The 70,964-nt window shown below is 52.0% G+C and overlaps 1 protein-coding gene across 2 annotated transcripts; it reads right to left on the bottom strand.

The window, feature by feature from the left end:
* Positions 1–45,234: 45,234 nt before the first annotated feature.
* On the bottom strand, positions 45,235–70,533 carry TRMT44 (tRNA methyltransferase 44 homolog). 2 transcript variants are annotated; one of them, XM_060106496.1, is made up of 12 exons: positions 69,885–70,533; positions 68,093–68,207; positions 64,921–65,140; positions 62,677–62,745; positions 61,778–61,885; positions 60,239–60,310; positions 56,685–56,791; positions 54,911–55,094; positions 52,616–53,021; positions 50,488–50,604; positions 45,698–45,923; positions 45,235–45,569 (listed from the first exon to the last, which is right to left on the bottom strand). In XM_060106496.1, the coding sequence occupies exons 1-12, from the start codon at positions 70,519–70,521 to the stop codon at positions 45,539–45,541; spliced, it is 2,292 nt and encodes a 763-aa protein (XP_059962479.1). In that variant the 5' UTR covers positions 70,522–70,533; the 3' UTR covers positions 45,235–45,538. The 2 variants fall into 2 exon arrangements, with proteins under 2 accessions (XP_059962479.1, XP_059962487.1); XM_060106504.1 differs by having other exon boundaries at positions 54,974–55,094.
* Between the last annotated feature and the right edge of the window lie 431 nt (positions 70,534–70,964).

The following is a 70,964-nucleotide window of genomic DNA, read 5'->3' as shown; positions in this document are numbered from 1 at the left end:
GCTGTCCAGTTTTCCCAGCACCACTTATTGAAGAGAATGTCTTTTCTCCATTGTATATCCTTGCCTCCTTTGTCATAGATTAGTTGACCATAGGTTCATGAGTTTATCTCTGAGTTTTCTACCCTGTTCCATTGATCTATATTTCTGTTTTTGTGCCAGTACCATATTGTCTTGATTACTGTAGCTTTGTACTATAGTCTGAAGTCAGGGAGTCTGATTCCTCCAGCTCAGTTTTTTTCCCTCAAGACTGCTTTGGCTATTCGGGGTCTTTTGTGTCTCCATACAAATTTTAAGATTTTTTTGTTCTAGTTCTGTAAAAAATGCCATTGGTAATTTGATAGGGATTGCATTGAATCTGTAGATTGCTTTGGGTAGTATAGTCATTTTCACAATATTGATTCTTCCAATCCAAGAAAATGGAATATCTCTCCATTTCTTGGTATCATCTTTAATTTCTTTCAACAGTGTCTTATAGTTTTCTGCATACAGGTCTTTTGTCTCCCTAGGTAGGTTTAATCCTAGGAATTTTATTCTTTTTGTTACAATGGTAAAGGGGAATGTTTCCTTAATTTCTCTTTCAGATTTTTCATCATTAGTGTATACGAATGCAAGAGATTTCTGTGCATTAATTTTGTATCCTGCAACTTTACTAGATTCATTGATTAGCTCTAGTAGTTTTCTGGTGACATTTTTAGGATTCTCTATGTGTAGTATCATGTTATCTGCGTACTGTGACAGTTTTACTTCTTCTTTTCCAATTTTATTTCTTTTTGTTCTCTGATTGTCGTGGCTAGGACTTCCAAAACTATGTTGAATAATCGTGGCGAGAGTGGACATCCTTGTCTTGTTCCTGATCTTAGAGGAAATGCTTTCAGTTTTTCAACATTGAGAATGACGTTTGCTGTGGGTTTGTTGTATATGGCCTTTATTATGTTGAGATAGGTTCCCTCTATGCCCACTTTCTGGAGAATTTTTATCATAAATGAGTGTTGAATTTTGTCAAAAGCTTTCTCTGCATCTATTGAGATGATCATATGGTTTTTATTCTTCAATTTGTTAATATGGTGTATCACATTGATTGATTTGCATGTATTGAAGAATCCTTGCAGCCCTACGATAATTCCCACTTGATCATGGTGTATGATCCCTTTAATGTGTTGTTAGATTCTGTTTGCTAGTATTTTGTTGAGGATTTTTGCATCTATATTCATCAGTGATATTGGTCTGTAATTCTCTTTTTTTGTAGTATCTTTGTCTGGTTTTGGTATCAGGGTGATGGTGGCCCCATAGAATGAGTTTGGGAATTTTCCTTCCTCTGCAATTTTTTGGAAGAGCTTGAGAAGGATGGGTGTTAGCTCTTCTCTAAATGTTTGATAGAATTCACCTGTGAAGCCATCTGGTCCTGGACTTTTGTTTGTTGGAAGATTTTAAATCACAGTTTCAACTTCATTACTTCTGATTGGTCTGTTCATATTTCCTATTTCTTCCTGGCTCAGTCTTGGAAGGTTATACCTCTAAGAATTTGTCCATTTCTTCCAGATTGTCCATTTTATTGGCATAGAGCTGTTTGTAGGAATCTCTTATAATCCTTTGTATTTCTACAGTGTCAGTTGTGATTTCTCCTTTTTAATTTCTAATTTTATTTATTTGAGTCCTCTCTCTCTTCTTCTTGATGAGTCTGGCTAATGGTTTATCAATGGTTTGTTTATCTTCGCAAAGAACCAGCTTTTAGTTTTATTGATCTTTGCTATTGTTTTCTTTGTTTCTATTTCATTTATTTCTGCTCTGATCTTTATGATTTCTTTCCTTCTGCTAACTTTGGGTTTTGTTTGTTCTTCTTTCTCTAGTTCCTTTAGGTGTAACATTAGATTGTTTATTTGGGATTTTTCTTGTTTCCTGAGGTAGGCTTGTATAGCTATAAACTTCCCTCTTAGAACTGCTTTTGCTGCATCCCATAGGTTTTGGATCATCGTGTTTTCATTGTCATTTCTCTCTAGGTATTTTTTGATTTCCTCTTTGATTTCTTCAGTGATCTCTTGGTTATTTAGTAACGTATTGTTTAGCCTCCATGTGTTTGTGCGTTTTACGTTTTTTTCCCTGTAATTGATTTCTAATCTCATAGCATTGTGGTGAGAAAAGATGCTTGATATGATTCCAATTTTCTTAAATTTACTGAGGTTTGATTTCTGACCGAAGATATAGTCTATCCTCGAGAATGTTCCGTGCATGCTTGAGAAGAAAGTGTAATCTGCAGTTTTTGGATGGAATGTCCTATAAATATCAATTAAATCTATTTGGTCTGTTGTGTCATTTAAAGCTGTGTTTCCTTATTAATTTTCTGTTTGGATGATCTGTCCATTGGTGTAAGTGAGGTGTTAAAGTCCCCCACTATTATTGTGTTACTGTTGATTTCCTCTTTTAGAGCTGTTAGCAGTTGCCTTATGTATTGAGGTGCTCCTATGTTGGGTGCATATATATTTATAATTGTTATATCTTCTTCATGGATTGATCCCTTGATCATTGTGTAGTGAGTGTCCTTTCTTGTCTCTTGTAACATTCTTTACTTTAAAGTCTATTTTATCTGATATGAGTATTGCTATCCAGCTTTCTTTTGATTTCCATTTGCATGGAATATCTTTTTCCATCCCCTGACTTTCAGTCTGAATGTGTCCCTAGGTCTGAAGTGGGTCTCCTGTAGACAGCATATATATGTGTCTTGTTTTTGTATCCATTCAGCAAGCCTGTGTCTTTTGGTTGGAACATTTAATCCATTCACGTTTAAGGTAATTATCGGTATGTATGTTCCTATTATCATTTTCTTGGTTGTTTTGGGTTTGTTTTTGTAGGTCCTTTTCTTCTCTCGTGTTTCCCTCTTAGAGAAGTTCCTCTAGCATTTGTTGTAGAGCTGGTTTGTTGGTGCTGAATTCTCTTAGCTTTTGCTTGTCTGTAAAGCTTTTGATTTCTCCATCGAATCTGAATGAGATCCTTGCCAGGTGGAGTAATCTTTGTTGTAGGTTCTTCCCTTTCATCACTTTAAGTATATCATGCCACTCCCTTCTGGCTTGTAGAGTTTCTGCTGAGAAATCAGCTGTTAACCTTATGGGAGTTCCCTTGTATGTTATTTGTCATTTTTCCCTTGCTGCTTTCAATAACTTTTCTTTGTCTTTAATTTTTGCCAATTTGATTACTATGTGTCTCGGAGTGTTTCTCCTTGGGTTTATCCTGTATGGGACTCTCTGCACCTCCTGGATTTTGGTGGCTATTTCCTTTCCCATGTTAGGGAAGTTTTCAACTATAATCTCTTCAAATATTTTCTCGGGTCGTTTCTCTCTCTCTTCTCCTTCTGGGACCCCTATAATGCGAATGTTGTTGCATTTAATGTTGTCCCAGAAGTCTCTTAGGCTGTCTTCATTTCTTTTCATTCTTTTTTATTTATTCTGTTCTGCAGCAGTGAATTCCACCATTCTGTCTTCCAGGTCACTTATCAGTTCTTCTGCCTCAGTTATTCTGCTATTGATTCCTTCTAGTGTATTTTTCATTTCAGTTATTGTGTTGTTCACTCTGTTTGTTTGTTCTTTAATTCTTCTAGGTCTTTGTTAAACATTTCTTGCATCTTCTCGATCTTTGCCTCCATTCTTTTTCCGAGGTCGTGGATTATCTTCACTATCATTATTCTGAATTCTGTTTCTGGAAGGTTGCCTATCTCCACTTCATTTAGTTGTTTTTCTGGGGTTTTAGCTTGTTCCTTCATCTGGTACATAGCCTTCTGCTTTTTCTTCTTGTCTATCTTTCTGTGAATGTGGTTTTCGTTCCACAGGCTGTAGGATTGTTGTTCTTTTTGCTTCTGCTGTCTGCCCTCTGGTGGATGAGGCTATCTAAGAGGCTTGTGCAAGTTTCCTGATGGGAGGGACTGTTGGCGGGTAGAGCTGGCTGTTGCTCTGGTGGGCAGAGCTCAGTAAAACTTTAATCCACTTGTCTGCTAATGGGTGGGGCTGGGTTCCCTCCCTGTTGGTTGTTTGGCCTGAGGTGACCCAACACTGGAACATACCCAGGCTCTTTGTTGGGGCTAATGGCAGACTCTGGGAGGGCTCACACCAAGGAGTACTTCCCAGAACTTCTGCTGCCAGTGTCCTTGTCCTCACGGTGACACACAGCCACTCCCAGCCTCTGCAGGAGACCCTCCAACACTAGCATGTAAGTCTGGTTCAGTCTCCTATGGGGTCACTGCTCCTTCCCCTGGGTCCCAATGCGCACAGTACTGTGTGTGTACCCTCCAAGAGTGGAGTCTCTGTTTTCCCCGTCCTGTCGAAGTTCTGCAATCAAATCCCATTAGGCTTCAAAGTCTGATTCTCTAGGAATTCCTCCTCCCGTTGCCAGACCCCCAGTTTGGGAAGCCTGACTTGGGGCTCAGAACCTTCACTCCAGTTGGTGGGCTTCTGTAGTATAAATGTTCTCCAGTTTGTGAGTCACCCACCTAGCAGTTATGGGATTTGATTCTTTTGTGATTGCGCCCCTCCTACCATCTCATTGTTGTTTTTCCTTTGTCCTTGGATGCGGGGAGTATTTTTTGCTGAGTTCCAGTGTCTTCCTGATGATTGTTCAGCAGCTGGTTGTGATTCTGGTGCTCTTGTAAGAGGGAGTGAGCGCACGTCCTTCTACTCTGCCATCCTGAACCAATCTCCACACTCAGAAGTCTTTTAAAGGGATGAAAAATAGTCAGTAGAAAAACTGGCAGCAAACAAACTGGAATGAGAGAGAGAGATATATATACAAATATACAAATGCCAGGAACCATAACTATGTGAAACATTGTTCCAAGTTCCTAATGACCAAAGTTACACAGGGAAAAAGGAGAGACTGCTTCCTCACCATTAGTTGCAAAGCCAGGGAACCATGGTTCAGGTGACATAGGCCCAGGAATCTGTCCAGACTTATTACTGAGTTAAAAAAAGAGAAGACACACGAATTCACGTATCACATGTTATGATAGGGTTTCACTGTGAACATATGTCTCTGTGTGTGTGTGGTGCAGGTGTGTGCAGGTGAGCACACATGCACGTGGGGGGTGGTTTGTGTGCACCCATAAAAGGCTGCCATGAGGTTCACCAAAAGGTTCAACATTGATTTCTCTAGGAATAAGACATGGTCTGATTTTTTAAAATCTCCTGTGTATTTATTTTACTTCTTAATGGTATGCAGATCCTATTTAAAAAAACAAAAATACTATTTTCAAAACAATTCTCTGTATGATCACCTGCAGAGAAGCCATGGAGAAATATGCATCTGCTCTTTTATTGATACTTCCAGTCTTGAAGCACAGCTTGAGGTCGCTTCCTCTGCAGCCTGCGTGACAGGGCCAGAGCACCCTCTGCAGGCTGGCCGCTTCCTCTGCAGCCTGGGTGATGGGGCCAGAGCACCCTCGGCAGGCCGGCCAGCCTCACCTGCCAAGGTATGCTTCTCCTAGCAGCCCCCTCCCGGATGCAGGCCTGCCCTCGGGGGGCTCCAGGAACCAGGCAGTTCTGAAAATTCTTTAATTCAATACACACCATGGGAGACCCTCAAGGCAGAGCCTGGGCTGGGGGTTGGGTGGCCTGGAAATGAGCAGGGCCCTGGTTGGCTCCTGTGAGGATCGGTGAGTGGGACTTCATGAGGTGAAACAGGGGCTTCCAGGTCTTTTTAAGTTATGTATTAATTGTTTACGCTGCCTAAAAAATTACCCACTTAAATCGACATCCATTCATCATCTCCATTCCAGTAGGTGAGAAGTCTGCACAGGACTTAGCTGGATCCTGGGCTCAGGGTCTCACACAGCCGGGCTGTAGTCCCACCTGGAACATGGGGTCCTTTTCTGAGCTCATGGGGTTGAGGGCAGGGGCTTGCTCTTGGGTCCTGGCCATGTGGTCCTCCACCTCCAGAGCCAGTAACAAAGAACATTCCTCACATAGAACCCCTCTCTTCAGGAGGAGCCCTGATTAGGTCAGGCCCACCAGGATACTTCCCCTTTCTTGAAGTCAAGAGTGAAATCCTATCACATTCCAGGGGCACTGATGATCTCAGCTTGCACGCCAGGGAATGGCATCTTGGGGTCACCTCAGGATTCTGCCTTCACACCCGCCACTCACTCATGCAGCCTCACCCCTCACCTTGAGCACTTAGCAGAAATTAGCGCACGTACCCTGGGCACAGTCGTTGGAGACACTGGCCCAAGTTTTCAGCCACTTAGGCCTGATTACCAGGGCTGTGGTCAGTGTCCAGCCCTGCAGCATTGGCCACTGCCCTGACTCCACACAGCTGTCTCCAGGGCCCAGCTGGCCCAGCCAGCCCTGCCAGAGCCCACGGGAAGGGAGGCCAGGACCCAGAGATCAGAGGGGGTGCAGTTGCAAGGAACGTGACCCTTGGGCCCTGGCAGAGGTGGACATGGCCCAGACCCCTCACTGTGGGCCACCTGCACCCCCCAAGACCACACTGAATGCTTGGAAGCCTCCCAGGACCCCTTCTTTCCCATTTTTCAAGAGTTGGAGGCCCGCCCAGGGGGGCGGCTAATGCGGGAAACAGCTGGTCTGGAGGCTCGGCCACGTTGGGCAAGATGGCTGACGTGGCAGTCTGGTCTGGCTTCTGGCTGTGGGGCTCACTCCCCGCCCAGCTGCCCCGGAATCTGGGCTAGGCCCCAGCTCTGTGATCCTAGGATGCCACAACATGCCTTTAGCCATGGCTGATCCTGTCCCTCCTTTTATGGGCAGGACATGGGGGCCCTGAGGATCTTTTACTTATATGCATTTCTCATTCAATCCTCACAACCATCCTGGAAGAAAAGGGGCCTCATCCCCTTTCGTATACCAGAAAGCAGAGCCTCCGCTGGCGAAGAGAACAGCTGAGGCCTCTGGTGAGTTAGTGGATGAGTATCAGTGTCTTGCATTCATTCAACAAACATGTGCCAGGCGCTGGGTCCGGGCTGGCCCTCGCTGGGCCCAGGGCATATAGCAGACACACCATGGTCCCCAACTTCAGTCGCTCATAGCAGTGATGTCAGCACAACTGGAGGGGCTGCAGGGCCGGGACAAGCCCCTCCACCAGCAGCAGCTTTGCCTACAAGCAGCGTAAGACTTCACTGACCACTTGGGGACCTCTCTGCACACACACCCCCAGGTGGTAAAGGGCACCTTGGCTTGGCAGATCTTACTGCCTGCAGGCCAGACAGACCTTGTCCTGGGAGTTTCTGGAGGCCACCCCTCCTCTGAGAGTGGAGACCCCCCAGGATCCACCTCTTCTTAGACCCCCGCCGTCTTGGACCCTGCCAGGGGCAGGACTCTGATGGGTGGCACTTCTCAGCTGAGCACTGACCCCAGCCTCCCTCCTCCCTCTGCACGGCTCCTTCCCAGCCACCACCACTGACGTCCCCCAACCCTCAGGCTCTCCCAGTTTCCCTCCCTTCCAGGGCAACCCTGTCCTCCCACCACCCCAAGAATCCTTGGAGCATCTGTGACTCCTACTCCCTTCTGCTATTCCTCAAGCCAGATGCAGGTCCTGTCCATCTCCTTGGACATCAGCCTTCACTTGGCTGCCTCCAGGAATGGGGAACTCACTTGCTTGTAAGGGGGCTCATCCCCTTATTCGAATGTTTCAGAGCTTCTTCCTCTTCACCTTGAGTCTTCGCACATGCCAGGCCCTCTGCCTGGTGTACTCTCCCCAGTCTGTTCCAGGCTCCACTGCTGAGGCTGGCTCTAACCTCCTTCAGGTCTTGCCTCCTGGAAATCACAGACCCTTCCTCAGCCTGGAGGACGTGAGCCCTATGGTTCCATGCCCCTCCCTGTCCTGTCAGGGCTGTATAAGCACCTGCTCACATGTGCCCTCCCCCCACTAAACTCTGGGCACCAAGCCCTATATCTTGGCAGAACCATATCCCCACACCAGGCCCAGAGCTGCCTCCCTGAAACCTGATCATGAATTCATATAGTTCCAGTGAGAGCCATTTTTTATTCCCAAACAAAAGATGCCCAGCTTCCCTGGCTTCACACCCCTCCCCTTCCCAGAGGAACTGGCATTCATAAGCCAGGGGCCAAGCAGTGGCTGGCCACCAGCAAGGCAGTCTTCTCAATAAACGGACTACATAGACATATACTGCCCCCATTTTACAGACAGGGCACTTGTGTCTCAGTTTTTTTGCTTGATAATGAAAATCAAGACATCAATCAGGATTTGGCTCAGCTACATAAGAGAGAAAACCCAGTCAGTGGCTCAACAAGGCAGAGGTTTCATCTCTCCCATATGAAAGTCCAGAGGGAAGAAAAATCAGGGCAGTAGGCAGCTCCATGGTCATCAGGGACCCAGGCACCATCCTTCTGTTTCACTGTCCTTAGAGAGTGACATATATCTTCTAGGTCTCCGCCTGGTCCAAAATGGCTGCTGGAGCTCCAGCCATCACATTCAAATTCCAGGCAGAAAGCAGAAGGAAGGGGAAAGGAAAGAGAGAGGATATATACAAGTAGCCTGTCCCCCTTTTAAGATTTCCCAGTAGCCACATACAGTGACCTCCATTTCATCTCTTTAACCACCCTGGGTTACAGGGGAAGCTGAGAAATGGAGTATTTTAACAAGTACATTACCACTGTGCTGGGCACCTGCTGCTTTACTCCCAGCCTCACTCCTGTTCTCTGTGATGGGGACATTTCTCAGGCTCCCAGGCCAGGTGGCCTCCAGTTAAGCTCCAGCAGTGGGAGATGTGGAATGGGGGTGGGGGGGTGGCAGGTGGAGAAACAAACTCTTTGCTGTTCCAGTTTCACACAGTGTCTCTAGGCACTTGAGTTGACAGCAGCGGCAGGCTCGGCTGTGGTCCCCACCGGTCAAGGCAGCACTGCTTCAGCGGACCCAGAGCTGTGACAGCATCTTCACCGCTGTGCAGGGACTCGGGGCTCAGTCCAGTGGAGGAAGCAGCTTCTGATCTCAGGGCATCACCTCCTTTCCCCTGCTCCTCTAGTCCTTCCAGCACTGTGACCAGCACCTTGTGTTAAATCCCCTCTGTTTGAATACCTGGATGGGTTTCTGTTTTGCAGACCAGGAAATTACAGATCAGCTCCTCATGAGAGCTGAAGTCACTGTAGGTACAGAGCAGCTACAGATAAGGGCTCACAATGAAATCTGAAAACCCCCCATGTCTCCCCGGGCCTTCACCCCACATGCAATGTGGTTCAGAAGGCACATGTCCCCCGTGTAGAACTGCTTGTCAACCATGGGCCCTGGGGTCCAGCTGCCTTCAGAACAGGGAGCTCTCTGTCCTCTGAGTTCCAGGAAGAACAGCTGGGAACACTTTCCAGAAGGTGACAGACTCGGAATCAGAGAACCTCAGGCAGGAAGGACCTGCAAGGTGGTGGATTCAACCCGTTTATCCTGCCACTCAACAAATACTCACCAAACCCCATGGCCAACCAGGCCAGTTACTGGGCTCTGGGGGCAAGGTCAGAGCACAAGAAGGGCCTGAGCTCAGCCCTCCCCGGTCCAGGGCGGTGAGTCGCAGCCCTGCCACCTGCCAGCTGTGGGGCTCAGGCCTCTATCTCACTGTGCTCACTTACCAACATCGTTACAAAGCCCTATTTCATGTGAGATGCTGTTACATGAACTGTGCTCACAGGTGCTTGCTGGATGGAGCTGTCTGAAATCCATGGGTGGCAGTACAAGTGCTCTGGGGGGCGGAAGCTGGTGGCAGGTGTGATGTGAGGCCTAGCAGGAAGAGAAGGTCCTGAGAGCATAGGTAGACCCCGTCTCTCTTCCCTGTGCAGGGTGCTGGCAAACCCCCTCAGGAAAGGGAAGGAATAGCCCTGGTTTGTAGAGTTTGACAATTTCCATGGTGTAAATACGCCCACCTTGGCTGATTCAGAGTGACCAGCCCCTTACAGCTGCTCCCGACATTCCTGAATATTTAACAACCCGCTCTCCAGAAGATGGGGGCTCCAGTCACCGCTGCCTGCAGGAGAGAGAATGTGAATGCCCAGCCTTGTGGCACCCACCCCAGGGCGCCCAGGCCGTCGGTCCAGACCACCAACCCCATCTCAAGTTAGGGATCTTGAGATGAGCTCACCCTGGATTAGGATGCATCCTAAATCCTTATAAGAGAAGAAAAGGAGAGAAGACACACAGAGAGGAAGGCCATGTGATGATGGAGGCAGGGATTAGAGGGATGCGGCCACAAGCCAAGGGTTGCCGGCAGCCACTAGAAGCTGCAAGAGGCAGGAAGGGTCCAGAGGGAAACAGCCCTGCTGACACCTTGAATTCAGACTTCTGGCCTCCCGAACCGTGAGAGAATAAATGTCTGTTCCTTGAAGATGTTCAGTTTGTCCAAGGGGTGAAAGTGGTGGTGGTGGGGGGGATGAATTGGGAGATTGAGATTGACATGCATACACTAATATGAATAAAATAGATAACTAATAAGAACCTGTTGTATAAAAAAATAAATAAAATTCTAAAATTAAAAAAGAGGCAGGGGGGGCTTCCCTGGTGGTGCAGTGGTTGAGAGTCCGCCTGCCGATGCAGGGGACACGGGTTCGTGCCCCGGTCCGGGAAGATCCCACATGCTGTGGAGAGGCTGGGCCCATGAGCCACGGCCGCTGAGCCTGCGCGTCCGGAGCCTGTGTGCCGCAACGGGAGAGGCCACAACAGTGAGAGGCCCACGTATCGCAAAAAAAAAAAAAAAAAAAAAAAAAAAAAAAAGTTGCTCAATTTGTGGTGGTTTGTTTCTGCAGCCATGGGAAATTCCTAGAGATGCTACCAAGTATGAAATTCTAGGCTTCTGCTACTTAGGGAGGGGTTGACAGGACACACATGTGGAGACAACACACAGAGTGCCTACACGCCCAGACTGCAGCACTGCCATGCTGTGTGATGCTGGGCAACTTTCTAAACCTCTTTGTGCTTCATTTCCCTCCCCTGTAAAACAGGGTCATAACAACCCTCCTCCTAGGGCTGCCGAGGGGACTAGGTGAGACAAAGCACGGGAGGCTCGGAGAACTCTTCCCTCAGCAGTAACCGGTCATTACCCTCATTGTTATTTTTTTTCTTGTCTGGGGGCAGAGAAATGTGTGTGCTGACTCTAAAACCAAATAAAAAGATAGAGGCTGAGGCTCCCCTGCAGGAGGAGGAATCCATGGGGGACTAGTGAGTTCAGGGGGGGGCTTTGCCGTGTGGCCCCAGGACACTTGTCCAGGGAAGTGGGTGGTGGGAAGGGGGAGGCTCAGGACCGGCCTGGGTGAGGGTTCTGCCCTGTGGACACAGACGCTTGGCGGAGAGGCTGGATTCTGGGTGGGGGTGGAGCGTGAAGGTTGCGAGATGACCTGATAAAGTGGGACCTCGGAAAGGGGCAGGATGCTTTGCTGAAGGTGTCCAGGTACACTCTTGGCCCTCCTCTTCTGGAATGGTCAAGTAAGGACCCCTCTTCCCACAACCCCCCAAAATAAGTTTCCAATTCAGTCATTTTTTAATTGAGCACCTACTATGTGCCAGGGGTGGGGTCGTGGTGCAGAAAACCAGATCCAATGCCTGCCCTCAGAGGACTTACAGTTCTGGGGTGTGGGAGTGGGCCCTAGCAAACACTTGCCCACCCACATGGAAAATTGCAGCTGTGACAAGGGCGCCATGAAGCCACCAGGAGCACCTTCCACAGGGAGAAGGAGGGCTGAGCCAGGACAAGTGGGAGGGACAGGCAGGAATTCTGAGCCACCAGCCCTGGTCCCACAGGACAGAGCAGAGATGGAACCCTGGTCTTCTGCTATAACCCAGAGACCCTGTCTCCGGAATAAGTGAATGAGTGAGTGAATGAATGAATATCTCTCTTGGTTTCCCTGGTAGGTCAGGGACAGTGTGAGCCATTGATACGGCATCCAAATGATAAACAAGATAGGAAGAGAAGGAGGGAGGGAGGGACAGAGGGAGGGAGCAGTAGCCCTGTTGCTTAGACACTGCACATCAGCAGGAAGCATCTTCCTGTATTTCACCCTGACTGTTATCTAGAAGCTGCAGCCTGGCCTGAAGGGAGGAAGGTAATGTGGAGTATAAAAGGGAAGACAGTGACTTCTCTGGAGACCTGTGGTGCAAAGAGCAAGGAAGGCAGAGTCTGGCAGATGCAGCCTGTAGGCCCAGCTGTGGCCGTGATGAACTGTGCAACCTTGGGTAACTTCCTCAGCTTCTCTGAGCCTTGGTTTTCTAAGAGTTCTTTCCTTAAGGACTGCAGACCCTAAGGGGTGATGGACACAAAGAAGCCCTGGGCTGTGCGTGTGAGGTGTGCTCAGATGAGACTGAATGCCACGTGGACATGGAAGGCAGGAGCTAAGGGAGGAGAGAAGGAGGGGAGAGCTTGTGGGGGAGGAGCAGGGGAGGGAGAGAAGGATTAGAGGGGGTGGGGGAGCAGGGAATATTGCTCCCCCTGAAAAGAGGCAGCCAACAGATGTCCTGCAGTGGAGCTGAGGCTCAGCCTGTCTCAGAGCTTCAGCCGGCTGCCAGGTGAACAAGATGAAGCCTGCATGTAGGGAGAGCTTTCAGCAGGGCAGGGAGAAGCCCCTGTGGGTGGGCACCAGACTGACGACGGCTAAGGGACAATGTGGGGGCTGTATCTGAGGACGGAGTTCCAGGTGCCAGGCCTCTACCCACGCTGGCAGGTGGGCTGTACCCAGGCTTCTCTCAGACCACAGTGGCAGCACTAACAGCTGTGGCAGTGGGAGCCCACAGGTGCCCACACCTTCCTCTGCCAGTCAGAGGAGCTGAAATCCCAAGAGGGTGGGGCAAAACCAATTGCTTTTTCCCCTGTCCTCCCACTACTTGGCCCCAGACTCAGGTGTAGTCCAAGGAAATGTATAGCAAAACAAGGTAAACAGAGCCCTAGCCTTTCTGCTAAAAGGCAGAGGAGGGGACCTCAGGGAACATCATGAAGAGGAAGGAACTTGGACTCTGACTTCATAACACTGTTCCTGACCCCCTGGCTTGCCCCCTGGGCTACACACGTGTAGATCTGATCATAAACAGCCAAACAAGACATTGAGAACCCATTTAAGGTAGACCGCCTCTCAGGTCCTGGACTGGCCACTGGGTGGTGCACACACAGGATAAATCACTGCAAAGACTGAAAACAGAACTGATGTTAAAACCACAACCCACAGAAAGCTGGTGGATCCTTGTGAGCTGGACCCAGCCGGACCCATTGCCTGCTACAACAAAAATATCAGTATTCTCCATAGGATTTAAACAAGACTCGGAATCTCATAACATAATATTCTGAATGTCCAGGATACAATCCAGAATTACTTGGCATAGGAAGAACCAGGAAAACTTCCACTTACCTGGAAAGAGACCACCAACAGATACCAATGTCAAGATGTCATAACTGTCCAGTTAAAACTTAAGGCAAATATTGCAAAAATAACCCAAGAAGAAAAGGTGAACACTACTGAAAATAAAGATTAAAAATCTAGGCAAAGGAATAGAAGATATAAAGAAGAACTAGATGAAAAGGTTAGAAGTGAAAATAAATACAATTATCAAAATAAAAAACTCATTGTATGGACTCAGTAGCAGAACGAACATGATGGGAGAATAAGTGAGTGAACTTGAAGATAGAGGAATAAAAATTATCCAGTATGGACAAAAGAGATAAAAGAGATTAAAAAATGATCATAAAATCCAACACCCTTTCATGATGAAAACACTCAACAAACTGGAACAGAAGGGAACTTCCTCAACCTGATTAAGGGTGTCTATGAGACAAGCACAGCTACCGTCATACTCAGTGGTGAAGACTGGAGGATTTTCCCTAAGATCAGGAACAAGGCAAGAGCATCACTTCTAATGAACGTCGTCCTAGAAGTTATAGCCAGGACAATTAGTCAAGAAAAAGATAAAAGGGAACCAGACTGTAAAAGAAGAAGTAAAACTATCTTGATTCACATATGGTATGATCTCATATATAGAAAACCTTAAGAATCCACTGAAACATCTGAGTCACTAAAAAGGGGAGCAAGGTGGTAGGATATGAGATCAACACACAAAAATATGTTGTATTCTTATACACTAGCCATGGACAATCCAAGAAAATAATTCCATTGATAGCATCAAAAAGAATGAAATTCTTGGGCTTCCCTGGTGGCGCAGTGGTTGAGAGTCCGCCTGCCGATGCAGGGGATGCGGGTTCATGCCCCGGTCCGGGAGGATCCCACATGCCGCGGAGCGGCTGGTCCCATGGGCCATGGCCACTGGGCCTGCGCGTCCGGAGCCTGTGCTCCACAGCGGGAGAGGCCGCAGCAGTGAGAGGCCCGCGTACAGCAAAAAAAAAAAAATTAAAAAAAAAAAGAATGAAATTCTTAAGAATAAATTTAGCCAAAGAATAAATTTAACCGAACTTCAAAACAGTGTTGAGGGACTTCTCTGGTGGCACAGTGGATAAGACTCCATGCTCCCAATGCAGGAGGCCTGGGTTCAATCCTGGTCAGGGAACTAGATCCAACATGCATGCCACAACTAAGAGTTTGCATGCTGCAACTAAGGAGCCCACTTGCCGCAACTAAGACCTGGCACAACCAAATAAATAAATACATATTAAAATAAAAAACAGTGTTGAAAGAAATTAAAGGCCTAAATAAATGGGAATGCTTCTTGTGTTCATAGTTTGGATGGCTTAATATTTTAGGCAATATTCCCCAAAATGATCTACAGATCCAATGCAATCACCATCAAAATTCTAACTTGCTGTTTTTCAGAAATGGATACACTGACCCTAAAACTCATTGAAAGGGAGCCCAAATAGCCAAAACCACCTTGAAAAAGAATAACAAAGTTGGAGGATGCACACTTCATGGTTTCAAAACTTACTAACAAGCTAGTGTCATTGAGACAGTGTGGTTCTGGCATGAGGATTAACAAATAGATCAAAGGAGTAGAAGTTAGAGACCAGAAATAACCCATGCACTTATGGCCAATTGATTTTCTACAAGGATACCGAGACCAGGCAATGGAGAAAGAATAGTCTTTTTAACAGATAGTGGAGGAGTAGTTGGACAGCCATATGCAAAAGATAATGAATTTGGACCCCTACCTCACACCATATACAAAAATTAACTCAAAATTAACACAAAGATCTCAATGTAAGAGCTAAAACTACTAACTCGAAACATAGGTATAAGACTCTGTGATTTGGCAACAGTTTTTTTAGATATAAAACCAAAAACATAATCAATAAAAGAAAAAATATATACACTGGACTCAATCAAAATTAATAATTTATAAAGAGTGTTACAAGAGATAAGGAGGGACAGTACGTAATGATCAAAGGATCAAGCCAAGAAGAAGATATACCAATTATAATGTTTATGCACCCAACATAGGAGCATCTCAATACATAAGACAAATGCTAACAACAATGAAAGGAGAAATCGACAGTAACACAATAATAGTAGGGGACTTTAACACCCCACTTACACCAATGGACAGGTAATCCAAACAGAAAATAAATAAGGAAACACAAACTTTAAATGACACAATAGACCAGATAGATCTAATTGATATTTATAGAACATTCCAGCCAAAAGTGGCAGAATACACTTTCTTCTCAAGTGCACATGGAACATTCTCCAGGATAGATCACATTGTGGGTCACAAATCAAGCCTCAGCAAAGTTAAGAAAATTGAAATCGTATCAAGCATCTTTTCTGACCACAACTCTATGAGATTGGGAATCAATTACAGGGGAAAAAAAACTGTAAAAAACACAAATACACAGAGGCTAACCAGTGCACTACTAAATAACCAAGAGATCCTGGAAGAAATCAAAGAAGAAATTTAAAAATACATAGAAACAAATGACAACGAAACATGACGACCCAAAACCTATGGGATGCAGCAAAAGCAGTTCTAAGAGGGAAGTGTATAGCAATTCAATCTCACCTCAAGAAACAAGAAAAATCTCAAATTAACAATCTAACCCTACACTTAACACAACTAGAGAAAGAAGAACAAAGAAAACCTAAAGTCAGTAGAAGGAAAGAAATCATAATGAGCAGAGCAGAAATAAATGAAATAGAAATGAAGAAAACATAGCAAAGGTCAATAAAACTAAAAGCTGGTTCTTTGAGAAGATAAACAAAATTGAAAAACCCTTAACCAGACTCATCAAGAAAAAAAAGGAGAGGATGCAAATCAATAAAATTAGAAATGAAAAAGGAGAAATCAAAACTGACATTGCAGAAATACAAAGGATTATAAGAGACTACTACAAATAACTATATGCCAATAAAATGGACAACCACGAAGAAATGGACAAAATCCTGTAAAGGTACAATTTTGCAAGACTGAAAAATTAGAAAATATAAACAGACCTATCACAGGTAATGAAATTGAAACCGTAATTAAAAATCTTCCACGAACAAAAGTCCAGGACCAGATGGCTTCACAGGCGAATTCTATCAAACATTTAGAGAAGAGCTAACACCAATCCTTCCCAAACTCTTCCAAAAAATTGCAGAGAGAGAAATACTCCCAAATTCATTCTATGAAGCCACCATCACCCTGATACCAAAAACATAAAACGATATCACAAAAAAAGAAAATTATAGATCAATAGCACTGGTGAACATAAAACCAAAAATCCTGAACAAAATACTAGCAAACAGAATCCAACAGCACATTAAAAGTATCATACACCATGATCATGTGGGATCTATCCCAGGAATGCAAGGATTCCTCAATATACACAAATCAATCAATGTGATACACCACATTAACAAATTAAGGAATAAAAACCATATGATCATCTCAATAGATGCAGAAAAACTTTTGACAAAATTCAACACCCATTTATGATAAAAAAAAAACTCTCCAGAAAATGGGCATAGAGGGAACCTACCTCAACGTAATGAAGGCCATATATGAGAAACCCACAGCAAGCATCATACTCAATGGTGAAAAACTGAAAGCATTTCCACTAGGATCAGGAACAAGACAAGGATGTCCACTCTCACCACTCTTATTCAACATAGTTTTGGAAGTCCTAGCCACAGCAATCAGAGAATAAAAAGAAATAAAAGGAATACAAATTGGAAAAGAAGTAAAACTGTCACTATTTGCCAATGACATGATGCTATATATAGAAGATCCTAAAGATGCCACCAGAAAACTACTAGAACTAATCAATGAATTTGGTAAGGTTGCAGGATACAAAATTAATGAACAGAAATCTCTGGCATTCCTATACACCAACAATGAAAAATCAGAAAGGGAAATTAAGGACCCACTCCCATTTACCACTGCAACAAAAAGAATAAAATACCTAGAAATAAACCTACCTAAGGAGGTGAAAGACTTGTACTCAGAAAACTATAAAACACTGATGAAAGAAATCAAAGATGACATAAACAGAGAAATATACCAAGTTCTTGGATTGGAAGAATCAATATTGTGAAAATGACTATACTACCAAAAGCAATCTACAGATTCAATGCAATCCTTATCAAACTACCAATGGCATTCTTCACAGAATTAGAACATAAAATCTTACAATTCCTATGGAAACACAAAAGACCCCGAATAGACAAAGCAATCTTGAGAAAGAAAAATGGAATTGGAAGAATAAGGCTCCCCAACTTCAAACTATACCACAAAGCTACAGTAATCAAGACAGTATGGTACTGGCACAAAAACAGAAATACAGATCAATGGTACAGGATAGAATGCCCAGAGATAAACCCATGCACATATGAGTGCCTAATTTATGACAAAGGACACAAGAACATACAAAGGAGAAAAGACAGCCTCTTCAATAAGTGGTGCTGGGAAAACTGGACAGCTACACGTAAAAGAATGAAATTAGAACACTCCCTAACACCATACACAAAAATAAACTCAAAATGGATTACAGACCTAAATGTAAGACCAGACACTATAAAACTTTTAGAGGAAAACAGGAAAAACACCCTTTGACATAAACCACAGCAAGATCTTTTTTGACTCACCTCCTAGACTAACAGAAATAAAAACAAAAATAAACAAATGGGACTTAGTTAAACTTAAAAGCTTTTGTACAGCAAAGGAAACCATAAACAAGACAAAAAGACAACCCTCAGAATGGTAGAAAATATTTGCAAATGAAACAACAGACAAAGGATTAATCTCCAAAATATACAAACAGCTCATGGAGCTCAATATCCAAAAAACAAACAATCCAGTTAAAAAACAGGTGGAAGACCTAAATAGACATTTCACCAAGGAAGACATACAGATGGCCGAGAGGCACATGAAAAGATGCTCAACATCACTAATTATTAGAGAAATGCAAATCAAAACTACAATTAAGTATCACCTCACGCCAGTCAGAAGGGCCATTATCAAAAAAGCTAGAAACAATAAATGTTGGAAAGGGTGTGGTGAAAAGGGAACCCTCCTACACTGTTGGTGGGAATGTAAATTGATACAGCCACTATGGAGAACAGTATGGAGGTTCCTTAAAAAACTAAAAATAGAACTACCATATGACCCAGCATTCCCACTACTGGGCATATACCCTGAGAAAACCATAATTCAAAAAGAGACATGTACCACAATGTTCATTGCAGCACTATTTACAATAGCCAGGACATGGAAGCAACCTAAGTGCCCATCAACAGATGAATAGATAAAGAAGATGTGGCACATATATACAATGGAATATTACTCAGCCATAAAAAGAAACGAAATTGAGTTATTTGTAGTGAGGTGGATGGACCTAGAGTCTGCCATACAGAGTGAAGTTAGTCAGAAAGAGAAAAACAAATACCGCATGCTAACACATATATATGAGCTCTAAAAGAAAAAATGGTACTGATGAACCTAGTTGCAGGGCAGGAATAAAGAGGCAGACATAGAGAATGGACTTGATGACATGGGGTGGGAGGGCAAAGCTGGAGCGAAGTGAGAGTAGCATCAACATATATACACGACCGAATGTAAAATAGTTAGCTAATGGGAAGCAGCAGCATAGCACAGGGAGATCGGTTCGGTGCTTAGTGATGACCTAGAGGGGTGGGATAGGGACGATGGGAGGGAGGATGGGAGGGAGGCTCAAGAGGGAGGAGATAGGGGGACATGTGTATGCATATGGCTGATTCGCTTTGTTGTGCAACAGAAACTAACATGGTATTGTGAAGCAATTATACTCCAATAAAGATTCATTTTAAAAAATTAATAACTTGCTGCCAAGGACATTCTCAAGGAAGTGAAAAGGCAACACAGAATGGGAAGAAATATTGGCAAACCATGTATCTGATAACTATCTGGTGTCTAGAATATAACAGTAAGAAACCCAAATAATCCAACTTTAAAATGAGCAAAGGATCTGAAAGACATGTCTCCAAAGAAGATGTATAAATGGCCAACAGGCACATGAAAAGATGCCAACATCATTAGTTATCAGGGAAGTGCAAATCGAAACCACGGTGAGACACCACTTCACACCCACTAGGATGGTGTCATCAGAAACAGAAACAACTGGTGCTGGTGAGGATGTGGAGAATTTGGAACCCTTGTACACTGGTGATGGGAATGTAAAATGGTGCAGCCACTGTGGAAAAGGTGTCAGTGCCTCCAAAAGTTAAACATGGAATTTTCATGTGACACAGCAATTCTACTCCTAAGTATATAAGAAAAATGAAGAGAACAAGAGAAGTGAAAACATAGGTCCACACAAAAACCCACACATACATGTTCATAGCAGCATTAGTCACAATAGCCCAAAAGTGGGAACAGCCTACATGTCCATCAACTAATGGATTTTTTTAATGTGGTCCATCCAGACGATGGACAATGATTCAACCATTAAAAGGAATGTTGCACTGACATAGCTACAACATGGATGAATCTTTGAAAACATTATGCTAACTGAAAGAAGCCAGACACAAAGGCCACATATTATAGGATTTCATTTATAAATGTTCATAGTAGGCAAACGTATAGAGACAGAAAGCAGATTAGCGGTCATTAGGGGATGAGGGAGAGGGGGGAATTGGGAATGACCACTAACAGGTGTGGGATTTCCTCTTGGGATGGTAGAAATATTGTGGAATTAGATAATGGTGATGATTGCGCAGCACTGTGAATATACTAAACACCACTGATTTGTGCATTTTAAAATGGTTAAAACGGTGACTTTTATGTTACATAAATTATATCTCAATAAAAAATGCAATTTAATAAAAGGAAAAAAATGGACTTCCCTGGTGGTCCCATGGTTAAGACTCCGAGCTCCCTCTGCAGGAGGTGCGGGTTCTATCCCTGGTTGGGGAATTAAGATCCCACATGCCACGCAGTACAGCCAAAAAAAATTTTTTTTAAAGGAAAAAACTGAATAAAGTTTCACAGACCTGTGAGGAATACTATAAGGTCGAATGTTTGTGTCATCAGAGTCCCAGACAGAGAGGAGGAAGGGGGCAGTGCAGAAAAAAATCTCAAGAAATAATTGCTGAAAACGTCCCACATTTGGCAAGACACAAGCTTGAGACAATCCAAATGTCCTCCAGTGGGTAAACAGATAAAAGAATGAGGCTACATCTGTACAACGGAAGCTGCCCAGTGGACAAAGGAAGGCCCCGCTGACACAGGAAACTCCTGGGCTGGTCCCCAGGGCATCTCGCTGAGGAAGGAAGCCATTCTCCCCGCCTCCCTGTCCCCTTGGGTTTCTTTCACAGTCGTCGCTCGAAGCCTTTTTCAGATAATCCCAACGTCTTATTTCATTTATAAGATGTTCTGGAAAAGACAGAACCATGGTGATGGAAAGCAAGGCACTGGTGGCCAGGGGTTACGGCTGGGGGAGACCACGGGCAGCTCTGGGGTGGCTGACTGGACCACTGAGCCAAGGAGGAGAGGAAACACCAGCTTCCCAGAGGCGAGAGTCCTGACACTCGACCTGTGATGTGTGGGCACCACGCCGGGTCCAGGAGGGAGCCGGGGGCGCATGGAGCGGCCAGCCCTGGTTCCCCAAGGAGCCCCAGGAAGACAGAAACAGGAGGTGCCAAGACTCCAGCGCCCGGGCAATGAGACCATCACCTTCACTGCCTGTCTCGACTTTGCCGTGGACACCCGCATCCTCCCCTTGAGCTCAGCCAGGCGGTCGCCCAGACCCCTCTCAGCACACAGCCCAGTTATGGCCGCTAAGCGTGTCTTCAGAAAGGTGGTGTCTGGCGCTGAGATGAAAGCGCCGGGTCTGGTTTCCAGGCATCGGGTTTTATCTCTTTGCGGCAGGTAGACAAGGGAGCGTCTCGCAGTGGTCCATGGCTAAGAGTCAGGACGATGTGCGGGTTATTCATTCCTGCAGCTGACACGGGCAGTGTGCCGCCGGGGGCTTCACTGAAGAAGGAAGCCGGGGCCCAGGGCTGTGGGACCATGCAGCTCTGCACAAGTGGGGTGAGTGAGTGGCAGAGCAAGGTCGCCCCAAGTGTCCACGCTCTGAGCTCAGCTCTGGCTTGATATCCGCCCTCCCCAGGCACCCTCCCTGCCCGAGCCCCCTCCACTGTCAACCTCGGCCCTCCCCAGGCCAGCTCCGGAGGCCTCTCCAGCCCTCACACCCTGGGAACACAATCCTTCCTTCCTCTTAAACTGGGAATATTTGAGATTCCACACAGTGCCCCATTGAACTTTTCCAGAAATATTTCCTGAGCAGCAAATTCTTGAGCCTTTTTTGAAATGCATTTTCCTTCTGTCCTGCTTTCTCTGCTGCCCTTTGCCTCTCCCGCGGCCCAGAAATTTCTCTGGCTCACAGGAAGGGCTGCGTCCTTTTGAGCAGGGTTCCCTGGAGGGACCTCACTGAGAGGCTGAGTTTTCAGCCTCCGGGGGTCCCATGGGCCTCCATGCAGATGGGTTCTGAACCTTGTGTCACCTTGGGAAACACCTCTCCTGGGAAGCCCTCCTGACAGCCAGCCCCACCCTGGGGCAGCACGTGGGCAAGGCGTCCATGGGGAAGAATCAACTCATCCCAGACCAAAACCGACAGGTCCTACTGTGCGTGAGCATGCAGCCTGCGCCATGTGGGATTCGCCACGTAAACTGGCATGTCTGCATCAGGATGACATCTGATGAGCACGTGCTGGGTGCTGCTACCAGGCAAACTGCGATGAAGTCTCCCAACACTTGCTGAGAACCCGGGACAAGCATTTTGTGACAGCCCTATGGTGTGAACTATGCAGAATCGCCTGTTGGGGCCTCTCAGCTGTGGTGTGTCCCGATCCCAGGCTGAGCCCCCCGAGCAGTGAGTGGGCACCATGTCCCAGCAGGAGGCCTCCGGGCAGAAGCCACGTTGAAGGAAGAAATGAGTGAGTGTGAGCAAAGAATGAGCAGGAGAAGGGGCCAGTGGCCAAGAGGCGGGAGGCACCCTGCTTCCGGAAGAGCACGGTGAGCACCGGATGCTGCCCTTCGCAGTCATGTGCCGTGTGAACGACCCCGACCGTGCTGTCGGCACCCTGCAGCACACGCTGTACATCGCTATTTCCATTTACGGTCTGGACTTTCCTGTCCTGGTGAAGAAAGCAGTCTCTAACCTGAGATCACAAGAACATTCTCCTGGGTGTTCTTCTCAACGTTTTGGAGTTTTGCTTTTCCCATGTAGGTCTTCAATGCATCCAGAATTTGCTTTGTGTACGATAGGGCCCTACATCTTCATTGCCCACACAGACAAGCAATTATTTCAGCCCCATCTGTGAAAGTGCCTGCCCTTTCCACACTAAATGACAGAGGGGAGCCAAGATCAGCTCTCTGACTTGGGATCTGGAATGCCCTCCCTCACCTCCTCACCCTGACCAACTCCTATGCATCCTTCAATACCCGATGTGCTCACTGCTCCCAAGCAGACTTCTCTGATGCCAGGCCTGGGTTTGGTGTCTCCTCTGGGCTCCTGCAGCCTCTCTGCTTCCCTCTGCCACAGCAGAAAACACAGAAATGAAGTCTGATAAACTGGGGTAGGTCGTGAAAGGTTGAAATCCTTCTCGTCTTTCACTTGTGTGACCTTGGGCAAATTCCTTAACTTCTATTAGCTCAGTTCCCTTGTCTATAAAACAAGGGTAATAATGTATGCCCTAAAGTTGTGGTAAGAATTAAATAAGGAGGGGCTTCCCTGGTGGTGCAGGGGTTAGGAATCCACCTGCCAATGCAGGGGACACAGGTTCCAGCCCTGGTCCAGGAAGACCCCACATGCCGCAGAGCAACTAAGCCCGTGCGCCCCAATTACTGAGCCTGTGCTCTAGAGCCCGTGAGCCACAACTACTGAACTCACGTGCAACAGCTACTGAGCCCATGAGCCACAACTACTGAGCCCACGTGCCACAACATCTGAGCCCATGAGTCACAACTACTGAGCCTGCACTCTAGAGCCTGCGAGCCACAACTACTGAGCCCATGAGCCACAACTACTGAGCCTGTGTGCCACAACTACTGAAGCCCATGCATCTAGAGCCCGTGCTCTGCAACAAGAGAAGCCACGACAATGAGAAACCCACACACTGCAACGAAGAGTAGCCCTCGCTCGCCACAACTAGAGAAAGCCCGTGCACAGCAATGAAGACCCAACACAGCCATAAATAAATAAATAAATAAATAAATAAATAAATAAATAAATAAATAAATAAATAGACACCTTAAAAAAAAGAATTAAATAAGGAATCTTTATAAGCTTCCTAGAATATTACAAAAACTCCATAAATGATCATTATAGCTGCAACGTTGACTATGGATGTTGTGACCATCTCTTTCCTTGTCTGTTTCCTCCAGTAGATGGAAAGCTTCCTGGGGGCCGGAACTGGGTCTGCCCCAGGGGGTGTCTGTGTTTGCTGAACAGAAAGCAGCTTCGCATCCCAGGACAGTGAGAGGACACAGCTTCGGCCATCACGATGGAGAGGAGGCAGTTAAAAGGAAGAGCAGCCTGGGCTTGGCTTGGAGTTGGGGCTCCAGTCCACGTGGCCACCCCATCCCTTCCAGAGCGTCTCTTTTCACGGTGGAAAATCAGCCCTGGCAACCTCCCCCTGGAGGTGCAAGCACTAGAGGGCGGGCCCTGGAGAGGGCTTCTCCAGATGGCCCCGGAGCACCGCGGCTGAATTCCTGCTGAGAATGCTCTCCAGCCTGCGGCAGCAGCCCGGAGCCCAGCGCGGAGGGTGGGTTGCTCATTGCCACCTTGTTTCCCGTCGCCCCACTGGGGACACAGCCAAGCAGGGTCAGCACAGGGACCCAGGCCTTCAGCTTCCTCTCCTGCACTAAAAGTCAGAAGGGAAAAGTCGACATGTTTAAAACCCACTGGTCCTTTCAACATGACTTTCTTGCCCTTTCTATGTCCAGCCTGTGATAGGAGCAGGGGGTCAGAGAGGATGGAGCCCACCCAAGTCCCGGGCCGAGACCCCATCACTGAGAGAGGAGCTGACGGGCCCTGGGGGGTTCTGTCCGGTCAGTCACAGCAACGGGGCACAGGGCAGCTGCTGTCCAGCCCCCAGATGGTCTGTACCGAGCCAGCTACTGACCCACCCACCTCCCTCCGGCCAAACCCGGCTCTTCATGTCAAAGGCAGGATAGTTCATGGCAGAGCCCAGGTGGCAAATTGTCCTTTCATTTGTTCATCCATCCATTCATTCATTCATTCATCTCTCTGTGCTTCCATTTCTTCATCTGAAAAATGAGGATAATAATAGTGCCCTCAGGCTTCCCTGGCGGCACAGTGGTTAAGAATCTGCCTGCCAATGCAGGGGACACGGGTTCGAGCCCTGGTCCGGGAAGATCCCACATGCCGTGGAGCAACTAAGCCCATGCGCCACCACTACTGAGCCTGTGCTCTAGAGCCCGCGAGCCACAACTACTGAGCCCACACTCCACAACTACTGAAGCCCGCATGCCTAGAGCCCACGCACTGCAACGAAGAGCAGCCCCCACTCGCCACAACTAGAGAAAGCCCGCACACAGCAAAGAAGACCCAATGCAGCCACAAAAAAAAAAAAAAAAGTGCCCACCCCATAGGGATGGCATGTGGATTACTTCCCGGAGGGAGGAGGTCTTTACTAATCATGCTCGTCTGTCCTGCCCAAGACTGGAGCCAACTGGGGACAAAGAAATCAGGCAGATAGGATTGGGAATAAAATATCAGCTTTATTACTTAAAACAGACAAACAAAGCTGGATTCAGAAGAACATAGTTGAGATGGGTAGCATCAGTGGCTTCCTAGTGCCGGCCACCAGGGTTAGGCTATCGTCGGGACACGGGCAGCAGTGACCCCTGCAGGCCTCCTGTCAGGGCTGCCCCGAAACCCGGCCACCAGGTGGAGCTGACCACGCTGCCAACTTGGAGGGGACACATCCGACCACGCTGCAAACTCAGAGGGGACAGAGAGCGGAGAAGCTCATGCACGGCCTGCTCCCCCAGCAGGGAAGAGCTCTCTCCTCCAGGCAGGTTTAGGAAAATCCCTCCTTAAGGACACTAGGTGAGGAAAAATGCCTTCTGCTGCTCCCACTCTGTCTACACAGGGTTGATATTGATATAAAGTGCTTAGACAGTGCCAGGTGTGGAGAAGGTGCACACTAACCATTGGCTGTCATGATTCTTACTACTATTATTTGCTAAGCCCTTGTGATGTGCCAGGCACGAGGCTAGAAGCTGAGGGTGCAGAAGCGAGCAGAGCGGGCACGGTCCTGCCCACCTGAGCCTCCAGTCCAGCAACCACGAGCTGTGGGATCTGGGTAAGGCAACAACTTCCCTACACCTGCTTCCTCTTGGGCTTGTTGAAAGGATGCCATGAGATACCTTGTTGTGTGTGTCCTCTTTCAAATAGTGGATACTTCAGCTTCACTTTGTTTGGCTGCACCACGTGGCTTGCAGGACCTTAGTTCTCCGACCAGGGACTGAACCAGCGTCCTGGGCAGTGAAAGCGCCAAGTCCTAACCACTGGACCACCAGGGAATTCCCAGCTTCATTCTTTTCAACTTGTTTTGGATACTTTTGGTCTTTTGCATTTCCATATGAATTTTAGAATCGGTTTGTCAATTTCTACTAAAAAGCTCACTGAGAGCTTGCCTGGGATTACGTCGAATCTACAGATAAATTTGGGGAGAAGAGTCATCTTAACCTCTTTTGGGTCTTTAGGTCTTTACTTTCAGCAGTATTTGGTGGTTTTCAGTGCACCAGCCTTTCATCTCTTTTGTCAGATTTATTCCTAAGTATTTCGTACTTTTTGATGTTCTCGTAAATGGTTCTTTTATATTTCAATTTCCAATCATTCATCGCTAATGTATTAAAAATGGCTTTATATATTGAGCTTGTATCCTGCAACCTTGTTAAACTCACTTATTCATTCTAATAGCTTTTTTGTAGATTCCATCAGATTCCATCAGATTTCCTACATAGATGACCATGGTGTATGTGAAAAAGACAGTTTTACTTCTTCATTTCCAATATGCATACCCTTTATTTCTTTTTGTTGCCTCCTTGCACTGGTCGGCCCTTCAGTACAATGCTGACCAGGAGTGGGGCAGCATATAACCTTGGACTATCCCTCTTCTCAGAGGCAGTCTGTCTTCCTCCACAAAGTACGATATGAACAGGGGTGTTTTATAGGTGTCCTTGATCAGCTGAAGGAAGTTCCCTTCTATTCCTAGTGTGCTGAGAGTTTTTATCAAAAATACATGTTGGGTTTTATCAAAGCTTTTTTTGCGTCTATTGAGATGATCATGTGGTTTTTCATTTTTAGCTTATTAATGTGGTAAATTACATCAATTGCTTTTAAAATGTTAAACCAACCTTGCATTCCTGGGATAAATCTGGCTTGGTCATAATATATTATTCTATTTATACATTATTGGATTCAATTTGTTTAAAATTTTTTCACTTATGTTCATAAGAGAAGTTAGTCTGTACTTTCTGTAATGTCGGTGTCTGGTTTTGGTATCAGGATAATGCTGGCTTCATAGAAGGAGTTGAGAAATATTCCTTCCTCTTCTATTTTCCAGAAGAGTCTGGGGATAATTGGTGTTATTTCTTCCTTAGGTTTTTGGTAGCATTTTCCAGTGAAACCACCTGGGCCTGAATTTTCTCTTTGAGGAGGTTTCAATTACTAATTCAATTTCTCTAATAGCTATAGGGCTATAATCTGAAAAGAGAATCTTTTTCTTCTTGAGCTTTGGTAGTTCATGTCTTTCAAGGAATTTGTCCATTGTAGCTAAGTTGTTGAGTTTTATGAAGTTGTATGTACTATTCCCTATTTTCCTTTTAATATCTATGAAATCTGTAGTGATGTCACCTCTCTCATTCCTGATATTGGTCATATTGGTAGGCTTTGCCCAAACAGGATTTCCTATAAAATAGTAAAGACATGCTGAATTGGCTTCTCCAGTAGCTACTTCACATTCTTTCTGGAACCCCTAACATTTCCTCCCCTCTTTCCCTTCTGCTCGTACCATCTGGTCCTGTATCCAGTTGAGCCCCAAGGATGGCCAAGCAAGGTGGGACCAGGTATGGCTGCATACAACAGAAAACAGAATTAAATGGCTTAAAGAGTTCAGCAGTTTACTTTCTCAGGTAAAAGATGTCAGGAGACATGAGGTCAGCAGAGACCCCAGAGCCTGCTCCCTTTCTGCTTCCACATACTCACTGTGTGGTATGTATCTTCAACGTCACAATCTGGCTGCTACAGCTCCAACTACCACATATGCATTCCAGCCAAGAAGAAGGGAAGAGGAGAGGTTAAGGGGGTGAGCACCTGCTATCTGTCCCCCTTTAAGGAACATTCCTAATTTTCTACTCCGGTACCTCCACTCCACTTCACTGGCCATGCCTGCAGCTCCAACTTCACCTGCTTTTCCCTTCAGTCTGTCTCTTGGGGTCTCACCAAGCCCACTCATTCCCCAACACAACTCCGCACCAGACTTCTGTGCCCCATCTCCTTCCCACCAGAGTCTCAGAGGATGGTCTTCATTCCCCATCACTCTACAGATGGGGAAACTCAGGCCCCAAGAGAAGGGCCCACGCAGGGTCTCACAAAGTTGGTGCCCCAGAAGGGCGACCACGCCAGCCACTACTCCCGCCCAGAGCTCTAGCTGGCACAATCCGTCTGGCTCTCTGAAGATGACATTCCAAGAGATTGATTGCAGGACCCAGGACCATCCAGTAAGCGGCTGAATGAGTCATCTCACAGACAAGGTGCCAGGTGCCTCTGAGTCCTCCAGAAACGGGGCTGTGGTCCTGCTGACCACGGCGGGGGGTTCTCTCATCCACTCCCCAAGTCTGCTCAGCCCCCAGCACAGGTCAGACGTGGTGCCGAGCATGAGGGTTCAGCAAACGGTCCTTTTGTCTTCCTAGAACAGTTCTTCAGTCCCTAATGCGACTCAGTCGCCTCCCATCTCCCAGAGGGTGGGCACTGCCGACCCCTGCCCGTGTCCTCGGCTGTGGAAACACTGGGACAGAAACAGGCAAATGACCCCAGAGCACGGGCACAATCCCACCCTATACTCAGATCACCAGGGTTGGAAAGAACTAGAGAAAGTTCTAGATGATCCTACAGCAGCCCCCCTACGCTGTCTTCTGCCCCCCGCCCACAGGTGGACCGCCTGAGGGTCCCAGAAGCACCTTGTCCAGGCTGATGCAGCCACAAGAGTCAGGGCCTGGCTGCAGGCGGGCTGTGAGCAGAGACGCGTCCGCAGCAAAGGCTACTCCGTGCCCTCGGTCAGTCATCTCCCAGCCACCCTGCACCGGGAAGGGCCTTTCTCATTTTGCAGATGGGAAGTTAAGTTAAACTGCCCTGAGGTACTTCAGACCCCTTGCTCTGCTGTCCCGCCCGGAGCCCTAACTCCCCTGACGCAGCCCCTTTGCCGTCCACCCCACACCAGCCCAGTCAGGAGAACCTCTGCAGGCTTCTTGCCCCCCTTCTGCCCTAACACCCAACTGAAGCCTGGACGGGCAGAGTCAGGCCAGTGAGGGCCAGCACAGGGAAAGGGCACTGTCAAGGCAAAGAGATTCCTGAATGCAACTCAGTTCTTGGAAGTCACTTTTTCCTTCTCTCTCCCCAGGTGCCCGCCCTCTTCGTGTCCTGCCAGGAGTTTGTACCTCGTGAAAACCCTGAGAGGAGGGGGCCACCTCCCAGCCGTGGGCCTGCAGCTGACGTGGCCTCGAGCCTGGCCACCAGCAGGAGGACGAGGGAGCCAAATCGCCTGGGCCCCTCCTGGCCAGAGGGACAAGCCTCCACCACGCATGTCTTTGGGGGCTTTCTGGGTGAGGGGTCTGGAGACGAAGCGGAGTGGACCCCCTCAACAGGCGCCTGGGGCTCCCCTCTGTTATTTGGCCCCGGGGTGCACAGACCCTGCAGGGCCTCCATCCCAGCCCGTCCTCCCCAGCAGCCCCGCCATACCCTCTCTCCTTCCTGCAGACAGGAGGTGCTGCCCTGGGCACCTGTGCAGGTAAGGGCAGAAGGGTCTGACCCAGGTTACTCAGAGTGCATGGCAAGACCAGGTGTTCCTGACCCCAGAGCCTGTGCCCTCCCCGGCCATGGCCTCTTGGGGCTGAAAACAGACTCTGTGAAGGAGAAGGAACCCAGGAGACTGTCAACGTCAGAAGACACATGAGCTGGAAGGATAAGAGAGCCACCCAGCCTGTCCTCAGGTGAGGACTTGGAGGCCCAGAGAGGGCGGGGGCCCCCGGTCTCACACAGCAGGTTCGTGAGAGGGCTGGGACATGCCTGCCACTGCCTCCCAAACCCAGGAGACTGGGCCCCTCCCCTCCAAATGGCCAGCCCTTCCCTCAGCTCCCTCTCCCTCCTCCCTCCCTGGCACTAGGGGAGAGAACTTCCCCAGGGTTTGGCCCTGATTACCACTGGATAGAAATGAATTTCAAAATAAACTTCTGGATGAATCATGGCACCAGGAAACCGAAAACTGCCTGTGTCTGCTGGAGGCTTCTGTCTCGTCTCACCTGTCAAGCGGCTTCCTGCTGTCTCCTTTTTTAAATCCTGGAAATAACTCATTGCTAATGGTTCATTCGGAACGAATGCTATGCGGCTACAACACTGGGCCACCCAATCAGTTAGAGCCGCACTGGAGGCTGCCTGGTAATTATGACCAGTCACCCAGTACTATGCACCTTCTGCAGTTGTTCAAGTTCGTTCTCTTTCCAGACAGCAATGAACCGGGTGACAGAGCATCGCCATCAAGAAGAGGCTCCATGTGTACACTAAGCCCTCACGCAATGTCTGAAGTCAGCTAGGAGAGACGCCAGGCTTCTCAAGAAATTGTCTGCTTGGTAGCGCAGGTTACACTGTTACAAGGTTACATTACTGCAAATGTCACTAGGGACCCCGCTCGGGATAACACAGTGCTTAGCACATGGAATGTCCCTGGTTCAGTAACATCTTGCTGAACTGAAGGAAGAAAGCAGGGAGGGTAGGAGGGAGGGAAGGAGGAAGAAAGGAAGGACAGAAGGAAGGAAGGGTGGGAGAGTGAATGGATAGACAGGTGGATGGTGGGTAGATAAAGGATGGATGGATAGATGGATGAGTGGGTGTATGGATACGTGGGTGGTTGGATGAATGGATGGACAGATGGATGATGATGGATGGCTGGAAAGATGGGTAACTGTGAGAATAGATCCTACATCCCCACAGGTACATTCATTCATTTATTCCACAAACATTTATTGAGTACCTATTATGCACCAAACCCATTCCAGACACTGGGGATTCAGTGGTAATCAAGAAAGACACAGTCTCTCTCTTCCTGGAGTTCACAGCCTGGAACTGGAAGGGGAACAAAAAGTCAGGCTTCATTTCCACAGAAGGAATGCAGAAGGCAGTTTCCCCTTTTGCATAAGCCAGTGCAGTTCAACCTTGGCTGAATATGTCTGCATTTGCGTCATGAGCTCAGTTGTAATAAAAGGCAGTGTGGTGCATTAGAAGGAGCCTGCACTCTGGAGTCTGATCAAGTTAAATCAATGCGTTGGTGCTTACCTGCTGTGTAACATGGGCAAGTCAGTTCACTTCCCTTGGTCTGTTTCTTCACCTATACAATGGAAGTAACTGTCCCCATTTGCAGTGCCATCATGGAAATTGAATGAGAGAATGTAATGCTCTCAATAAGTGGTAGCTTCTATGAATGTGCCTCAACTGTCAGCTTTATCCTCCCTCCTGAGTACTGCAAACATAAGGGTGTTTACCTATGGGACCCATCCTGTCCCTTGAACCACTGCTCCCTTCCTGGAGGAGGGGTCTTTCCAGTGCTCCCTATGGCCCCATGAACCTACCTAGGCAGTTCACAGACATTCTGTCCAAGGCCCAGGCCCCACCACAACCATCCAGCCCCCTCTTGATTTGCTGTTGATGCTGCCAGGCTGCCCTGGGCTATCAGAGGGGCAAGGAGCAAACCCCACTGCCGTTTATCTCCCCACCCCTTGTTTCCCTCTTTGGTCCTCCTGCCAAAGTTGTAAAGAATCATGAAATTCCCTCTGAAGGTTAAGAAATTAAAAGACACGACGGTGTAAAAAGAAAAGAATGTAAACCTGTCTAATCAGACTGACATTTCACACGGTCCAAAGGGAACCCCCCCCAAAGTTAAGCCTTTCTTCCCCAACCATCTTCCTTGTCTTCAGAGGCAGCACATCCACCTACAAACTTCTGCCCATGACCCCCACCATCTCTCAGGGTCACAATGCACTTGGCACCAGCCACCCCCCTCAGGCGCTGAGTGGCCCCAGGTGGACTTGGGCCTGCAGCTCCGCAGGACACCCAACCCCCAGGGCCCTCAGGCCTCTCAGCTCCAGGCAACACACCATCCCCGGCCAAGCACAAGCCATCTTCCTGAGGCTGACCCCGCTGGGCCAGCATGACCCTGAGCTGGCCCTGGCCCAGAGCCATCGGCAAACCATTGTGACTGGTCGGGGGAAAAAAGGCAGAGAAATCAAGAGTAGACAGAAATGTTTGTGACAGTTTGACAAACCGATTTTGTTTGTTGTTAAATCTTAAAACAATGATTTTTAAATGAGCCTGTCTTTTGAATGACTATCTTTTAATTTCATTTTCTAACAGTTTACTATATTTTGCAAAGGTATTGCTCTGACAGATTGGGAAGTTTTGAAACCGTTCTTCCCAATAGATCATCTGAGAAGTGCCGATCTGAACGCATAAGAAAAAAGAGGGTCTATTTTCCTGAGGCTCTTGCTGTCGCAGCCCCGCACCGCCACGTGGGGACTCAGGGTCTCTCATCCTCACACAGAACAGGTTCCTTTCTGTCGGCCCATTCTTCTCCCCCACCCCTAAACTCCCCAGCTCAGGGACCTCCAGGGAATAGAAACCAGCTTATTCGAGACTCCCTCTTAGCAGTTGATCCCCTTAGCCTCAGCACCTGCAGGGAACCTTCATGATGGCTGCGTAAGAGGCCCCAGGGAAGTCACAGGAGCATGAAGGCCAGGCTGTCAGGGACAGAGGCCAGGAGGGGTCTGTCCCGTCTGCAGAGAGTCTGGGCTGGGCCCCCACCACGTAAGTCTCTCTTGCCTTCAGCAGAAGGAAAGCAGACAGTTTGTTTACAAATAGAAGACAATGTTGGTGCAGCTGGCGGCCTCTGGGTGGAGCGAGGGGTTGGGGGTGGTAGGTAGCAGGCGGGGGTAGTCACAGGCAGCCTGCGGCGTGTTCCCAGTCACGAGATCCGAGTCCAGACAAGCGGCACAGAAGGGTCTCGCCGGCTGTGCCAGTCAACGTGTCGGCCTCTAGGGGTGCTCATGGTCCCCCTGAAGCCAGTGGCCATGGCCCTGACTGGCCAAGACTCAGGCAGCCCCATCCCTCCGATAAATGGCCTCGGACAAAATAATAGTGTCTCCTGTAGCCGCTGAGCACCTGCTGTATGCCGGGCTCTGACCAGGCGTAGGGAGCAGGTGTAGCTCCCCTAAAACACAAGGGAAACCAAGGCTCGGAGAAGAGACATGTTCTGACCAAAATCACAGAACATTTAAGTGTTAGTGCTGAGACTGGGACCTCAGAGCGCCAGCAGCAAAATGTGGCATATTTTTAGCCGAAAGGCCCATCTCACAAGCACAGAAAAGCCGGCCCAAAGCACGGCGGTCCTGGCTGCTACGTCAGCCAGCTGATCAAGCATCCGCTGGACAAATATTTCTTGAGCTGCCAGGACATACCAGGCCCTGGGCTGGACTCCTGGGGTCCAGCCAGGCAGAACACAAAGTCCTGTTTCTAGAAGCAAAAGTGAACCCCTTCAGATCATCTGGCCCGGGGAGAGGATATTGGAGCCAAGGCTGAGAGGGAGCAGTGAGCGAGCTGCATGAGTATTTTGGTGAAAGAATACTGCAGGCAGCGGGAGACCCTGCTCCCTGGACCAGAGGCAACACCAACCCCCAGTCCAGCCCCAGCCTCCTACATGTTCTTCAGGCTCATCCCAGGGTCACCTCCCCGTGGAAGCCTTCCCAGATTCACCCCTCCCCAGCCTGGGTCCGACACTCCTCGGGGCTCCCACGGCCCTGGTTCTGCCCCTGGTGACACTTGTGTTAGCCTCTCTTTGAGTCCTCGCCAGCCCGGGAGCAGCGTGGGGACAGGGGCTGTGTCTGCAGCACCATTTCAGAGCCTGGCACAGAGTGAGAACCCAGGGTGCGAGTCACCGGGCACCCTTCCCTGGACGGTGAGCTCCTAGTGGTCAGCTTGGCGGGGCTCGGCTTGGATTCTTCGAGATCGCTTCCTCCGAGCCTAGAACAGGACCCAGCCCAGAGCAGGAGTTCTGAGAGTATTTGTTAAATAAATGAACTCGAAGTCCCGGTGCATGTGGACGGGCATCTCACGTGGTCCTCCCAACACGCCTGTGTGCCGGGGAGTCTTGTGAATTGTCTTACTGTGCAGCCCTGAGTTCGGGGGAGTATTTGGTAAATTTCTTAAGTAGCTAGAGAAAGTACCCTCACTGGGCAGCTGGACGAAGGTTCATGAAGCGGCCACAGCCATGCAGCCACTGCCCAGATCAGAAAACATAGCCCAGCACCTGCGTTCTGAGGCCTCTGCCCGCTCCCCGCAAGCACCACAGCCCTCCTGAAAGCAGCACATCCTTCTCCCGCAGGTGCAGATGGCCTTGCCTGGGCGGGACCTTCTCAAAGGCGGCACACACTACACATCTCCTCTGTCCGGCTGCCCCGCGCAGCAGTCCCGCGCCGGGGATCCACCCACGCTGTGTGCCATGCGAGGCCGCCTAACTGCTGTGCGGTTCTCCCTCGCACTCAGGTCGGCCACTCGCTGTTGGAGACACCTAAGTGGTTTCCAGTGGGTGCCCGACGTGCGCGTTTTTGCTGGGTGTCCACCCGGGAGTGGGAGTGCTGAGTCGCCGCCCAGCAGATGCTGTCAGACGGTGGGACCCAAACTTTGGCTCAAAGCGCCAGAACCCGCTTGCCCCAGCGGCGCCCCATGAGGTCTGGCTGCCGCAGCACTTGGAACGTCTGGTGTATTTCAGGACTTCTTTCTGGTGGGTGCTTAATGACCCTGCGTGTGGTTCAATCTGCATGTCCCCGTGGACTGAAAAAGCTGAGCACCTCTTCAGGTGTCCTGATCCTTTGAATATCCTTTTTCCTGAGGTGTCTCTTTAAAGTCTTTTCCCAGTTTGTATGTTTTATCTGCCTTTTTCTTAATGGTTTGCAGTTGTTCTTTATTGTAGATTCAGATATTTTTGTCCATTGTACGTACTGCGAACACCTCCGTTTTCAGCTCGCTGGTTCCTTTTCTTACTGGTAGCTTTTGATGGGCTGACTTCCTTAATTCTACTATAGCCCAATTTACAATGCTATCTTTATGAGTAGAACTCATGTACGTGTCCTGGTGGAGAAACCTCTGCCTTTCCCCCCGCCCCACCCTGAGTCCTGAAGATGGTGTTCTACATTGTCCTCCAAAAGGCTTTCTGTTTTGACCTCCACGTTCGGATCTGCGGTCCATCACAGACTGAGCTGGGGTGTGCGGAGAGCTGGGGGCAAGGCTCACTTTCCCAAAGACACGGGCTGCAGCACCTAAACAGGAAAGTGCACGCTTCCCCTGCAGAGGTACCTTCCTCCCCCATCAGCGCAGGGACTTGGGGGCTGCTCTGGATGCCCCGCCCTCTCGGTCTGGCTGCCTGTCCGGGTGCCAACACCTCCCCGGCTCCATTACGCCTCTTTATAACAGGGATTAACCCTGTCAGTGAGGCCCTCCAGCATAGTTCTGCTTTTTCAAGATCGCCATGACTGTTCTCAGTTCTTCACGTTTCCATGCACCTCTGACATCCCCTGTCGATCTTTCCCAAAGAAGGAACCACTGGGGTTTTATTGGCAGTTATTTTCCTTCAGCCCTTCACAGAGGTCGCTCCCGTTTCTCCCGGTTTCCATCACTCCTGTCGAGGAAGGGGACAGCGCCACACAGGTTGGACAGCCAAGACCCAGGGAGACGGCCCTTGGGCTGTACTGCTCACGTGCCGTGGAGCTGACTCGGCACAAACTGGCTTCCGGGGCACCTAAAGCCGACTGGGGCTGCTCTTCCAATTCGAGCAATTCTCTGCACCCAAGTCAGACTAAACTGGTGTAGGTGGATCCCTGCGGGAATCAACGCCAAGGGAAGGCTCCCCGTCGGGAGCTCAAACGGTGGGTCATCGTGAGCCCCCGGGTGCACCCAGAATGTGCACGTTTAACAAGCAGGTACTGGCATCCCACCAGCCTCTCATCCCGCCCTCCCGAGATCCCACGGGGGAGGCCAGTTCCCCATTTTACAGACGAAGAGGCTGAGGCGCAGGCTGGTGAGGGAGTTTCCCGAACGCATACTCAGTGGCTGAGCTGAGACCCCAGGCAGGTCCGCCTGGCTCCCTCATCTGCGACCCCAGCAGTGACGCCCCCAACCCGTCCCTGCCACCCCAGTCCAGGTCCCAACAGGTGTCCTCCGGGCAGGTGACGGGAGGCGTGTCGCTGGGGGCAGGGAGCCACTGCAGGGCTGGAGGAAGGTGCTGAGCCAGACGCCCGCCCAGCTCTACTCTCCCAGCCCCCAGGTCCTGCCGGCCACGGGAGGCACACGACAGTCTCCCCCAGGGGTCTGGCCCCTGAGATGCACCCAGCACAGGCCGCAGTGCCTCCTTCCCTCTGTGCCAGCCAGGAGCGGGGCCAGGACACAGACAGGGGCCTGCGCAGACAGAGGCCGTCAGCAACCGTGAGCACAGCCAACGGCCCGGAGGAGGGAGCCTGGGCTGCGCCGTGGCAGATGCAGGCCAGGAGCACCTGCTCCCTCGTCCACGATGTTTGCTGTGTCCACTCTCTGTCCCACCCGGTCCTCGTGCTGAGCACACAGCAACGGACCCAGCCAGCAAGGTCCTTCAAGCTTCGTGCTCCGAGGCTGACACCAGCACCCAAAGTCACGTGAGGGAAGCTGGCCTCGCACGGTGGCCGGGGACTGGCCGGTAGGGCGGGGTGCGGGATGCAACTTGAGAGAGGAGTGGTGGTGACGCTGACAGGGCTAGGCTGCTGACTGGCTCTGGGGTAAGGGAGGAGACACCAGGCGGACCTCAGGCTTCTGAGCAGAACCAAAACAGGGACGGTGTCACCCGTGGGAGCCGTCACGGGCCTCGCCTCCGCTCACAGGCCCGGGCCTCCCGGAGCCCTCCTGCTCTGTGCTGCCGAAGTGGCCCAAGCCCACTCCCCGCCCCGGGGCCTCGGCGCTGCTGCTCCCTCTCCCAGGTCGCCCCTCTCCCAGGTCACGGCCCCGCACCCCTTCCCTCATCCGTTCCTGTCTCTGCCGGACTGTCACCTGCCATCATGCCCCCTGAAGTGGTTCCTTGGAGGTTCCCATCGACTTAGCACTCGAACCTCTGAGATCACTGGGCGACTCACGTGCCCATGTACCTGGGTCTGTCCCTCTGTCAGGGGCAGGTGCAGAGCCGCCTGGCCGATGGACGCACCTGTGCTCTTTGGGGGCCACCCACACAGGGTGAGCAAGGAGGGCGGCTGGCTTCGGGTCCCCATGGTGGGGGACATCTTTGGGGGGCCGTCATCTGACCGCAAACACAGACCACCACCAGGGAGAAAGTAAGCGGCCCCCGGCATCAGTCCCCTGGAAATCATCACTCAGCATTTTCCCATCTGTCCTTCCAGATTTTCTCTGAGCGCGCGTGGTTTCAGGAAGGGACCCATGCTCTCTGTGACTCGCTATTGTGAAAGCTCAATGCGTCCGGGGCATTTCCGTGACACTCAGCACAGGGCCCTGTATGGCTGCGAGGATACCGCCCACCCCCTCGCCCGAACCCCGCCCATCGGACACTAAAGCAGCAGCTGCAGCCTCTTTCCCCGGTGGGACGCTCAGGCAGTTCCCACAGTTGGTTACATATGCCCGCAGGGAGCATCCTCTAGTTCCATCTCCATGCTCACCCTTCCTCATCAAGACCCTGGGCTGAGCTCACTCCCCAGGAGCCTCCGGCCACGGTCAGTTTGTCCTCTTCGGGTAACCGACGGTCACGGTCGCAGGCGGACGTGGCCAGGCAGAGCGAGGAGGCTGGGGAGCAGCATAGACTCTGAAGCAGACCTGGGACCGTGGGGGCCTGCGCACCTCAGCCCCATGACTCCCTTCTCGGCCTCCATGTCCCAGAGTCCCAGGGATCCCCACTCAGCCCCCTCGCTGTCCTTGCCGGCTCCATCCTGCAGTCTCAACTCAGACCCATGTCTATACCGAATGTTTTCTCCCTCTGGGGCCCCCGTGCCCCATCCTCTGCACACACTCCTTGCTGGTTTCATCCCCTCCCACTACCCCAGGTACCATCTGGGGTCAGCAGAATAGTGTCCCCTCCACCCAAGACGTCCCCGCGGGAATCCCTGTAAGCCGTGAGGTCAGGTCACACTGCAAGGTGGAGTGAAGGGTGCAGACGGCAGGAAGTTGCTCACCAGCTGACCTTGAGATGGGCGATGGTCCTGGGCTGTCGGGCGGGCCCGATGGCATCAGAGGGTCCCTCAGTGTGGACGAGGGAGGGTCATCAGCAGAGGACGTGACTGCGGAAATGGGGCAGGGGATGTGACGGGGCTGGCTCTGCAGGTGAGGAGGGACCACAAGCCAATGAGTGCAGGCACCTCTAGAAGCTAGAAAAGGTGAGGAGTGGATTCGCCCTGGAGCCTCCAGACGGGGTGTGGCCCTGGCCGCACCTGACTTCAGCCCGTGAGACCTGATGATAATTTCGGTTGTATAAGCCGCCGTGTCTGTGCTAGTTTGTTACAGCAGCAAAAGGAAGCTAACGCACCATCTCCATCTCTACCTGGGTGGTCCAAAGGACAGCTCCAGCTCAGATCCCGCTTGAGTCCAGACACACGAACCCAACTGCCCCCAGTGTCTCCACGGGGATGTCACCCCAAACTCAGCACATCCAAGGATGAATTCACCACCCACCCACTGTGCCACCCCTTTTGCATCCCGAGTGACGGACACTGGGTCAAACACCGTGACTGGAAGCCACCCGAGATGGGCTTCAACGCGCGGGGTGGGGGGGCACATGTCAAACATCTCTGCTCCAGTTCACAGGTGAGACCCTCCTCGCGGGGCCCAACCGCCTGGGCTGCGGTTTCCAGGCTGAGACGGGCTCCTGTTCACGAGAGGAGTGCAGCGGGCACGGAAGGCCTGGCTCTGCCTCTTCCCAAGGAAATCGCCCTCAGCAGGGCCACCCCTGGGGGATTGCTTCCCCACCCAGCCCAGAGCACAGGGAGGTACAAAAGGGCCCTTGCTGCCAGCTCGGCCTGCCGGACGACACTGCTCACACACAGCTCCCAAGGGACCCAGCGTGACTCCAGCGAGACTACTTTCTTGCCTAACTCCTTGCCCTACCTGGTCCTGACTTTCCGGGATCCCTGTCTCAGGCTCTGCATGCAGAGGTAACCGACGCCCGCCTGGTGTTTCCCGAGTGTCACTTGTGCAGGGTGGCCCAGCGGTCAGCGGCTGCAGCCCTCAGCTGTCCTGCCCGTCGGGAAATACTGGTGGGCATCCATTGAGGGGCACGGGCGCCCCCCCTCCCTCCCTGCCTCCTTGGGCTCCCCTTTCACGGGAGGCACCGGTGCTCAGGACTGTGGAGCAATCCCAACCCCAAAGCCTAGAGTTAGATTTACGATTGCTTGTGCTTCTTTGGTTACTCTAGGAGAGGTACAATCACAATCTCAGGCTTACCTGTATTCTGCTTTCCAGTTTCCATGGAAACCCCAAACTGTTATCCGGCATGTGCTCAGGAGAGGAGTGCCTGACTGGGCCCCCTCCGAGCGGCCAGCTGCCAGCCCTTCAGGGCTTCACGGGATGGGGTGTGGGGATGGCCAGCCAGCGCCTGATCTGGGAAAGGGAAGGGCCCAGAGGAGACAGGCAGCCCAAGGTCTCAGAAGCAGCTACTGGCTTGGAGAGGGGCTCTTCCCCCACTTTACAGGTAGGTGAGCAAGCTGAGGCCCGGGGAGGGGAAGGGACTTGCCCCAAACCCCACAGACCAGTCTCAGGACCCTGGCAAACATGATTGTGTTGTGGATACATCGTCTGAGGCTCACAGCCAGCACTTTACGTTACAGCCACTGTCTGGGTCACCAAAACCACGTGGCCACAGTCGGGTCTGGCAAACCCCAAGGCCCTGAGGGGCTGAGACAGGCTTCCCTTCCACCCAGCCCCCCTGGGGCCTCCGAGTGTCCGCCTGCACAAACAGGTGACATGCAGTGGCCTTTGGGTGCATCAGGCCTCCCTCTGGCTGAGTAGCAGCTGGGGAGGGGGTTCTGGGGCTCCTGCCACCCTCACCAGCCCAACAGTAACCTGCGGCCACAGGCAGGGCCGGCAGCCCTCACCGGCCCTTGCAGCCCCTAGCCACTGGCTACTAACAGCCTAAGTGCCTGGAATGTCACCTTCCTGCCTCTCCCAGCCCAATCCAGCTCTGTGGGGAGTTCAGTGCTGGTGGCGGAGAGTGCTTAGAGGGGTTCACTGGCCCCAGGCCTGGCAGGGGAAGCTGGCATGGTCACAGGCCTTTCAGTCCTGCCAGGCCGTGGGCTGATCCCTTGACCAGGCACCGGGGGGGTGGGGAGCTTCGAGGGCAGCTCCGTCAGCCCATCTAAGGAGAAGCCAGCCGGTACTGAGGCCCCCAGCTTCCCTGCTGCAGCCAGGCCTTCAGTAAGCCGGGACAGGGGGATGGGCTGCCCTGCTAACCAAGCCACATTTTTCATTTGGAGCCAGAGGGAGCTTGAGTTGGGGTGTTCACTTGTGTCAGGAAACGGCTCCCAGCACACCCAGCTGGGCCTCTACTGGAGTCTCGGACGGGTGAGTGCTGAGGAGGGGTGACGCCAAGGGGAAGAGTCATGCAGCACTTGACCTGCTTCCCCGGGCAGAGCCCTCGCTCCCCTGCTTGCAGGGACCCCCGGCAGAGGGAGGGAACTGCCCGAGCCAGGCAGCGGCTGCAGAGCCTGAGGTTAAATCAGGCTGAGGGGGCGCTGGGCGTTGTGGGTCCCTGGCCGAGGCCCGGCTGAGGGCTCTGCTTTGGTTTTAGTGGCATCAAGTTCTCATGGTTAAAAAGGCAGTTTAAGAAACGGGGAATTCCAGCAAAGTCATTTTCTGGGGCACTGAGGGTTTAGGAGAAATTCCTTCCGCTTCACCCCCTGCTGTTGAAAGCCGGGGGACTGCCCATCTGGAGCTCTGGGACACCCTCCTTCGGCTCCAGGATGTCCCTCTGAGCGCCGTCTCCTCGTAAAGTACCCACTAGAGCAGGGAGCCCTCTCTCCTTTCATGTCCCGCGTGCACTCCAGCCAGACAGCCCTGGGTTCCAGCTCTGGTGCTGCCACGGACTGTGTGGCCTTAAGCAAGTGTCTCAACCTCTCTGTTGTCTCTGACTTCTCATCAGTACAAAGACAGGGACGATGAGGACACCCTTCTCTGGGGGTTGAGGAGGAGCAGCCAGGGCAGGCCAGCTTCCTGCACCTCCCCTGCACCAGCTCCGTCACCCCATGACCCCAGCCCGCCCACCCTGCTGCTTCTCCAGGGCCACAGAGGCAGCCATGGGGGGTCTCTAGCCACCCCAAGTCTCACAAGCCGAGGCTGCAGCACTGTCAGCTAATCCCCCACCCGGGACATCCACCCACGACCTACATCGTACTGGGCAGGAGAGGAGTTCCCTGCCCCTCGCCAGTCGGCACATGGTCCTGCTGGCCTTTCTGCTCCGGACCCTCCACCTGAGCCCACACCCCGCACCTCTCGGGTTCACATTCCCACGTGACTGAGTCTGTTGCTTCCAGCTGGTTCCCTGGGGTCTGATCCTCTGGCTTGGTCCCATCAGCTGTGGGTGGGCAGGTGTGATATTGTGATTTATAGGAAGAAATATATCACATGTACCTTCACCAGGCGTGGAGAGATTGAGCCTCAGGTGGAGGGAGAGACTGTGTCTGCACTGGATGGACCATGCACGCCTCTCTCACAGCCGGGTTCACGTTCCCGTTTTACAGATGGGAAATGGAGGCTCCCTGACCTGCCCGAGGTCACGCAGCTAAGAGGCGGAGCCCACATTCAAACCCAGGTCTGTCTGGGCTGGTTTTGTTATTTTCTCAGCTTGGCTGTCTCTTCCTGTCCCGCACCCATCCCCAGTGCCTCTCTACCGGAATGGTGCATCCAGCCCACGATGCCCAGTGTGGGGTAAAAAGCAGAAAAGCCCCAGTGGGCAAACGCCTGGCAGCCCTCACCTGGATAAACCACCTGAATGGGGGGGATGCAGGGGCTACTACAAAGGCCTGCCTCAGCCTCTACAGACTAAGAATCACTGGACTGCTAATCACCCAAGGCGGAAATTTACTGGTCATGAAGGCCAAGTGGATTAATGTGCTTTTAGTTAACCTCCCAGCCGATCCTGAGCCATCGGGCCTTCCTGGAGTCCGACCCACTGCAGCAACTGACACCATACTAACCACCCAGCCGAGCTCCTGCCTGGGCCCCAGCCAGCGACCCTGAAAAACCATCCACTCCTCCCCACTTAGTTGCATCCTTGAAGCCTGAGAGACAAGGAAACAGCCACTGCCACTGCGGCTCAGGGTGGGGCGGGGACAAGATCAGTGGTTTCTGCCTGCAAAACAGCGAGATGTGGATGCTGCCCGATCTTAATTCTGGAAGAAGTTAGAGGGTAGCGATTTCCACACCGGGATCATTTGAGTCCGTACCACTTTTGTGAAGTTGGCCCCATCCACGAACCAACTAAATCATCTACTTAACATTTTGTATTATATTGACTTGCTTTTTACTAAAACGGATTCATTTTGAAAACACACTTCACCACCCACCATGGAAGTCCAGCACCACCTGCCCTAAATGGAGGGTGAGAAATAAACACACACCCAGATTAAACCTCTGCTCGGCCCCTCGGCTCAAGGGCCCCACCAGGAAAGAGCCAACTGGGAGGCGGGGTCCCAGGTTTGAATCTTGACTCTGGCAGATGCTGTGTGATTTTGGGCAAGTCACCCAACCTCTCTGAGCCTCAATTTGCTTTCTGTGGCACCAGGTCACTGACACCCTATGGGTGGTGAGGTTTAACTATGATAACAGATATAAACCGTCAAGTGCAACAGGACTCGCGGGACGGCCGTGGCTGTCCTGTCCGCCTCCTGTTTGGACAAGAGAAATCTCTTCACAGGCAGCCCAGCCTCGCCGGGTCCAGGACTTCCCAAAAGTCCTGTCTCCCCCACTGGACCGAGGGCTCCATCCAGGATGAGTCGGGTGGCTCCAAGCAGCTACGGTAACCGTTTCCTGAGTGGAGGCCCACTGTTCACCCACTTCTAATGCACTTTCCTGTGAGCTGCCTCTTCCCCTAACCACAGAGCCCCCAAGAAAAACGACCCCAGGAAGGGGCTAGCCGGAAACGGGCGGGGAGTAGGTTAAAGGGCGCTTTCACCTCTCCATGCCAGGGCTCTCCCTGCAGCAGCCCTGGGCCTCCATGGTGACCCTTGGTGGGTAGTCATCCCAGAAGCAGAGCCCAGAGGGACGAAGCACAGCCTCGGCTCCCGATCCCCTTCAAGGTGACAGGGGTCTTTAATGGGGAGATGGGGGTGGGGGCCACCTCTGGGTGGTACAGGAAGGTGGCTGCCTAGGGGAGCAGACCCCCCCACCGGCCAGGGACACAGAACAGGGTGGAGGACGGAGAGAGGCTGGACGGCACCTGGAAGATGTGCCACGTGACCTGAGGTCATTCCCCTGCCCGCAGGACCCCCCAGGACCCTCCCCTCTGGGTCTCACTCCACCACCAGCACTGACTCAGCCCACGGCCTCTAAACGCACCAGCCACCAGGCTAACAGCCACCCAGCCCTCGGGACACTGGGAGGTCACCTTCTGCCCTGCTAACCCCGACCAGCCCTGGCAGGTGGCAGGCCAGTCACTACGGTAACCATTCTTTTCCCCTTGGTGCACCTCCCTTGAGGCAGACAGGGTGAGCCAGGCTCTGGGGCCGGGCAAGAGCTGCAGGGCCACGCACCTATGAGTCCACAGGGCTCCCTGGGTCCTCAGAGGAAATGGGACTTCGGGCCGGGCCACCTGGACACAGGCTGCTTGTGGGCCCTGACGCCGCCTGGCCCACGGCTAGACCACACGGGCCTGGTTTAGTCCACCTCACAGCCACCTGTGCGGCACTCACGAGAGCCCACTTCCCACAAGACGCTCAGGCTCAGAGCCGTCACCTGGTGTGTCCTCAGGGTAGGCCGCAGCCAGGCCACCGTGCTCAGCAATCACCTGGCCTGTGCACCCGCAGATGTGTGGCACGTTGCTGCGATGCTATAGCATGTGGGACGCCCAATGTCACGGTGACCTTTGGGCAGAGGGCACGGAGGTCCTGGGGGCTGGTAAGAAATGGCTCCCTGAACCCAGAGGTTGGATCTGGGTGACACGGCCCATCGCAGCCATTTCGGCAACGCTGGGTGGCACACGGGGGAACTGCAGGCGTGGCGCCCCGCTCAGCGCAGCTCTCAGGCGGGCAGCCCCCATCGGGACAGGCAGAGACCACACCGCCAGCTGGGGCAGGTGTCCCCAGGGCAACAAGGAGGGCTGAGCTCATCTCCCTGACCCCAAACAGGACGCGGGGCTGAGAACGTACCCTTGGGGCTTTTCAGGACAAGATGTCTGTCCCGGGACCTGGGGGTAGGGGTGCAGCTCATTTTCCTGAGGGCCACCCTGCCTGCCCCAGGACAGGCAGCTCTGGATGGGGTTTTGAGTCCAGATCCTGCAGACCCAGGCTACAGTGGCCGCAGTGCATCACCCTCGTGCTGGAAAATGAGAGCGGGTGCTCGCGGGCTCGGGCAGACGGGCTGCCTGGGGGGCACGCCCTGCACATGGGGCAGGCCTGGGGCAGCCCCAGGGCTCATGCCGTAGGGATGCTCCCCTTCCAAGAGGAGAAGGCGGGAGGATCCCAACGCAGGGAGGCCAGGGGGCTCGTCCTGAAGGGCATCAGCCCAGATGTGCCAGGCAGCAAGCAATAGCAGCCTCAGCTCAGCGGCTTCAAGGATGGAGGCACCTCGGCTCTGGGAGTAACAGCTCAGAGACTCTGGGAACCTGGGTTCCTCCCAGCTTTTGCTCTGCCCCCCCTGACTTCCTACACCAGGAGGGGTCTCCACAGCCAGGAAACCGCCCCCGGGAGCCCCCGTGGTCCCCTCCTCCACCTCACTGGTCAGAATGTCTCCATCTGGGACTTCCCTGGTGGTGCAGTGGTTAGGACTCCGAGCTTCCACTGCAGGGGGTGCAGGTTCCATCCCTGATCTAAGAGTCCGCATGCTGCACAATGCGGCAAAAAAAAAAAAAAAAAAAGAAAAGAAAAGAATGGCTCCATCCGCACAGGCCAAGCCAACCCCGGCCGGCGTGGTGTCACTGCGGCCACTCAGGCCCTCCAGGAGGTCCTCGCGGGGCCTCACGCGAGGGAGAGGCTCGGTGGGTGGCAGGCAGGCACAGTCCACGTGCCCACCCAGCCAACTCTGCCCATTCCTGGGGGCTGGCCAGGTGCCTGCTGGCCTGTCCTTAACCTCGACCTCGCACCGGGGGCTCCCAGCTGACCAGGGCTTCCCGAGGGCAGGGCCCAGTGCCCCACGGCAGCCCCAGTCCCAGCCATGCTGCATGGAGCGGAAGGGAGTGGGTTCCTTCTCATCAGTCACGAATGAACGGAGAATCCCACACGAGGAACACTCCACAAAGAAAAGGCCGCCGGACGCGTTCCACAGTAAATCAAGGGGCAGAACAGTGTCACTGACACGGCCTTTTGTATACAACTATAAACGCAATTTTAAATAGAAGCACATCAGTATCTGGGGATTTTTTTGTTTTCCCGGAAAGAGAATTAATGGTACCTGTGGGGAGAAGATCTAGGGCAGGAGGAGGCCAACCCTGGAGCGGCCAGTGATTGGTGGGGAGGGGACGGCTACCCTGCTACACACTGAGAAGGGCCAGTTCAAGCACTTCCTGCACCTCCTGAGCCACGAGACACCACGAGACTGTCACTCTCTCTTCCTGATGTAAAGATGCTGAACACATTTAAGGGCGACCACATTTAAAACAAACGCAGCACTCGGACGGGGCGGGGGGAGGTGTGAGTGTTTTTAGCTTCAGTGGGGCGTGATCACGGCCCGTGAGAACCTGGAGGAAGGAGGAAGGAGAAAGACCTTGAAGCCACCAGGACAGAAGCGCAGCGCTCGGAGGAGCTGGGAGTCTCCCTCACGCTCGGCCTCCCCGCCCCAGGCCTCCCCACAGGCAGAGCAGCTCACAGAGGCTGCTTTTTCTTCTTGGTGGTGGCTGGCCGCAGCTCCCCAGGCCCGTGGGCAAACGGGCAGCGGTCTGAAGGCAGAACACAACCGTCAGGGTGATGAGCGAAAAACCAACAGATTCGGGTTTTGAAGGTTTCCGAAAACAGCCTCCGTTTTGCTTCTGGTTCCTTTTCCTTCCGAGGCCTCTCTTCCCTCCAGTCGCGGATGCGAACTCGCCCGTTCAGAACTGGGGGTGGGAACAAGGAGAAAAGACACAGCCGAGGGGTGAATTGCAAGCTGGGCAGGTGGCCGGGCTCTGTGGGGACAGCTGTCCAGGGCCGGGGTGCAGCCACAGGAGACGCAGCCCCCGCAGGCTCGGCGGCAGGAGGGGGCGAGGCGCTGGGATCCCAGGCAGTGGCCCCAACCCCCCACCCGCCCGCGGCCTGCAGTCCCACCTACACATAGGGAGCACGGGGGAGGGGCCGAGGGGAGCAAGGACAGGGTGCAGGCACCTGGGGCTGGGAGCCGGTGCCTGAGGTCCTGCTGGTGACGGGACCCGGCGTGGCCACTCGTGGGCACTGGCTCGTGGAACAAGGCTAACGACGACCACGAGCGTGGTCCCGACGCGGGCAGGACGTCTGCGTGGCGGCACGGGCCCTCGAGGGCATGCGTCCGCATCATAAGGACGGAGCGGAGGGAGCACGGGAGAGGCCCTGTCCAGGCAGGTGGAGATGAGGGGCAGGCTGCGGGGGCCACCAGAGTTACAGGCAGAGCCCCCAGACGTAAACGGGAAGTAGGAGGTAGGGGCACGGCAGCCCTGTCGGCAGGGGCAGGGCGGGAGGCCCTCACAGAGCAGCAGGGGGCTGAGATGCGGCGGGGGGACCTGTGTGGGCGGGGTGGCCGCAGAGCTGGGCGCCTGGAGGACCCCAGGGTGGTGCAGGGGGAGGGCCCAGGGCCGCCCAAACGCCTCCTGAACCGGTCGCCCCAACTCGGCTGAAGCTGTGCTGGGAGCTTCCGCATGGCCGCTTCCTCCCGAGACGCCAACACCCCCACGTGAGACGGGGCCAGAGCAACCAAACCCGTCCTGCTTTTCCCTGGAAGCTATACAGCCACCTGGAGACGGAAAGCCTTGGCAGAAATAAAGGAAGATTACTGAACAAATCTGGCTCCCCAACTTCTAAGGAAACCTTGAAAGTGCGCATTCAAGCTTGAATTTCGCTTTCAAATTGCCTCGTGTTGCAGCAACACGAGACTGTCTCTGTAGTCTGATGCTTATTGAAAACTGTCCCCTGAAACCAGAGGAAGGAACTGCAGAGGTGCCTCTCCGCACGAGGGACACAACGCAGGGATTCACCCTTTGGGGGGCGGCCGAGAAGCACCTAGGAAGGGCCAGGCCGGCCCTGCTTCCAACGAGGCAGACGCTGCTGAGAGCTCGGCTGTCCTGGCCCGGCAGCTGGGCAGGCAGCCACCGCCTTCCACAGGCGCTCCCACAGCAGCCCCTCCTGGCGCAGCCGGGAACGACACGCCCCAGCTGGGGCAGGGTGGCCGGAGCCCCCCAGCCGTGTGCAAAGGAGCCTGGGGAGCTCGCTGGGGCCAAAGCCAAGTGCAGACCCTCACCCTCCACAGAGGCTGGCCCGTCCACCCCCACTCAGGGCGGGCTGTCTCGCAGCAGGCCCTCCACTGGACATACCACGTTTCTGGAGCAATCCCTGCAGGGTCGGGGGAAGGGGACCCAGGCAGGATTTGTAGGGCCTGTGGAGCAGGCACTGACGATGAGGGGTGGCCCTGCAGGGGGCAGGGGCCGGCGAGTCCTGGTGGGGGGGCCAGGCCGGCTGACAGGCCCCCTCCCCCAGTCTGGGCGGGCCCGTGCCCTCTGCCTGCGCCCCTCCAGCTGGCTGGCAGGCCAGACCAGCAGACTTCCCTATTTTAAGTGAATCACAGGCACAAAACGCGCTCTACGGAGCTCACTTCTCACCCGACGTTTGTGAGGCCATTTCCTCCCCAAAGCGTGAGTCCCTCAGACTCGGTGGACCTACTGTTCGGGCTCCTCCTCTGTCTCTGACCACAGACGTCACCTGAGCCAAAGCGTCCTGAGGAAGTGGCTGAGGATTCTTCCAGAATCCCACTAAGGAGGTAAATTTACCGGGACGGTGCGGCGTGCTCAGCAGCACCAGTTCTGGGGTCTCTCTCGACCCGGGGGGCCGGCCCAGCCCCCAGAGACCCTGGGCCAGGGACCGACCTCGCTGAGCTGCGTCCGTGTCCTCAAGGCTGAGCGCGGGCTCCACGCCTGGCCCAGGGCGGTGCCTGCCCTCCCGCGCCCGCCCCGGCGCATGCCCGGCCCACAAGGTGCTCAGGGCAGGCAGAACTGAAGCATCCGAAACTGTTTTCACCTCCTCACTCGAGTAAAACTAACCATGTTAGTTAAAAAAAAAAAAAAAAAAAACTACAGAGATAAGACCCAGCTTTGGTGCTTAGTTTTTGCATGACTGGGTGTAGAATGTTTACTGGAGTTCAATCCCCAAGGCTCCTACTCAGAAGTGTTTCCAAAAATAAACGTGCTCATCGATGCAAACCGCACAGAAAACCAATCGCACACATGCATATTTATGACGGGGGAGAAAAGAGCACTATTTCATGAAACCAACAGAAAAACATGCTGGGAACAGCAGAAAGCAGAGCAGTCCCCTGGGCACAGCAAGTTTCAGTCCACTAAAGCTCCATGCAGTGCAGCCCAGCTGGGTGGGGACTCCCAGCCGCAAGGCCCACGCTCTCCCTGCCTCTCCGCCCACCAGTGGGCTGCCCTCCACACCCCCCAACCCTGGACCCGCCAGCTCCACTGCGGGGCTCGCTGCCATAGCAACAGCAGCATTTAGCTGACTGAGGTCAAGCTGAAATGAAAACCAACGTTAGCTCTGGGAGGACAAACAACCAGGCCCCCAAAGGTGCTGCGGGCGTGAACACGTGAGCTCTCAGGTGCACACACACGGGGCGGGTGGTACAGGTGTGTATGCCTCGGGGTGGTGCACACACGGGCGGTGCGCACGGAGCTCTCAGGTGCACGCGTGGAGGTGGGACCACAAGGCAGCAGCGCTCACCTCCCGAGGAGGTGCACAGGCCGAAGAGTGGACAGATGTGCTCCTGCATCTCCGTGCGTGGTCCCTCCACCCACGCCCCCCGTCACGGGGCAACCACCCTGGCGGTAGGAGTACAAAGGTGCGGGGCGGGGGGGGGCGACTGGTCCAGATCCCGGGGCTCGGGACAAGGCCTTCAGGCCCAGTGCTGGCCAGCGCCCTCGGGTCGGACTTCTATTCCATGCCGCCACAGTGGCCTCCCCACCTCTGCAAAGGCCCAAGCCCAGCAGGGCCCGTCACCCCTCCCCACACAGACCCCCAAGGCACCTGTCCCAAGGGGCTGGACCCACTGCTCGGAGTGCCCACCCACCCGCCGGGTCCTGGGGATGGGTGGGGACAGGGAGGCTGTCATCTGGGCGTGCAGCCCCCAGCACAGACAGAGGGGGTCAGGCAGGCATGTCCTCCTTGCCGGACACCCCATTCTTCATCCACGCAGGTGCTGAGCCTGATGCACTGGTCTCCGGCCACCTCTCGGGCCGCCGGCACGAGCTCACAGTGCAGCTGGGCCTGCTCCTCCCACTATCACAGCAAGTCAGCACGCCACTGCCTGTCACAGAGGCCCAGATCCTCCTCACGGCCACAGGGGGCTGCAGCCTGCTAGCCCTACCTGCCCCACCCCTTGTTCAGCAAGGCCCCATCCTGCCACTTCGCACACGCTGTTCCCTCTGCCTGAAGTGCTTTTCCTTGTTCACTTCACCAAGTCCCAGCTCAGATGTCATTTCCGAAGCGAAGCCTTCCTGATGCCTGTCTGAGGTGAGGCCAGGCCTCCCTGGGCGAGAATGTCACCTACGACATTAGGGTGATGCAAGAAGACGCCCACTATTTTTAAAGCCACGCACAGAAGTACTTAGGGGTGACTAGCATGTCAACTGGGATGTGCTTTAAAATACTTCCACAAAGACAAAGGGGAAAAAGCTTTAAGAAGCAAACACGATGACTTATGGACCCTCTGGCTGATGTGTACACAGAATATCCTCTGTGTACGCTGGTGAAGTTTAACAGAACTTCTTGGAACCCCAGGTGCCCATGTAAAATCTGCGACGTTTCCCCTCCCCGTCAGGCTGCAAACTCCAGGAGGGCAGGGGCGGCAGTGCCCTGCTCTGCAGAGCTCTGCAGCCTGCGTGGAAGAGCACGCAGGCCCCGGGCCCTTCTCCCTCCGCCCACCTGGATCCCAGGGCGCCAGTGTGTGTGGGGAGTGGGGAGTGCAGGCACACGGGCCGGGGTAGGGAGGCCTTCCTCTTCTAGGCCCAGGGCCTGGCTGGGAGCTCAGGATGCTTCCAGTTTGGCAGGCAGCCAGAGGCCAAAGCAAAGCAAGTACTGAAGCTCCACCCAAAAAAGCTCCCCAGAGACAGGAGGCCCTGCCAGCAGCTCTTCCCTCCGTGGGAGGAGGGGGCGTGTCCTGGATGGGGCGGGGCTGGGCCCTGGGGTGCCAGGCAGAGGCTGGCAGCATCAGAGAAGCAGAGGTGCGACCCACGTCCTGTCGCGACTTGAGATGCACGTGAGGGGATCTATCCTCTAGCTCTGAAACTCCTCTCAAATAAGGTTTATTTCATTAAAAAAAGGGGGGGAAAGGAAGGAGGGCGGTGGTAGAATCTGCACGAGAGCAACTTGTTGCCTCAGGAAGCGTGCAGCCCGTCCTCAGGCGCTGTGAACCGAGGGAGTCCCGGCCCAACCCCTCACCTTGGAACACCTGCGGGTTGTTCCTCAGAAGCGTCTGCAGGCCCCCGCACTCCCGCTTCAGCCTCTGCAGCATCTCCCTGTCCAGCTTCCCGGCCACTTCCGCCAAGGACAGGCTCCCTGTTGAAGACGGGGTTTCCCCCATGTGAGAACTTTAGTTAAACTGAATCCACAGCTTGCTGAACTCTGCAGGCAGAGCCATAGCACCTGAGATGTCAGGCTGCGCGCCCCGTGTCTGACCCCCGAGGACAACCAAGCCTCCCAGACACAGCAAGTCAGCCCTGCCGCGTGGTCCGGCCGCTGCTCGGGGTGGGGACTGCCATTCCATGCGCCAAGCCCGCCTCACAGCCACCTGGAGCCCCTTCTGAGAGGAGACGGGAAGTCTGAGGGGAAATTAAATCCCGGCCCAGAAGCCTGCCCTCCTCCCCCGACCCCCAGCCTAGAGCCCCACGACGCGGGCTCGCACGTGCAGCCCCACACCGCTGCCTCTCACCCTTCCACATATGCGTGTCCCGAGCCCACCATCTCCCACCCGGCGTCCCCTCCGCCATGCCTGGCAGAGGGTAGACCCCAGCCTGGGATGAGTGCGGTCCTGGGGACAGACCCACTCACTGACGTTGCGCAGGGCTCAGACACACTGGGGGTCCCGAGCCTGATGCTGGGGCAGGGGTCACTAAGTCCAGCGACCAAGGGCGGAGCGTGCAGCTGCGGGGCTGAGGGTACCCCCCACCCCTGCCGGGGCAGGCTTCTCACGCCGGGCGGGGCAGTGGGAGTACCCGGGCGGGCAGGCCTGAGACCCGATCATCATCGGAGCCACCGCTACCCACCCAAACTGAGCCCAGGAAGAGACCCCGTCTTTGCTCACTATCAGGGCATCCCACCCCAGGCACAAGCCAGCGCTTCCTGGGCAGTCATTCCCAAAGGACCCCGCAGAGGAAAGGACCATCCTGGAAATTAAAGGTCAGAGTCCATGTTTTCAGAGCCGCCCGCAGGTCCGAGGACCCTGAGCCCTTCGAGGCCCCACTCCGAGCCCCGAGGCAGCGTCCTCCCTCTCCACCTTGGCCCGCCTCTGCAGGGCGCACCGAGGAAGGGGGTGCCGACCCACAGAACTCCCCAGGCACCTGGGCCTTGTCCACGGTTATGCGGATGGTCAGCCCCCTCCACCAGGGCGGCGCTGGCTATGGCCGCCACCGGGTCCCCAGAGAGGCTCTCCCAATCAGATGCTCCCAGGGTCAGGTGATCCCTGGAGGGGGTCAAGCTCGAGGGCACTGCCACATCACACGTACACAAGGGACGGGAGGGGCGTGAGGATGAAGAAAGAGACTCAGCACAGCGCCATCCACGCTGCGGGGGGAGAAGGACCCACTGCTCACCCCTCCCTGGGCCGGCCCACCCACAGGGCCAGCGGGCTGCATCCCCAACAGGCTGAAGGTGGGGCCTCCATCTCCTCCAGTGACCCCAAAACTCGGAGGGCGAGCGCCTGGCTGCTGAGGAAGCCCTATAGCACCCTCGGGCGGCAGCCCACCAACAAGCTCCTTCCCTCAGCCCATCTGCACACTCCTAATGACTTGACAAAAATGATGAAGACTCCTCTTGACATTTAATTAAAAATGACCATACAGGGACGTCCCTGGTGGTCCAGTGGTTAAGCCTCCACGCTCCCAGTGCAGGGGGGCCAGGTTTGATCCCTGGTCAGGGAACTAGATCCACATGCATGCCACAACTAAGAGCCCACTTGCTGCAACTACAGATCCCGCACAGAAGATCCTGCAGGTGGGCAACTAAGACCCAGTGGGGCCAGATAAATATTTAAAAAATAAAAATAAATAAAAATTAAAATGACCACACAGGGGCTTCCCTGGTGGCGCAGTGGTTGAGAGTCCGCCTGCCGATGCAGGGGACACAGGTTCTTGCCCCGGTCCGGGAAGATCCCACATCCCGTGGAGCAGCTGGGCCCGTGATCCATGGCCACTGAGCCTGCGCGTCCAGAGCCTGTGCTCCGCAACGGGCGAGACCACAACAGTGAGAGGCCCGCGTACAGCAAAAAAAAAAAATGACCACACAGTTTTAAGTTGGTTCTGAGAACAGCGTCACTGCCTGAAACCCAGCTAGTACCCAGGGTGGTCATTACCTCCTCGATTCCAGGCCTTCACACTCCTGCTCTGAGAACTTGTCGTGTTTAACTGCTTTCCGCCCAACAACAAATTCGCCACTTGCACAACCACTCGGTCAATAAAATCTCGAGGGAGGGCGGCACAGTTCCTCACACGCTCGGCTTTTTCTCTGGGGTGAAATCCAGACAGCCAGAGTCCTTCAGCGGGGGACTCGGGTGTGTGCCTGGCCCCGGCAACCAGGGCTCCACGCCCCTCGGGGCCATCGGCACCACCAGCGGTGGCCCCGGGTGGAGGCGGGGCAGGGACCTGGCCAGGTGGGCTCACAGGGCCGCCCCGCCTGCTGTTAATGTAGCGGGTTCTCCGCTCATCCACAGAATCTTCTTCAGCGGGCGGGTATGTTCTGGATTTCCCAATGAGACACACCTGCACGTGAAAAGAGCACAGGAAGTACGTTAGCAGGTTCCAACAGCACCTCAACGTTCTCCAGGGAACTCTCTTGTTCTGGAGAATAAATTCCATGAAAGTCTTCGACACCTATCATGAAAGGAATCCTTATTTTAAAAACTCATACCAACCAATGACTTAACATACTATCAGCAAAAGCCCACAGGAAGCTTCATTCCACAGTGCCTAACAAACACGACAGACCAAGGTCACCTTTACTGAGCCAACCAGCCGCACCCCACCGCACCCCTCTTCCGCCCCACACACAGAAGACCCTGACGGTAACCCTGCAGAGCTCTCAAGGGGCAGCGCTGCCAGAGCGAGGAGAGCACGTGTGCACCTAGCAGAGCACTTGGCATGGTGGGGATGTCCAGTTCACGCTGTCCCCTTCCCCGTTCGCACGTCCAGATGAAGGTTGCCCTCAGGAGCCCCGGGGAGAGCCAGGCCCCGTCCGGCGACGCTGCAGTGGGTACAGCATCTCTGGACGTCCTCTCCAGGCCCGAACCCGATGAAGGCGAATCTGGTTGCCTCAGAGCCACCCCTCACTACTCTCCAGCTGTGCCACCTGCTAAATGTGTGATCTTGGGCAGGTGACAACTTCTGTGTGTGTGGAATGAGAAGGCGTGGCACGTAATCAGTCCTCAATTAACAGCTGCTGTGTGTGGCCACCCGCACTTGCATCTGACCCCTGAACCTTCCAGTTATAGGAAAACTGAGGTTCGGAGAGATTAAGCAGTGCTCCACGGTCTCCAGCAACCAGTAACGGAACAGCAAATGCAAACATCAAGACTGTAGGATCCTCGTACCTACATGACCCAAACTCTAGCAGAATTCCATTCCAACCTCAGAAGACTGACTTGCCAAAATAGAGGACATTTAAGAGAATGACAGGAAGGCTCTAAAGGTGAGCCCTAAAGGACATTTCCAAAACGATTTTGAGCAGTGACAGCAATGATGTACCTGAAGTCGACAGAGGGGCCCAGCGCAGGCAGGTGAGCCCGAGTGAGGGCCCAGCACCAGCCGGCGAGCTGCTCCTCCCTAGTTGGCAGTGAGGACACGGGCAGGAGTGTCTGTCATGTGCCCCCAAAGGCACTGCCAGGAAGTGGCAGAGCCGAGAGTCAAGCTCAAGCCTTCTATCCTTTTCCCCACCGTCACGCAATCAAGCTGAGATCGGATGACAGGTTTTTGTGTTTAGTTTTTCACAAAAAGCACTGACGGCCATAGAGTCTCATGAAAGAAAGTTAACAGAGATGAATAAAACCAACGTCAATGGTTCCCCTGACTCTCTCAGTAGTTCAAGCCCCCTGCGTGGGAAGCAGGTCGGCCCCGACCACCTGGCAGGGTCACAGGCAGTGCAAGGGTCAATTTCTACCTGGAAAAACTCATTTCAAGTAAATCTGAATTGAGTCTTTTAATGAGGAAATGTGAAATCATTCTGAACTTCTGAAGCAATTTCAGCCAGTAATTTGGGACCCTAAGACAGAAGTTAAGAGCGTTCAGCCCCAGGCAGCACCACAGCCAGAAACCTGTAGAGAAGCCAAGCTGACACCCACTCTGGGAGGGTCCCCGAGGGGCAGTCACAGTTTCTGGAAAAGGGATGAACACCTGCTGAGGGTTCCTGCAGAGCTGCCACAGGGCTGGAGAAGGAAGTGCCAGAACGCCTGCAAAGCAGGGGACTGCAGGCACAGAACAAGCCTCTGGACCCGCCAGTGACAGGGATGTTGGGATCAGCAAGGGCACCTCTGGGACAGTCACACCTGCAATCATCCCAGTGTCGTCTACGGTTCTGTGACAAGGACGGCCCCAAGCCTTCCATCTAAACACCTCGATGTCGCCTGCCGAGGACAGCCCAGGTGACCAGGACGCACCCTCTTGGTGGAAGGAATCCTAAGACAATCCTCCTCCACGTGGAAGCCACAGGCCAAGCCCACCTCGGTGATGAAATCCAGGTACCCTCGGTACTGGGTCTGCTTGCTCTGCCTCCGCTGATATTTCCCCACGAAGTCAAAGAAGCAGCAGGGCAGGACGAAGAAGCGGCAGTTGTAGGAAGACCTTCAAAGACAATGAGCGACACGGAAACCCAAGGTCTTAAAGAGATTCAATAAAGAAAATTCCTCGGAAAGCCACACGGCAATAGGGTGCCAGGGCAAAATGCAAACGACGTGCTACTGGCTAATTTTGTTTTTTATATAAAAAGAAGAATTATAGCCTTCCCCAATTTAATTTCTAGAAACAATGCTGTGATAGAATGTGGGCTTTTTCAGGGGTGAAGATACAAGTCTTAACCACAGTGTAACTTAGTTTCCTTATTAAAAAAAAAAAGTAAACCTGGCAGCTATAGAATACACTATGTGCATTTATAATAGCTATTTTATATATTGTAGTGTCAACATTTTTAAATTAAATGTTTTACATTCACATGTGGTGGGGAGTCTTGTCATTAAGGTGTGTGTAATATAGAGTCCGGTTGGTTTTCTCCTAACTAGACTGCACTTGTTTTTCATACATAGTAAAATGCTTTGCGCATTATAAAAAAAAATAGCATCTTTTCAATAAAATATGAATCTAATTACTTTTATTAAAAATATTTTTTTCTATTGCAATTATGATCATCAACTGTAATCTAAAACTTTCTGAAGTACTTGGAGATTTCAGCTGTTGGATAGGAAATTTCAGAGGTAAGCACAAAAAAGATTATGATTTGCTCCTTGACCTATATTATTCTAAAACAGTCCAAAAGAATGGCCCTGGAAGGTATTATGCTTAGTGAAATGAAGTCAGACAGAGAGAGACAAATACTGTACATTATCACTTGTATGCTGAATCTAAAAAATAAAACAAACGAATGAAAATAACCAAAAAGAAACAGACTCACAGATATAGAGAATGACTTAGTGGTCACCAGTGGGGAGAGGGGAGTGGGGAGGGGCGAGGCAGGGGTAGAGGATTAAGAGGTACAAACTACTATGTACAACATAAAGAAGTTACAAGGATATGCTGTACAGCACAGGGAACACAGGAAATATTTTATGATAACTACAAATAGAGTACAACCAAAAAAAGTTTTAATCACTACGTTGTACACCTGAAACTATATAATATTGTAAATCAACTGTACCTAAAAGAAAAGAGGGGAGGGCATAAAAAAAATAAATAAATAGAATAGTCCAAAAGAACCTTGGATAAAAGAGACTTGGCAATGAAATATGAAAGGGCAGCAAGGTAATGTGCATCTTAAAGAAGTCTGACCGAGGCAGAGAGCCCAAAATTGAGACAAACATTTCAGCAGAGGGTCTTTCCTCTGAAAGACAAACCCTCCTGTTATCAGGAAAAACACATCTTTCAATACTGGATATAAACACTGTGGAAGTAATCACAACGAAAATATAATGTGAACATGTGAACCACATACATAATTTTATATTTTCTAGTATCCGTATCTTCAATAGCAAAATAAAACAGGTGGAATTTATTTTAAATTTAACCCAATATATCCAACAGATTATCATCTCATCAATCTGGACCAGCCACGTTTCAAGTACGCGATAGCCACAAGCAGCCAGTGGCTACGGTTCTGGACAGCGAGGTTTAGGCAACAAAACATCCCCAGCCACCACTGTGCTAACACCTCCACCTACTCACCTGGCCGCAATCACAGGTACCCATGGCGTTAGTTCATCGGAATGGTTTCCGATTAACCAATCGACGTCCGGGAAGAGGGTCCTATCATTTGGTGTGATTGCACTTTCCTAAAAGAAAGACACAGAACAAGACTAAGCGTCTAGTAAATAAAATCAGAGCACAGAGGGAAATAACAAACGCAACCACCCCTGCAGAACCGCAGCTGTTCCTGGCCGGTCTCAGCCCCTCTGGGCTGCAGGTCTTCATCTGCAAAAGGAGGAAGCTGGGCCAGTAGTGAGGAAGTGTGTGCCCAGCCCGGCCTGCCTGAGGGCACGGCTACTGACAACTTTTAGCATTATTGCTGGCCGGATAAGCCAACAACACTCCTGGATGCTCATCTCCTTTTGATATTAAAAATAGCCTTTTTACATAAATATAAGAGCAGCTAAAGGAGACAGGGAACATGTGAACCATTTTACTTTTGGCAGGAGGAGGGGCAAGAAACAGCCTGCAGAGGGGTGAGCGGAAAGCTGGGAGGTCTGAGGCTGACTTGACATAGACCCTGATACACTTACACAACCCACGGAATGAGCACATCTATGAAAAGAGAAAATATAGGAAGAATTTACAGAAGTGTGCACCAGCCTTTGCTATTACACTATTATCTTTTATGAACTCTCAGACAGCAAGTTTTTACCCACTGAACAGGCATGTTCACCAGAGTGATAGTTTCTGTAGTTAAACTGGGAACAGCTTGCTTTGAAGATTTAAGAACTTTAAGTGAACACCTTATCCTTTCTGCTAATCAGCAGGCCGTCATTAATTATCAAAGTCAACAGTCTCAATGGTGAAGATGTCAGTTTGAACTGGAGACTGTACAGCCGAAACTAACACAACACTGCAAATTAACTATACTTCAATGTAAAACAAAGGGTTAAAAAAAAAACTGGAAAGAGAGACAAAAGAGACTATAACCACACAAAATCCTCTAATTTTAGAATTGAAGAATGAACCCCCACGGCAAGTAAGCGGACGTGTTAGTTCTTGGTCAGAACAAATGGGGAAGACGTGATGTTAACCCTCACTTTTCAAGGCCACGGGAGTGTTTTGCAAAGCTGACGGATATAAAAATTGAATTTAAATTCATCTTTTTGGTTCCTGAATAAGCATATGTGCTTCTAGTTTCACATATATTAAAATGCTGAAAACAGTATTTCAGTGAAATACTGAAAATGGTCTATGTGTAATTCAAAAGTAGGCAAACTTTTGATACTATCAAGAACAAACTTTTGATATTATTTATTCTTTCTTCCCATCCGTTCTACATTTAAATTTGCCTGCCTCATTAAATGGTCTATATTTACAAAAACAAATTACGCTTAGTAATTATCATAATCACATTTACAGTTTTCTTTCCAACAACATGCTCGACAACAAAGCTCTACCTGTCTCAGAAAAAGTTTGGGGATTGTGAATACAGGACATGGCAGTATTCCTGTTCCCTACAGAGCTTCACAAACAAGACGAGGACACTCTGTGCCCATTCACAATGCTGTTATCAAAAGCATGTGCTTTTCTTAACAGTCTCTTGCTTACAATCAAATGAGGTTTTTGAAATAAAGAAAAGTTGTATCCCATGCTCGGCCTTCGAATGCCCAGACCATGCCTATTCGTGGAAATCAGCCATTTACTAGGTAACACACAAGCCCCAAGCCCTTGCCAACAAAGGCAGGCTCGCTCCTGGTCACATTCTTCTAGAGCAGAGGTGTCCCTGAAGCGCGGCCAGCCTCCACCCTCACGTTTAACACCAGAACACGCGGGACTCTTCCTCCAGCTCGGCGACCAGAGGTCCAGGTGTTAATGAGAAAAAAATCCACAAGAGGTGAGACACAGCACTCCTACTAGCAGGCCTTCACTGAGTGATGGGGTGGGGTTTCCCCCTCCACAGGGAACCTCGAATAAAGAACTAGAATCTTCTACCTGTTCTCCAAGGGGCACATTGTGCCAGCCAGCTCTTCCTTGGGGTCATGATTTAAACAGAGCCTATTCAACTGCTGTGTGAACTTTTTACCCAGAGAAGTTATTTTGCTTTTTCTCCTGGGACACAGGGGATTTTGGAATGAACCACGTTATTCCCTTAGCTTTAATCATCAGCCTCATCGAAATTCAGAGGCCAATTTTATTACCTGTGTAAGGACACGTGGTCTGTACATGTAGCTGCAGGCGTCCCCTAGTCCTTCATCTGGTTTACCACCATTCCTCAAACCTGAGTTTTAAAATGTTCTAATTTATTGTAATGTATGAATATACAAGCAAATGTAAACCCTTGTAGCATAAAGCAAAGTATAAATATATAACGAGAAACTGAGCAAATAAAAAGCTGTCGGGCAGCTGCAACAAACCTCCCTTCCTCCAATGTTTTTATATTTTGCAATAATATTCTCGACTTTAATAGAAAGGCAAAGAGAAAATATCCAAATAAGTCTTGAAACTTTCGTTTTCTTTTCACAGATGAAATGATATACCCGAGATCTGCTTGGAAACCACGGCTGGGCTGATGCTGTGGTCAGGGACGGGGAGGAATGAGACAAAAGAATCGCTGAGGCGGACGATGAGTTGCTGGGGTTTGGCACGCGTGTCTCTCCACTTTGGTATATTCCTGACATTCTCCACGATGAAAAGCAAATGTTCTTTTCATTTCTCCGGTCAGCATCCCGCCCTCGGGCAGATGAGACGCTGCGTCCCGGTCACCCCCACGCGTCTTCACTCGGGGACGGGGTCTAGAGGCGGTGCGGGCAGCTGTACAGCAGAGGCCCCACAGCGCCCCGGGGCCAAGGGTGCAGCCCCACCGCCGCGCTCCCCCACCGTTTTGGAGGCCTGGGCTCTTAGAGACCAACGCCGGGAAATGCTAGAGCCCTGACCTGCCGCGGGGTGCTGCAGAGAAGACCCCCCTCTCTGATCGCTCGGAGCTGCTCTGGACCACAGTGGGGCGGACGGGGCTCCCTACAGCCCCGCGGTCACGACTGAGGCCAGGCGTGCTGTCCGTCTCCGCTGGACGGCTGCGCATGTGTGGCCCGGTCTGGCCGCTCCACTGCACTCCCCTCCTCCGACTCCTCGCCAGCTCGCCGTCTTGCTGGAGGCCACTCCTGGCCACGCTGCTCACAGAGCAGGACCGCCCAAGGTGCCCCCGCCCCAGCCCGGACCTGGCAGGGTGGGCACCCACTGCCTAGTGGAGGTCTGAACGTGCGGCCTGTCCCAGGCACCAGAGGAGATGCAGAGGAGGGGTTGTCCTCCGCCCCCACCCCTCAGGCGGCCGAGAGGCCCCTCGGGCACCCACAGGAGATGCAAAGGGCCTGCGGCAGACCTGGGGGAGGAGACACGTCTCCGGCTCCAGCATCCCTCCTTCAGTTTAACCAGAAGGCTGTGGAGGTCTAAAGCTTCATCCGCTTGTACAGTCTCAGAGCACTGAGACGAATGTGGACTGCTGTGGTTATGAGCATCTCTGACTGGCCCGTCCACAGAGACACCCCTTAAAACAACCGCGCTGAGGTCAAGGGAAGGGATGGAGCCAGTACCTCTAGGTGCGTCTCTGGTCCGTACATGTCCCAAACTTTTCGTCTTCGGACATCAATCCCTCTGCCTGGATGCTGAAACAAGGAATTTCAGGAATCAAAGGTTCAGGTCAGTACACCATAATAAATTAGCAAGAACAAATCAAACTCTGCAGGTATCACCCCCTGCATGAAGTGGAGACCCTCAGCTCCTCGGCTGCTGAGAACAGACACTCGTGTCCCGCGGGGCACAGACGGAACCTGTGCTGCCGAGGCTTCACGAAGGGGAAACAGAGCCAAGGCGTGGGAACACCTCCACGGCCACACGCAGCCCCGGGAAATACGCCTGCCTGGAAAGGGAGCCGGCTCCTCTGAGCTGGTCAAGTTCAGCTCTCGGGCTCACCTTCTCTTCCAGCCCCCAGACGAGCCTCGTCCTCAGGGTCGTTCTCACCCAGAGCACCCTGACCACACGCAGCTCTCCCGGGGCCCCAGCCCCATGCCTCCACCCACTGGCTCCTAGTCACCACCAGATGTGCTAACACCCCACAGACAACCCCTGTTCACAGGGGTCACAACTACAGCCTCACTCTTTTACAAAGCACCTCAGAAAGCCCCGTCTAACAACCCCATTCCAAAGTCCCACAGGTGAGGACAAATGTGTCTGTCCATAAGGCAGAATGCTACGGTTACAAGAAAACCAGCCTTTGGGTCATGATTGGGCTTCAATCCCCACTGTCACTCTTGAGCACCAAGCTCACTGGGCCAGGTGATGGTGCTGCTGCACCCAGTGCACTGGCCTCGCCGGACGCCGCGAGACTCCGGGGGAAAGCTGACGCTTGCGAGTCTTGAACTGCTGCCAGGGTCAGGGCTGTCCTCAGCTCTCAATGCCTCTGCTTCACAATCCAGAAAATGGGTGCAAGACTGACTATCACAGTTTTACTTATGTATGTGTATCAACACAATATATGGGTGCCTGACTGTCCTCTGAGCTAGAATCTAAGCTTCTCTAGGGCAGAACCCACCTTATCCTTTATTCCCCTCCCTGTGCCTTGAAATGGTGGGTTTTCCAAAGAAAATACTGACAACAAAAACATCAGAGCTGGGCTTCCCTGGTGGTGCAGTGGTTGAGAGTCCGCCTGCCGATGCAGGGGACACGGGATCATGCCCCGGCCCGGGAAGATCCCACATGCCGCGGAGCGGCTGGGCCCGTGAGCCATGGCCGCTGAGCCTGCGCATCTGGAGCCTGTGCTCCGCATTGCGAGAGGCCACAACAGTGAGAGAGGCCCGCGTACAGCAAAAAAAAAAAAAGAAAAAAAAAAAAATCAGAGCTGCTGAAAGTGTGCTGTTCCATAGGCCGAGTGTCTGAGAATCCTATTCTAGTCTAACGAGACCGCTGTCTTTGGTCCTGTTTACAAGCTGCCCGCTCCACAGAGTTCGCCACCAGCCACTATGCCGACAGCCAGGCCGCCTCTGAATCCAGATCAGACCAGCAGAGAAAGACCTCGTGCTGGGCCTGAAGACGCTCTAGCAAAGGTACGAGAAACGGCCCCAAGCATGCTTTACCCCTTCGCTGCTCAGGATGTGGACCAGGAGGCCGTTCCCACAACCGAGGTCGACAAAGGACTGCCTGGCTGTCTCTCCCCGCTTAGCTCTCTCTTCTTCCCATAGAACCTAACAGAAAAAAAAAAAACCAAAGTCAGTTTGTGATTCACCCTACCCCAGAGTAATTCAGACACAACCCCACATGGAACGACAGATCCTCTCCCACAACAGGAGCAGCGGCCTCCTCTGAGGCCCTGGGCCTCCACGCAGGTGATGCCCGGGTGAGCAGAGCGCGGCGGGACCAGCCCACGGCCCTGGCCGGATGCTGCGCGGGCATCAAAGCCCTCTTCTTCCATCCAGACTCCAAATTCGCATGGCCACCTCTGGGCAAGAGCCGTACAGATTACTGTTAGTTCCTTCAGGCGTCCTCTCAATCCTTCAAGTTTTGTATACTTTGAGAAGCGATGTTATTTCGAAGACTAAGAGAATTACGGTTGAAAGGAAACTACAAGGTATCTCCTCTAAACATCTCATAGATGAGAAAATCAAGACTGTGAAGTTAAAGGCTTGCCCAGATCCAGGTGGCCAGCAAGGCAGCCGAGAAGGGCTAGAACTAGAAACACCGAACACGAGGACTGGTAGGCAGGGGCTTCTCAGATGGGCCCCGATGGCAGCCCCCAAACGCAGCCAACATCTCCGCGTTCCGTGTTGACTACTGATTAGGAAAGCGCTGCTTCAGTTCAATTCCTGAGGTTACATTTCACAATTCAGACTCGTTCTACATACATGCAAAAGCATCATGCAAAGTTAAAAAAAAGAATCACTTGTGTAACCAACCTTGGCCAACAGAACTGTAAAAGCCCTGAGCTACCTGAGCAACCTCCCACCCTCGCACCGAAACTCAGGCCGCACAGCCTTACCAGCAGGTAGGCAGCGAGAGCCACGTCTTCATACACGAACTTCTCAGGGTCAGTGACTTCAGGCCACACCTACAACATTTTCAAGGGCATGTGTAAATTTTCAGCGCATCTGTGTGTAACAGGACACACTGAGACCAATGGAGTCTGAAGCAAGACTGGAATAAAGACATTGTCTGTAAGACATTTAGGTGGGGCCACTGGGCATCAGAGGAAAACGCTGAGCTATGCTACCCTCATCACTTATCTAGACAAGTATGACAGACAAGGAAATGAGGGGCGGGCGGGGGTCGAGGAAGCAAAGGCACAGGGGTCAGGAGGTCAGCGCTCCACCCTCTGGTCTGTCAGTGAGTTGCTGTCACTTGTCAGGAGTGTCACTCAGCTGTTTTGTCCCCATCTCCCTACCTGTAAAGCAGGGATAAAGACTCTGACTTAATTACCATGCAGGATGACCATCAGGTACTATGAAACTAGAAAATACCGGCTGTGCAAGAGTGAGGCCTCATTATTAAAATCAGTGACGTGCAGAACGGGAGTTTGGCAGATGAGAAAAAAGCCAACGGCCAATATTAAACGTTCAGATTTCTGTTTCCAGTCTAGTGGATTAGACAGTTTGGACGAACCATCTCACCAAGGACAATTTTAAAAGCTGGAAGAATAAAGAAGTCCCTTCTTAAAGGTACTAAACAGTAAGATAATGAAGGGCCACTAGGCCAGGACCTGGGAGAGAAGGGGAAGCCAGCCGAGGTCAGCCAGCTGCAGCAGGAATGGGTGGTTACTGTTTCATGCCTGAGACCCTGGGGGATGCTCTGCTACACAGCAAGAGGGGACCGATACAAAAATACATGGCAACGATGAACTGTGGTTACTTCTAGGAGAAGGGAGGGAGATACAAACAGGAAGAGTACAAAGTAGGTTCAACTCTGTTAGCACAGGCGCCTCGGAGATATTGCGGGTTCAGTTCCAGACACCCCAACAAAGTAAATATTGCAGTAAGGTGAGTCACACAGATTTTTTGGTTTTCCAGTGCATATAGAAGTTCCGTTTACACTATAGAGTAGTCTATTAAGTGTGCAATAGCATTGTGTCTAAAAAAAACAATGGACGTACTTTAATTAAAAAATACTTTATTGCTGGGAATTCCCTGGCAGTCCAGTGGTTACGACTCAGCACTTTCACAGCAGAGAGCGTGGGTTCAATCCCTGGTTGGGGACTTAAGATCCCATAAGCCGCCTGGCGCAGCCAAAAAATAAAACACTTGATTGCTAAAAAATGCCAACCATCATCTGAGTCTTCAGTGAGTTATAGTAGTAACATCAAAGGTCACTGATCACGGGTCACCATGACAAATATAATAATAATGAAAAAGTTTGAAATATTGTGCAAATTACCAAAATGTGACACAGAGATACGAAGTGAGCAAACGCTGTTGGAAAACGGTGCCAACAGACCTACTCCGTGCAGGGCTGTTACAAACCTTCAATTCATAAAAAATACAGTATTTGGGCTTCCCTGGTAGCACAGTGGTTGAGAGTCTGCCTGCCGATGCAGGGGACGTGGGTTCGTGCCCCGGTCTGGGAGGATCCCACATGCCGCGGAGCGGCTGGGCCCGTGAGCCATGGCCGCTGAGCCTGCGCGTCCAGAGCCTGTGCTCCGCAACGGGAGAGGCCACAACAGTGAGAGGCCCGCGTACCGCAAAAAAAACACCAATATTTGCAAAGCACAATAAATGGAGATATGCTTGTGATACTTTATTTCTTAAGCTGGGTGTGAATACACAGATGTTTGTTGTTACCTTCTTTTTACACCTTCAAGTTAAGGACATTTTACAAAATTGGTCTCCTTTTTGGAAGTATATGCTTTTGTACTTTAATTTTTCATATATTTTCTTCAAATACCTTTATGTTTATACTAAAGAATTATGGTAATTTAGTATTTAAATATTCAATTATTTTAAATTAAATTATTTTCCTTTTGTTCTCTTGAAAAAAAATAGTAATGTGCCAAAACAAAACAAAACAAAAAAACCAAATCCTTTTCCACAGCGTAACTGCCAATGTTTTTATGGTCTGCATCCCTAACTATGTCAAAGTACAGGCTGCAATGTGGGGCCTTAGGTGGGTATGTTTTGACTTAATGTCTGCATCTGTAGCACACAGGCGAAACAACGTCACCTGGAGCAGCTTGGTACATCGCCTCGTTTCAATGGGGGTGGGGGAGGTCACAGACGTCTTTGCCCAGAATTACCTTGACCATGTCTTTATACTTCTCTTTAAGCACGTGGTGAGCCTTGCTGTACTTCATGATGGAAATGAGGGACAGGGTCCTTTTGAACCCACTCTGCCTGCTCGCCACACACCACCTGGACAATGTGGCCAGCAACTCTTCTCCAAGCCAGGTGGGTTTGGGATACACAATACCATCTGAATGCCATCTTTCTGGACAGAAAATTAAAACAGATATGAACCTTTGAAAATAAGAGAAATATGAATAAGCAGAGCTGGTTTCAATTCTTATTTTTAAACTACACATTTCTTTGCCAAAAGAAGAGAGAAATTAAGACAGCTACGATGACAAAATATTGTACCCCAAACACAAGACAATCTGGAACTAGTTACAGAATTTTCATCCTACAGAGAAAAACACATTTAAAAAGCAGAAAGAATTCCTCCTCTCTTGCAAACGTTGTTAAAAATGCATTTACACATCTTACGAAGCCCATCAGAAGGATGGCAAATGACAAAGCTCCTCTCACCTCCTTCATGCACTTCATCCACTTCATGCACTGATTAGCTAGATTCTAAAACGTTTATGGATTTCTTTAACTTTTCTAGGTTTTATACATTTCACACGTGCTACCCAGATGTAGAACGCTGGTCCCACTGAGTATTTCCCATCCAGAAAGCTGAGTGCTCAGTCACCAAGCTGAGGACACATACACAGTCCCTGTGGCTCACAGTCCTTCTAGGTAACCGTGTGTCCTCTGCCACCAGAGCGCAGAGGCCGCAGCCCTGTCTGTTCTGTTCGCTGCTCGACCCCGGCCCCAGCAGTGCCTGATCACGGCGGGCGCTCGCTGTCTGGGCGCTGAGTAAACGCGCAACCCGCGGGCCCAGGTCATGACAACACATCCACCGAGGCTGCGACCCAGGCAGTGCGATGAAGGGGAGAAGCATCAAGTTTGCTGGCGCACAGAAAAGGAGGTGGCGTTCAGTGGGGGCCCCTAAGAAGGAGCAGAAGCACAGGCGGCTGGGTGAGGGGGCGGAGCTGGAGGCAGGCGCGGGGCAGGGGCAAGGGCAAGGGGTCGCCGGTCTGGTGAGAGTTAGACTGTCAGGCTTTTGCCACCAGGCACATCAAAGGGACACAGCTCACTCCCATAAGTAACAGGTGCCAAGTGTCCACTGAGAAACACACCCCAAGATGCTCCCCTTTCCCATCCCTTCCCTTTGGAAGCTATCCTGCTGGGGCTGATGGCCTTGGGCCTTTCCTCTGCTCTTCCTGGGCCCCACGCTCTTTCCCAGGTGTCCCCGGGGTCCTCACGGCTACCCCCTCACCCGCTCAGGCCTCAGGGGCCTCTCCCACCCACCCTGGTACGATGCGCACAGCGCTGCCCTTGCCAATGAAGGGACGGGGAAGAGGCCTGAGCCACCTCTCACTTCTCTGCCCGGCACTCAGCACCACCTGGCATTAGAGCGTTCATCTGTCTCTCTCGGGCCTTGCTGACCCCCAGGTGCCCAGCGCAAGCACATGGTGGGCACACCGAAGTCCTGCTGAAGCCAAGCACAGACCCGGGGTGCCACATCCCACGGCAGCAGCCACCAAACATCCGTTTAACTCGTGTTCTGCTGAGAAGGCCACAGATCTGGCCCCAAGGTGTGGCCAGTTCCCAATGCAATGCAGGTGACAGCTGCCCAGCAGGGCAACGACAGGAGATGTCAGCCAGGAAAGATGGGGAGTAGCCACCCGGACACTCGGAAGCTCGTGGAGAACAGGGGCTGGGATTCCACCGCATCAACCACACTGAGCGCCTGCCGCGGCCGGACTCGGGCCGGGCTTCCCCAACCAGGCGAGGGGACAGCAGCCTCCAGCGCTCACCCCGCAGCTCCGCATCGGCACCCCCTGGGTGACCCACACGGGCACACCCGGCTTTCCCACGGGGTCTGCCCTCACTCTCCAGGGGAGAGGAAAGGGCCTCGGGGCAAGGCCCCTTGGGGAGCATTTAACAACTGGCAAGAGGCTTCACTCCGGCAGACCCTGAGTACTCCACCCAGCGTGTAAGCCCACAACAGGTCCCTGGGAAGCCCGGCCCAGCCCCCTCCTGGGGGGCTCAAAAATGATTAAACCCATTTCAGAGATGAGAAGACTGAGGGCCACAGAGGCAATGTACCTAAGCTCAATGGTGGGGAAACCCAGGTCTATGGGACTCCAAAACCAAGCTCTTCCCAATGTACCCCTCAGCTCTCTATGAAACCATGTGCAAAGCTCATCCCCAAGGTTGTCTTGAAAGAATAGACCCATGTGGCTCTCAGGAAAACATCAGCAGAAGAATAGCAAGTGATTTAACCTTCTCTGACTTCTTCATTTAGAAAATACCAAATGGAAGTAAATCAAATTTCACACTTTCCAGACAGGCCCAAACACCATGTGGAATTAAGGGAACGCATGAAACTGCTGCTTTTATAATAAACATCACAGAATACCCCCTACGTGTAAGACCACGTGAGCCTCAGTGGACAATATAAAAGAAGGTTCCACTTACTACCCATTACCAAGGTGTAAGAGATAACAAAATAACGAATGGACTGTGTTTATTTGAATTTGGTGCTAGAACCAGGTGCTACTAACCATCAAGGCTACACAGAATGTAGGGGCCCTCCAGCCAGGCTATGACCACCCAGGAGCCAACAGGAACAAGGATGCGTGAGGGAAACGCCAACTAGAAAGCGCATTCCCACAAACCCGCACTGCCTGAGAGAGAGTCCCTGCTGCTGCTTGGTGACCGGAATCTTACAGCTGCCTAAAGAAATCACTGACTGGGGACTTCCCTGCTGGCGCAGTGCTTAAGAATCCGCCTGCCAATGCAGGGGACACAGATTCGAGCCCTGGTCCAGAAGATCCCACATGCCACAGAGCAACTAAGCCCGTGCGCCACAACTACTAAGCTTGCGCTCTAGAGCCCGCGAGCTACAGCTACTGAAGCCCGTGCGCCTAGAGCCCGTGCTCTGCAAAAGAAGCCACCGCAATGAGAAGACTGCACACCGCAACGAAGAGTAGCCCCCGCTTGCCGCAACTAGAGAGAGCTCGTGCGCAGCAACAAAGACCCGATGCAGCCCCCCCAAAATAAATAATTAATTAATTTTAAAAAATCATTGATTTAAAGCATCAATCTTTGAGAGAAAGGAATAAGTTATTCGGTCTTTACCATTCTCCTTTGCTATGACTGAGCTGAATTTGATACACGTTGCTCGTCTTAACCTTTAAATTCCCTTCATTGTCTTCTTCCAAAGGTAAAAAAGTTACAGTTCCATTGAGGACATCTGGGGAAAAAAAGATAGGGATAATCGATTAGAAGTGCTTAGTTCAGAGTCTCATCAAAAGTGGTCTTAAAAAAACAGTACTGAATCCACCGTGCCTTCAACCCCCAGGGCTTTTCCCCACTTAATTTACATCAGCGAATGTCCTGGCCACGGCCGCATCCCCGAGCCTGCACCGCGCCACACAGAGTAGCCTTGTTCAAAGAGCTGAGCGTGGTCCTGAAAGGGCCCCCCCGTGGAGGAGCGATGCTCACAAAGAGGAAGAGGACAGGCTTAGCCCACCCTGCTCTTCTGTGAAGCCCATGTGAGAATGCAGACATCCATGTCTGAAGGCCTCGTGGGCACTGATGCGCTCATCCCCTCAGGCCAGGAGAGGTGAGGTGTAAAAGGTGATAAAAGCTGGAAGGGCTCCTAAACTAGTCTGGGCAGCAGGGTCAGAGAGCGCCTCCTGGAGGAGGGGACACCTGTGAAGAGTCTTACAGGGGCACAGAGGCCTGCAGTATTGGGGGGGCGAGGGGGTACGCACCCACCAGTAATTCAGCATCACTGCTTGTGGTGGATAGAACAGCCTCCACACCCTGATACCCAGAACCTGTGACCACACGGAGTTGTTGCATGGCAAAAAGGGGCTCTACAGATGTGAAGAGGGTTATGGACCTTGGAAGAGAGAGAGAGGGTATCCTGGATTCCACAGGTGGGCCCAGTCTAGCCACGTGAGCCCTGAAAAGCTGAGAACCATCTCCAGCTAGAGGCAGAAAAGATGCAGCAGCAGGGGAAGTCAATGAGGCTCTGAGCATGAGACAAATTCAGCACGGGTGCGGCTCTGAGATGTAGGGAGGCCTCTACGAGCTGCCCCAGGAGCTAGCCTTTTCCCTTATCCCTTTACCTAGTAAATTCCGCTTTACCACTCACGGTCCAGCGCTCCTTCACCGTCTTCCCCAAGCCTTCCAGACACCACCCCAATCCACAACCCCACCCTCTGTACTAAGGATTCACATTTCTACGTGTCCCCTCCAAAAACAATGAAAAATCTACAACCTCCCTGGGGTACGGCAAGGAAACTGGCAGACTAGGTGCCTTTACTGCCTTTTCATTTACTGGCTGGTTTTTAATCTAACTGCAGCCTCTGCGAAAGATCCTCCTCGGGACCAAACTCTAGGCAGGCTCCTGTGAGGCCTGTCTCAATTAGGGTTCAACCTTGGCCTATGAAGACCTGAACAAACACTGTCACAGTTCCCAACGGCTCAAGGCCACATCCCTAGCATGACCCTAGGCCCCCTTAAAGTGCCCACCTAAAAAAACTCAAGGTTGAGAGAAGAACAGACTGTTCCAGCCCACACCTGAACAAGAGCCCCTGTGACCGCCTCTGTGGGAGGGGAGGACCTAACATCCACAGGCACCAGTCAGCAAACCCATATGGGTGTCACAGGCACCGATCCCCCACCTTTCCTGCTTCTGGTTAATTTTTCACCTCCCTGACTCTGCCGCCCCATCCTCTTCCTTCATTCTCCCTGTAGAAAGCCCAGTCACCTCTGCACAAATCGCAGTGGAGTTCAGTTCACGCTGGACCCTTCTCCCTACTGTGATACTGCATTACCAATTAAAACCTATCCTTGCCACTTTCACTAGTGTCCGGTTCTATGTATCTCTGACACCTGCCACTATCAGAAATACTCTTACCTCGCACGACTATTTCTCTCCTCGGAGCACTAAGCGGGCAATGCGCGTTCGATTTCGAGATGACGGTTCTGAGAATCACGTCGAGTTCGTGCTGAGCCTCTAGCTGCGATTCCGCCCCGGAGCGGGTGAGGAAGGCTAGCATCTCTCGATTGCCGCTGGCGAGGCTCCGGGAGAAATCGTCCCAGAGAGAACCCAGGTCCGAGGCGGGGAAGTCGCCCTCCCCGGCTCCAGCCTTCCCGGGCTGCCCAGGGGCCCCAGAGAGCAGAGGAGCTTTGGCTGCTTCCCGCTGGTCCTCCCCTTGCTGGCGCCGGCCCTGGGACTCCTGGGGGCCCTGCTCGGGGCCTGCGCTCGGCCGAGGGCCCGGCGCCCCCTCGGGGAAACGCTGGCCGTGTCCCGGCCCGTCCTTGGGCCCGCATCCCGCCGGGGCCCGCTCCTCCCGCTCGGGGCCTGAGCTCGGCCGGGGGCCGGAATGCTCGACCCGGGGCAAGGAGGCGCTCCGCCGGGCCTCTAGGCGAACGCCATACAGCCGCTTGTTGGCCACCTGCGGCCTCTCCACCCACACGGCCACCGCCGCCCAGAAGCCCGCAGGGAGCAGCAAATCCGGGTGGCGAACAGCAACCCTCCCCACCTCCGCCATGTTCTGTCTCCGCCGAGAGCCTCGGCAGCGCGCCGGGATGACGCACGTTACGGCGCGGCGTGTTTGCGTCATGGGGGCGGGTCGCCGCGGCCGGAAGTGAAAGGGAAGAAGACGGACCCCCTGCCTTTCCTGCTTTGGATTCATTAGCATTATTCGACTGGGGAGTTCGGGGCTGAGGATTTTTTAAAAATTTTATTTTGTTTTATACAGCAGGTTCTTATTAGTTATCCATTTTATACATATTAGTGTATACATGTCAATCCCAATCTCCCAATTCATCACACCACCAGCTCCACGCCCCGCCGCTTTCCCCCCTTGGTGTCCTTACGTTTGTTCTCTACATCTGTGTCTCAATTTCTGCCCTGAAAACCGGTTCATCTGTACCATTTTTCTAGGTTCCACATATATGCGTTAATATACGATATTTGTTTTTCTCTTTCTGA

The sequence above is a fragment of the Mesoplodon densirostris genome, chromosome 1, assembly GCF_025265405.1.
Source record: "Mesoplodon densirostris isolate mMesDen1 chromosome 1, mMesDen1 primary haplotype, whole genome shotgun sequence".
NCBI classification, from domain to species: domain Eukaryota; kingdom Metazoa; phylum Chordata; class Mammalia; order Artiodactyla; family Ziphiidae; genus Mesoplodon; species Mesoplodon densirostris.
The sequence above is the reverse complement of the archived record's forward strand: the minus strand, read 5'-3'. Positions and strand labels throughout refer to the sequence as shown.

Bases quoted from the DNA above. Each gene is read 5' to 3' on its own strand.
- TRMT44 (XM_060106496.1), bottom strand. From the start codon at position 70,521: ATGGCGGAGGTGGGGAGGGTTGCTGTTCGCCACCCGGATTTGCTGCTC. The intron at 65,141-68,092 runs GTAAAGACCGAA...TTATTTTCAAAG, and splicing joins AGTCATAGCAAAGGAGAATG to GTTCATATCTGTTTTAATTT. The intron at 50,605-52,615 runs GTAATGACCACC...CGTCTTCAACAG, and splicing joins GAAGGCCTGGAATCGAGGAG to GGAGCCTGTCCTTGGCGGAA.